This window comes from Tiliqua scincoides, chromosome 3 (assembly GCF_035046505.1).
Source record: "Tiliqua scincoides isolate rTilSci1 chromosome 3, rTilSci1.hap2, whole genome shotgun sequence".
Taxonomy (NCBI): domain Eukaryota; kingdom Metazoa; phylum Chordata; class Lepidosauria; order Squamata; family Scincidae; genus Tiliqua; species Tiliqua scincoides.
Window position 1 is genome coordinate 17,878,427 of NC_089823.1, and position 60,948 is coordinate 17,939,374.

Below are 60,948 nucleotides of genomic sequence, written 5' to 3' on the forward strand. Positions count from 1 at the left end.
GTGGTTGGTCTGTGCAACTCCTTGCTGCAGGATGTGGTGACAGCATCTGGCCTAGATGCCTTTAAAAGAGGATGGACAAGTTTCTGGAGGAAAAATCCATTACGGGTTACAAGCCATGATGTGTATGTGCAACCTCCTGATTTTAGAAATGCAAGATGCAAGGGAGGGCACCAGGATGAGGTCTCTTGTTATTAGGTGTGCTCCCTGGGGAATTTGGTGGGCCACTGTGAGATACAGGAAGCTGGACTAGATGGGCCTATGGCCTGATCCAGTGGGGCTGTTCTTATGTTCTTATGTTAGGGTGTTGCGCTGCCCAAAGTCCATCATGAGGGTGGCACTCTGCATGTAGAAATAGCCACAGCCTTCTGAAGGAGTGTGTAATAACTGCCTATGAGATGAAAGTCAGTTTCTCTCTCCTGCATTTACAATAAACATGTTCAAAGGACACGGTTTCTGTAAAGGTTACATAACATTCGGCCATACCTCCAGTACTTGTTACCCACAAAGAAATAGGTCTTCCCATATTCTGTATCGCTAAATGCAGCATCAATTCTCTTCACAGTTCTGGGGAAGCCCAGTTGGTAAATGCTCTTCGGGGAGCCATGTGCAATTTCATATCCATTGAGAACCCAATATTTGTCACCTGCAAGGGAAGCAAAGCCAAATGTATACATATTAAAAAAAATTATTAGCTACCTTAGGACTCTTTGAAGTGGTGTTGAAATAAATTAGTAATGAGGTGACGGATGAGAAATAAAAATAAATTCCTGCAGGACATGATCCTGTTGCTATAAATGAAGTCAGGGGTTCCCAAGATATGTGTCATGGCACACTCATAAGGGTGCTGTGGGATGCCCCTTGTGGCCCCTCCTACCTGTTCTTCTGGGTGCCATCATCTTGGAAAATCTCACAAGATTTGGGCACTGCTGTCTTATTAACACAGGGGTGCTCAAACTTTCAACTTTAGGGATGCTGGACCTTTAACAAGTGTATAGAAGAGAGAATTTCAGCATGTGCAGCTTGTCATCTGTGGGATGACAAGTTGCACCTGCTGCAATTCTCTCTTCTATACACTTGTTAAAGGTCCAGCATCCCTAAAGTTGAAAGTTTGAGCACCCCTGTATTAACAGTATTTATATTATTAACAGTATTTATATAACGCTTTTCAACTAAAAGTTCACAAAGCGGTTTACAGAGAAAAATCAAATAACTAATGGCTCCCTGTCCCAAAAGGGCTCACAATCTAAAAAGATGCAAAAAGAACACCAGCAGACAGCCACTACAAAAGACACTGCTGGGGTGAGGAGGGCCAGTTACAATCCCCTTGCTAAAAAAAGAGGAGCACCCACTTGAAAAAGTGCCTCTTACCCAGTTAGCAGGGGTAAGCAGGCTTAGCAGGGGTCTTGAATCTTGTTAAATTTTGTGAAATCCAAGGTGGTAGTGCCTGGTGGAGCCAGAAAGAAGGGGCTGCAGGTAAGTTTGGCAACCACTGAATAAAGTAGTTTGGTATTATTACTTGAGCCATGATTTACAGTTTTTTCCACTGAGGAGAACAGAATAGAGAGAGGGTTCTCGACCAGAGCAGAATGACATTATTCTACTCAGACGTATGTGAGTGAATGAGGTTCTTTCATTTTAACCATTTACTGTATTTATTTTTTTGGTATTAGTTTCCCCCGCCCCCCACTGGCAGCTCACAAGAATCCATTTTAAAACATTCATTTTTATCCCCCCCCCCCCAAAAAAACCCCAGTTTCATCTGTCATCCTTTACTCAGTGCTTATGACTGTGAATCAGCCACTGTTTTCTGACTGAGCCAAGGCAAGAAGAGAAGACAAGCAACAACCATCTTTTCAGCAGTGAAAGACATGCTAGATTACAGAGATGGAAGAAGTTAATATACAGGTATACCTAAACTGTTACACTCTAGCATGTTTACAGCCCATGGGTTGTGGCATTTCCCATAGTTTGTGGCTTTTTCCAGCAGTATGGGACTTGCAGACCTTTGTAGCTCAGGAACTTATTCTGCAGCAGAATGCTAATCTCAGCAAATTTACACGAAAGAAGAAATTAAGAATTTCAGGAGTCACCTTTGAAAAGAAGAACATTGTCTTGTTCATAACTTTCATAGGCAGCGTCTATTTCAGATGGCAGACTTGGCCAGAAGAGAGAGATGAAATAGAGTTCCACGTTAGGCAGCTGAGGGTGCTTGCGCCAGAAATGCCTAAATCAAATTACAAGTTGCATATTACACAGAGTTTGGTATCTTTCATAAGTAAGCATCTGATCTTGCACGAATGATTATATGTCAATGAATCTAAACAACCACTTTGCTATGTTCACTGACATCCCAAAGCAATTTGTGCATGCATGTGAAATAGAGATGAACATGAATTTGGACACACTCTGGAAGTTAGTGGTAGACGGGGGGCCTGGCGTACTGAGGTCCATGGGGTCACAAAGAGCTGGACACGACTTAACAACAACAGTGAAATAGAAGGAATGCAAGGTTGGGCACCCTCTGTTCTTTCCTCCCTCTCCCACCCCTTGTAACGGTGTGTCTGTGCAGGCACAAACTCACACTGTCCCAGTGCTGCTCTGGCTCCACTGGATCAGTGCACATCCATGTGCTGGCCCAGCCTACTCCTGAGTAGCTGCAAACATGCTTTACAGCACATTTGCAACACTCGGGAGCTGGCACAAGGGACTTCTACTAGCTGGGGGGGGGGGAAATAGGATTGAGCAATTAGTGGAATGACCATAGAAGCTTTGTTGAATGCTGATGAATCACTTTTTGTGCTGTGGTTCAGTAAAGAGAGTTTGCTGTACAGTATGGATGTGTTTGAATGTTAGTATCGGCGATAGGAAGTTGGCATACCGCTGTGTCATATGGCTTTCTTTGTGGAGAGTCAAGTTGCACCGGTGGTGGTATATCTTGCAATTTGTCCTTGTGTTTTGTAATGTCTGGGTTGCAACTGAAGACATGTTGAGCCAAGGGGAACGTTGCTTAATAGGCTGCCCTTAGGTTTTGTTTTGCTTTTTGCGGTTGATTTTTCTTTTCTGTATTTCAAAAGGCAGCAAATGTGGCCAAATATGAGCTCTTGGTAACACTCACACTCACAGTGTTTAGAGATGGGGAACCCTGCCTCCTTATTGAAAGTTGCCTGCATCCTGCAGTCTGTTGCAGACATAGATGTGCCAATGCTCCAAAAATACCTCTGCTGCCTGCAAAGGCTTAACTGGCATTTCCATTGAAAAGAATGGAGAAGCCCATACATAGGAGATCTGGTAGCAAGGCTACTGAGATCCAGCTCCTGTTTAGAGGGAATTATGGTTCCCTCTTATGGAATTATGGATCTCAAAACACATAGACGAACAGGCCTTGCTGAGGGAGAGTCAGCATGGCTTCTGTAAGGGTAAGTCTTGCCTCACGAACCTTATAGAATTCTTTGAAAAGGTCAACAGGCATGTGGATGCGGGAGAACCCGTGGACATTATATATCTGGACTTTCAGAAGGCGTTTGACACGGTCCCTCACCAAAGGCTACTGAAAAAACTCCACAGTCAGGGAATTAGAGGACAGGTCCTCTCGTGGATTGAGAACTGGTTGGAGGCCAGGAAGCAGAGAGTGGGTGTCAATGGGCAATTTTCACAATGGAGAGAGGTGAAAAGCGGTGTGCCCCAAGGATCTGTCCTGGGACTGGTGCTTTTCAACCTCTTCATAAATGACCTGGAGACAGGGTTGAGCAGTGAAGTGGCTAAGTTTGCAGACGACACCAAACTTTTCCGAGTGGTGAAGACCAGAAGTGATTGTGAGGAGCTCCAGAAGGATCTCTCCAGACTGGCAGAATGGGCAGCAAAATGGCAGATGCGCTTCAATGTCGGTAAGTGTAAAGTCATGCACATTGGGGCAAAAAATCAAAACTTTAGATATAGGCTGATGGGTTCTGAGCTGTCTGTGACAGATCAGGAGAGAGATCTTGGGGTGGTGGTGGACAGGTCGATGAAAGTGTCGACCCAATGTGCGGTAGCAGTGAAGAAGGCCAATTGTATGCTTGGGGTCATTAGGAAGGGTATTGAGAACAAAACGGCTAATATAATGCTGTTGTAGAAATCTATGGTAAGGCCACACCTGGAGTATTGTGTCCAGTTCTGGTCGCCGCATCTCAAAAAAGACATAGTGGAAATGGAAAAGGTGCAAAAGAGAGCGACTAAGATGATTACGGGGCTGGGGCACCTTCCTTATGAGGAAGGGCTACGGCGTTTGGGCCTCTTCAGCCTAGAAAAGAGACGCCTGAGGGGGGACATGATTGAGACATACAAAATTATGCAGGGGATGGACAGAGTGGATAGGGAGATGCTCTTTACACTCTCACATAATACCAGAACCAGGGGACATCCACTAAAATTGAGTGTTGGGCGGGTTAGGACAGACAAAAGAAAATATTTCTTTACTCAGCGTGTGGTCGGTCTGTGGAACTCCTTGCCACAGGATGTGGTGCTGGCGTCTAGCCTAGACGCCTTTAAAAGGGGATTGGACAAGTTTCTGGAGGAAAAATCCATTATGGGGTACAAGCCATGATGTGTACGCGCAACCTCCTGATTTTAGAAATGGGTTATGTCAGAATTCCAGATGCAAGGGAGGGCACCAGGATGAGGTCTCTTGTTATCTGGTGTGCTCCCTGGGGCATTTGGTGGGCCGCTGTGAGATACAGGAAGCTGGACTAGATGAGCCTATGGCCTGATCCAGTGGGGCTGTTCTTATGTTCTTATGTTCTTTGGACTAATTTGGTTCTCATTTTAAGAAAGGTATTTTACCTGCCGTTAAAGAATAGCATTTCTCCACGCATGTTGGTGACGGCATCAAAAGTTGTTCTGGGGTCACAAGCCGTTGGTGTGGTGGGTCCAGTTGGTTGCACTTCGTCATATGTTTTTCCTAAACAGAAGAAAAACCAAATAAATCTTATGGAAAGTGGACGCTAGAAAGCATCCTAAATGTGGGGATTTTGTTTTTTAGGTGGGGTTCACAGGAGCAAAAGGCCATAGAAAAAAATTATCAAGCACAAATGGCAATGGAACACTGCAACAGAAATTATGATTCAGCTATGTGTTGTTTAGCCAATAAGATGATGGCCCAGTTAGGAAGATATGAGAAGTTATGGTTTGGATTATGAATGAGTAACAAAGGCATGATGAACCAGTTTGTTCCCTCCTTATATTTTCTTCTTCCCTCTTGCACCTAATAGCACAATCCTGTCTAGTCATGTAAAGTAAATCCCATAGAACATTCCCAGGTAAACATGCATAGGAGTGCAGCCTTAACTAACAGATAGGCCAATCCAGTGCCCAGAGGAGCAGCGGCACCAAGATGGTTGCCACTGCATCCTATGTACACCAGGCAACTGCTGGCGTCTCCTCAGGGGAAGGGGACATTTGCTCTCTTCCCCTGGGTAAGGGTGCAGGCCCGTCAATGGGACTGCTCAAGACTGCGCCAGCTATTTTGCCCGTGGAGAGTTGAGAGGCCCTGTGGTGGGCCAAAAGGCTTGACGTGGAGTTCTGATCCAGAACTCCACTGGTCTCACCCCCGCCAGCCCTGCCCTGTCCATCCCTCCTCCCTGGAACACCTCCCCCCCCTCCACCCTGACAAACCTTTCTGTTGCCTGGAGCTCGTCCCTTGCTCTGGGTCGCATGTGGCCCGGCACTGAGTATTGCAGGTGTGCCTTATGGCACATTTGTGACACACAGCACCCGTGTAGGGTTGGTGCTAGGAGGTCAGGATTGGGCTCAAAATTGCCAAACCTCAGTATTTTATGATATCCAAACTGAGAAAGCGTAGCATAAACACTCTCTACGACTGGGAGATTACAAACCATGATCTGATCCTGGCCTCCCATCCTAGTTTGTATTTCATGCAAACACATATGGGCACAGTCCAATAGACAGTTCTCCCGTATAAACCCCATTGAATTGAATGGGAGCTGTGCAAGAACACCAAAAGGTTGTGCTCCATTCCTTGAAATATTCCTTTATACTAAGATAAATGTGGGAAGGTACAGAAGAAACATCCTCTTTAAAACATTTACTCAATTGCATTTTTTTTTAAAGTTTTTAATTTTACCATAGATTGATTGAATGCCATTGATATCATCCTGATGAAGTTTAAATCTGCTAGGTTCTGTGTAAGCGTAGGTGGGGTACATCAGTGCTCCAGGGTCTTCGGAGTGACCCAGACCCAGCGAATGGCCAAGTTCATGAGCAGCTACAAGAAACAAGTTGTGACCTGGAAAAGGAAGACAAGGAGGCCATCTTTTCAACATGGGAAATTGGAAAATGTGCAGGAATATTGAAAGCTGGTCGGTAAAATGCAAAATCTACCACTATTGGTCCAATCGGGGATTGAGCACATATGTACAAGTCCCAGGCAACAATGCAGGCATCATAATTGAGGCCCACTGAATTGATGGGAATTGAATTAGTCCCCCAAGTTCCACCTCCATTGCTTTCAATGGGAATTAAGGCCCAATCCTAACCTGCACCGATACAGCAGGGCCAGCAGGTCTGTGTTGCATGCTAAGTGTGGGCTGAGTAGGCTGGAAGTCTCCTTGAGGTAAGGAGACATTCATTCCATTATCCCGTGTAAAGCCCCAGCCTGCTCAGTGGGGCAACTTGGATCTATGTCTGCCAAATGGCCAGTGCAAGTCCAAGTTGTCCCGTGCCAGGTTTTCAGGCCCAGGAAGGGAGACAGAATTCAGCATGCACTAGTGCCGTCAATCCTGTCCCCCTCTTGGGCCCTATACACTCCTATCTCTGGCCTTCCCCTGCCCATTACACCCCTCCCCGCCCTCCCCCTGCCCTTCCCCCACACCTAAAGTGCTAGGAGCAGCTCTTACCTGCTCCAGCGTACATTCTCCCCAGATCTGGGACTAGCAGGATGATGCAGACCTTCCTGCTGCTCCTCCCAGGTGCTAGGCTGTTGCAACTTGCTTTATCGCAGATTTGCAACAGCCTAGGCCAGTGCAAAGCTGGATTAGGATTGTGCCATTTGTTGCTGTAACTAGGAAAGTTGCATAGAAGAGAAAGGGCTTATTACCCTGAAGAGTTTGTTCCCTATTTATGTGTGCAGGTGTACGTCTGGAGTATTTAGTAGTAGAATCCCTGCTAGTTGGCTGATACAATATGGAGCCCATTCTCTCTGGCACAAGGGACCCAGGGCCCAATCCTGTGGTCCACGCTGCGCCTCCACGGCACAGACCACAGTCACAAACGTGCCATAGGGCACGTTTGCGGGACTTACCACCGGGCTCCCGCCGGAGGTGGCACAGCTCCAGCCAGTGCTGAGCCACCGCCTGGCAGGTGCCCGCATTCCACGGCTCAGCAGTGCCTGCGACCGCTGGGCTGCGGAACGGGGAATGGGGGCGTGGGGGAGGTGTTCCAGGGAGGGGGGAGGGGTGGTTGGGGGTGTTCTGGGGGGCGGGCGAGAGGTGGATCAGCGGAGCCGAGCTCCACAGGATCCTAGGTGCTCGTGGAGGGCTGCGCGCCCTACACGAGCGCTTTCACTTTAGCGGCGACCAAACAGTCGCCGCTAAAGTGAGTAGCCCCATTGCGGGGCTGCTTCCCTTACCCAGGGGAAGGGGACGAACGTCCCCTTCTCCCGAGGAGCCTCCTGCGGTAGCACGGGAGGCTCTGGATTTGGCAGGAGCCCGCCAGGGAGCCGCCAGGTCCCGCAGCTCCGGGCAGCTCAGGATTGGGCTGCCCGTCTCTGTAGCCCCTTATATCATAGTATATATTTGATACTTCTCTGGAACCATGGTTAGACCATGATGTGATAGTTTTATGGCCATACCTCTTCTGCCTTGGACTGTCCAAAGTTCAGATTCATCAAAATGGGCATCTCCACCAATACCGAACCCTGGTTGAAAGGCGTGCGCCAGAATCCCATTAGGTCCATCAAAAGGGGAATTATCTCCATGGTCTGAATGAAGAAGGAATGAGTTTGATCATTATTCATCATTGTTTAGAAAACCACAGCTGAAGAGTGCCTGAGTTCACCAGTTCCACTGTGTGTTTACCTCCAAAGTTAAAAGACATCATTATATCTGCTGTGCCGGTGTCCAGTTTTTCAAATGTCAGGGGCGTCACTTTACTCCACACCTCAAATGCTTTCTGGATGGCATTGTCCACATAAGAAGGATGCAGATCTGGGGTGTAATTCACAATCCTTTACAATGAAATAATATGGTCATTCTTTTAGGCAAACTGAAGACAGAACGAGATGGTAACTTTGGACCAGGGAGAGGGGGAACGTGATCCTGAAAAGTCTTTTAGTCAGATGCAAAGGTTTGCATGTGAATAGCTGTGTATTTAAATCTTTTCTCCTCCTCCCTCTCAAGAAGAACAGCTCCTTTCCATTCTTTTCTTTCATGGAAGGCACAAGGCACTTTTGAGACTGTTTTGCTGCCAGCAGAATCAAGAGATCAAACTTTTACTGAACTGTTTGATGTTCCCCAAGAAAAACAACACAGAATCCCCACACATAGAACAGTAGGGGGTCTTGGCTGTTCCCTGATTGCTAACATGCCAATGTTTTATGTGCACAGAGAACATTAACAACTATGGCCTACCACCTGCAGAAATGGCACCGTTTGATTTTTCTGATTGTATAGACCAGGGGGTCTCCAAACTTTTTGGACAGAGGGCCGCATCAAATATCTGGTGTGGTGTGGAGAGTTTAAATAAATAAATTAGAGAGGGAACTTAGATGAGTGAATAAATGAATGAATGGGCTCATTCATTCAACCTCTCTGGCCTTCAGAACACCCTCTAGACACAATCAGAGCACAGTTCTGGTCATGTTCAGTTGAGTGGGCCAGAGGCTTTCAGGGGACAAGAGGTTGGCCATGGGCCAGAAAGAGGCTTGCCGGGGGCCGCATCTGGCCCCTGGTTTGGTGACCCCTGGTATAGACTAGCAGAAAGCAGAAAGTAGGGAATTGTAGAGACAAGGCAGAAAGAGAGTGTGTGAGAATGTGTGAGCACACACATTATAATTAGAAAAAGTTAGAAAACCTTCCACACATGGAGATCACCTACTTTGGCTATCTGGATCATGGTCATAAGGTGCCATCCTGACCCTATAAAGAGCTTCACACATAGTCCCATGGAAATCAGTGGGTTAGATGTGCTCAGTTTTGCACGGAATATAGCTTTACAACACTTGTAACAGCAGAAGACAGGCTGCAGCGGTGCCACACCTGCTGAACCAGGTAAGGTAATGGTGGGGGTGGGGTAGGTGGCAAGGGGACAGGGAGAGGCAAAAGTGAGTGGGGAGGGGGCAAGGAATGGGGTGGGGAAGCAATTAGAGGCGGTTGTTGTGGTGGGGGGGTCAGTGGTGCATGCTGGATCCTATCCCTTCCATTTGGATGCTTCCTGCCCCTTTCCTTCTCCTTGGACTTGCACCAGGTAAAGAGCTGGTGCAGGTCTGGGGAAACCCATCGGTGAGTAGAAGGGTAAAAGGGTAAGGTGAAATAATTCCTCTTTCTACTCCCAAGCTTCCCACTCCATTCCCCCCCCCCCATACAGCACATGCCTTTTTTGGGGGGGGGGGTTAGGAGAGGACTGGTATGAGATGTATGTTTACTCAGAAGTAAGCATCATTTTGTTTGATGGAGCTTACTCCCAGGTAAGTGTGCTTAAAATTGCAGCCCTAAAGCTGTGTGACTATTAATGGGATTTGCTCATAGGTAAATACATTGAGGACTAGAGGCTTAAAAAAATCCTAGTTTCATATTCTCAACAAGTGGGAAACCCTGGCCTCTGAGTGGCCCGCTTGGAGGCAGGCTGTGCAGCATGGCCTTTCCCAGTTTGAAGAGACACTTGGCCAACAGACTGAGGCAAAGAGGCAAAGAAGGAAGGCCCATAGCCAGGGAGACAGACCAGGGACAGACTGCACTTGCTCCTGGTGTGGAAGGGATTGTCACTCCTGGATTGGCCTTTTCAGCCACACTAGATGCTGTTCCAGAACCACCATTCAGAGCGCGATACCATAGTCTTTCGAGACTGAAGGTTGCCAACGTACTAGTTTCATGTTGTACCTCAAGCCTCCAGCTCGTGAGGAAAAACTCATTGAAAAACAAACAAAAAACTTTACCTGTATGTGATATGATTATTCGGCCATTTAGGATTCCCCTTGGTACGCTCAAATTGTGCCACATCAGGTACACCACACCTTGGCTTCTTCATCACTTCCAGAGTGTCAGCGTCAAGCTTCCCAGTTATTCTCAGCCGGAAAAATCTCTGCATTTCTTTGAGCTTTTCAGTCATAGACTCAACAGTGTCATTTGTCTGGAACCGTGTAATTGCTGCTACGTCAGGGCTGTAGAATTCATTTAAATATTTCTGGCGGAAAAAACACAACAACTCTGAATTGTAAAAAAAATATGAAATAAAACTGACCATTTGTCTCTACAGGTCTAGGATCCTATATTTCTAACTAAACTGAAAACGCACAACTGAGTTTGCAGTGTTTGCCTCTAATTCCGGGCAACTCGAAAAACAAAAACATTGCTATAATTGATAATAAGGAATATGCAGAAATCTTTTTCTTCGTTGATCAGGGATGGCAGGCAATGAAATAGGATATTACTGCATCTCTGCTCTTTGGGCCACAAGAATAAATCCCCCTGAACACATATTTTACCCCTTTGTACTTGTTTATCACTTAGAAAGCATGTGGGGTAATCAGGATTGAGACTGAGGTGTTGGGGGCTTTAACCCTTTGTCCTCACTGCAATCTCAAACCACGTCCCCCTCCCAACTAGGGCAGCTATTTACCCTACTAGAGAAGCTCCTGTTGACATCAGTGAGTGAAAGTCACAGAACCCAGAGCAAAAGGGAAAAGACCTGAAAATTAGCTTTGATCCTGGGTAGTTAATTCTACAACATGAATACAGAGATTTTTGAGTCAATATTTACCTTCGCGAGATCCATGTCTCCATCTTTGTTTCCTGTATCCACTGGAACGGCAAAAGTGTAGAGTCTGAAGCTCAGCAATAGGACTGTCAGGCTTGACAGATGCTTCATTCTGGCTGTTACTGGGATCGCCCTCTTGCTCTTCCACAGCTTGTTGCCTTGAATCTATTTCTCTGGTGTTCGCCTTCTACTTATATAGCTGCAGAATGTTTCTTTCTATTCTGTCTCACGGGCGACAACATCCTCTGACTAGCAATCTGAGATAGGCTCATCGTTGCGCAACAACAACAGGATCACCGTTTTCACAATCATTGAGATTAATAAGGGAAGGATGGGGTTTTGCGTAATGTCAGAGCATACTGCAATTGCCCAGTGTTTCCCTATACCATAAGAACATAAGAAGAGCCCTGCTGGATCAGGCCCAGGGCCCATCTAGTCCAGCTTCCTGTATCTCACAGTGGCCCACCAGATGCCTCAGGAAGCACCCAGAACAAGATACTGTGCATCTACCCACAGTATTTCCTCTTGATGTGTCCTGCAGGGGCATGAAAATGCAAAGAAACAGAACGTGGAAGGATTACTAATTCTGAGCATAAATAGGGTGGGGGTGCACCCATTACCTTTCACTGTTATTTAGGTTGGGAAAGGAAAGGGATGCCAAAATGTTCATGATTGCCCCCATTGCCATTCATCCCCCTCCCAAAATAATCACTCCCAGTCCCTTCTTGTTAAAAATGCTCCCTTCTACACGCTATTATTGCTACATGCTATTATATGCGCCAATTCATTTTTGGAATTAGGATCAGTGGAGGGCCAGGCTCACAGTGATCATTGAAAGCTAGGTATGGATTTGTAAAATAAACAGAGAAGACATGATTTTATTTGAAAAAAAAAGAGAAATACGATAGGCATAGGGCACATACTACTGTACAGGTCTAGGCAACTATCTAGCAAAAGTTAATCATGAGTAACTTCCACTTAATGAGACTTGAACTAGTCACATCTTTCTCTGTTACTTTCCATGAAATTTAATCATGGCTACTGTTTGAAAGAAGCAGAGTTGGAAAAGACCCTGCCCACTGGCGTTGCTAGGGGTGTGTGGGTGGTGCAGGCCATAGCGGGTGACATGCATGGGGGGTGATGCGCACTGGGGTGATGCACACTGGGGGGGTGACATGCTAAAATCACGATGGTTAGGAGCAATACAGTCATGTTATATTCCTTTGGATGCAGAATTTCCAGCAGAATGCAATGCAAAAAACTATAATGAAATACTTCCTTTCTATCAAAAGTTATGGCTAAAAAACCGGATGAACAAAAAACGCAAGGAGCCCTATGGAAAGTGAAACTGAGCTGTATTTCCTCGTGAGTAGGCGAAGTTGCCTTAGTCTGTCGGAAAAGGCAGGCTGAGAGGAATCCAACGACACCAGAATGGTCCCAATCCAATGAATGCAGCCCCCAAAAAACACAAAAGGGAGAAGGAGGTCCCTGCCTCCCTCCCAGCTGCAGTCTATTTTGCCCTATGGAAAGCGAAGCAGCCTCACTGTCGTGTTTACTTGCGAGTAGGCAGACAAGCCTTGGCTGGTGGTCAGGCCAGGCCAAAGAGAATGTGAGGACACCAGAATGGTCTGGATCCAATGGAGCTGGAGTGCAACAAATGCTCCAGAAGGTAGCCCCCCCCCACTAAAAAGGACACAAAAAGAGACTTGAACTGGTAAGGGGAAGTTTTCTATTTTGCACTTGTAAAGCCAGGTGGGTTTTTATCCTGAAATGCCTGAAACAGAAGAACTTTAAACTGGGCACTGGGGAGGGCTGGAAATCTCACTGATTCTTTTTGGGGGCTTGTTATTGCAGGCAGACTACAGAGTAAGCTCCATAGACCACTATGGGACTTACTTCAGAGTAGACATGCATAGTAGTGGGCTCACAGGCTGCAATCCTACCCACACTTTCCTGAGAGTATGACCCATTGACCACAATAGGACTTACTTCAGAGTAGATTCACTTGGTGGAACAGAACTGGCTCCCCCTTATTTAATTATTTCTTTTATTTTAATTTAATTATTTATAATTATTTATTTTAATTTGCTTGATGGTGTCACTTCTGGCCATGACATCACTTCCAATGGGTTATGGTCAGATTGTCATTCTAAAAAGTGGGTCCCAGTGCTAAAAGTTTGAGAACTGCTGTAAGTTGACACCCTTGGGGTGTGTGTGTGTGTGACACCACTAGTGACCAAAATCACTAAAATCACAGTTTGCAGGAATAATACGATCATGTTATATATCAATCAATGTGTAATTTCATGCAGAATGTGTTCTATCTTTGTTCTATCAAAAGATATAGCCAAAAAACCAGTGGGGGCAGGGCGATGGTACATCACCACACCCACCACCTGGGGTGTTGCCCCGCCCACTGCATGGTGGGTGATGTGCTGGTATCCATCATCTGGTGACACGAACTCTAGTGACACCACTGACCCTGCCTGAGGCTGTTGAGACCCATTTATGGCCATGAAAGAACATCCTAAACCAGATGAACCAACAGTCTGACCAAGGCTTGATCTAGAACTGGTCTATGCTTTCCGTGTACTGGAGTTGCATAATCCATACAGAGTACTACCCTCAGACTGCAGGTGGGAGTCATGAAATTTGAATGATTCCCTTTGTAAAAGATTTCTGTTCCTCAGAAAAGTACCAAGCAAAAAAAGGGCTGACATATTAGTAGAACAGTGGCATAGCTAGAGGGTGTGCGCGTGCAAAGCACTAAGTTTTGCAGGGAGCCTCACCGCAGCATGAAAGCGGCCCCTCCCCTTCTGAGCCATTCCAGTTGGGGAGAGCAAAACAGAGGCATACTCTGACTTTGAAGGGGAGGGGCCCCTTGCATGCTGCGGTGAGGCTCCCTGCAAAATTTAGTGCACCCCTGCACCTCCTCTAGCCAGGCCACTGAGTAGAACACAGTCCATTCTATTGCCTTGTTTGCTGCCTGAGTGGACCTGGCCTCTGTACCAGGTGCCTCCTTTGGTATCATTTATGTGGCATTTCTGTCACTGCTGGGTGGTTCCAGTGCATCTTCTGCATTATTGGGGGATATCCCCCTGATCTTGCCAGCTTGCTCCCCCCCCTTTTTTTTACCCACACACGTGTTTGAGCATGTGTGCCTCACCCCCCATTGCCTCTGCTGCCTCCTAGCCTGCCCAGCTACTTGGGGAGGCAGCTGTGTGGGCGGAAACAGGGAGGTAGAATATTGGGGGTTCCCACATCTCCTGCCCTCGAGGTTTGCTGCTGTCTCTCCTTGCTTGCCCCACTGGCCCTGTTGAAACAAACAGAGCATGCTGGGAGCACTCTCATCATGCTCTGCCCTGTCTGTTTGTTTCAACAGGACTGGTGGGAAGCAAGTGAGAAGAGGCAGTGCCAACCTCAAGGGAAGAAGGAGGGGAATCAGCTGAATTCTCTTCCTGTTCACCTGGCCTCTTTGTTGGGCAGGCAACAAGGAGAAGAAGGTGGAGTGATTCTGTTCTAATTGCTCATGGAAGCGAAGAATGCAAACAAGATTGCCACGCTGTCCTCCTGTAGCAATGTGGCTGTAATTGCTCTCAGCAGTGACTCTGGAGGGAGAGCTGGGCCACCACTGCCCCAGGGGTCTGCTCATTTGCTCCCTGTGAGCAGCAAAATTAGTTCACAGGGAGACTGAAGAGCCTGGGTGGACGGTGGGCCGGAGAGGCATGGCAGGCAGATGCAGGGCACCCTTAGTCAGTTCACCACCCCCTCCTCCAGCCTGCCACTCAAAGCTGGGCCAGCTCTGATAGCTGCCTAAGCATTCACACGGAATAAGCATCAACACCACAATGCACATTTTTTTTTCAAAAAAGTTCTTCACTTGCTGACCTGCAAGCATCAGAAACCTGACAACCTGCAAGATGCAATCTGTGAGCTCAGACAGCAATCTGTCTGTTATCCTAGCAAGTCCTTCAGGGTCAAATCCCTTAGGGCCCAAGCCTATCCAATTTTCCAGCACCGATGAAGCTGCAATGCAGCCCTGAGGTAAGGGAGTGAACAATTCCTTGAGGAGGCCTCCGTGACTCCCCCTCCACCACAGGATACAGTACATATCCTGTTGGCATGCCTGCATCAGCTCTGGAAAGTTGGATAGGATTGGGCCCTCACAGCCCAATCCTATGCATGTCTGCTTAGAAGTAAGTCCCATTACTGTCAATGGAGCTTACTCCCAGGAAAGTGTGCATGGGATTGGGCTGTCAGTCCCTTTACACACATGCAAGCATTTCTCTCTCTCTCTCTCTCTCTCTCTCTCTCTCTCTCACACACACACACACACACACACACACACCCCTACCCACCCACCATTAGCAAAACCAAAAGTCTGGTGGACTTTTTGAAGGCATCCCAGGAGGGAGAAAGTAGTATGACAGTAATAGGCTATGATCCACTATCCCTTATATATTAGGTTTTTATGTGTGTGTGTGGGGGGGGGGGGATTCTTACATTTGAACTGCTACCTGAAACCTGTTCCTACAATCAATTTTGTAATCTATAAGCTAAATCACAAACAAAGAACAAGCCAGATTACAAAAAGACAAAACCGCTAAATTGAAACACTGGCTTCGGTTTATATGATTCAGTATCTAAATATTTGTCAACATTTTTCTGAATCTGATGAACTGAGAAATAGGGATTGGCTATGGGATTCGTTCAATGTTGATATTGTTTGTTTGATCGCAGTTCCTGATAACACAGTGACGTGAGTCAGGATGAGTTTGTCATTTGGAGTCCAGACAGATGACAAATAGGAACTGCTAGAGTTAAATGGGGTTATGGTTTTAGTTGTGTGTGTGTCATCACTATTTTTAATATCATACACAGGACTTTCCCAATCATATGAGGGTTCTGTCCAATCCAACCTAAATCCCTGTGCAGCACTGGTATGGGCTACTGTGCATCCCATGGGGGATTTTTGGCTACTGGATGCCTCCTTGGGTAAGGGGACATTGTCCCCCTGCCTTTGGGTAAGCCCCAGCAGCTGGAATGGGTCGACTTGGACCTGCTGGTACAAGTCTGCATTGATCCACGCAGGGTGATTAGGCCTGGGAAGGGGTTTGGATATGGAACACTCCGGTGTTGCCAGTCCTGCGCCCCTCCCAAGCCCAGTCCCCCACCCCATCTTATCCCTGTGTTCTGTTGCCATAAATACCCAGTTAAGATTGGCCTGTTATTATTAACAGCATTTATATACTGCTTTTCAACTAAAAGTTCACAAAGCGGTTTACAGAGAAAAATCAAATAACTAAATGGCTCCCTGTGCCAAAAGGGCTCACAATCTAAAAAGATGCAAAAGAATCCCAGCAGACAGCCACTAGAACAGACAGTGCTGAGGTGAGGTGGACCAGTTACTCTCCCCCTGCTAAAAAAAAAGGAGCACCCACTTGAAAAAGTGCCTCTTAGCCATATGCAGGCACTTAGAGATATACACAAGTGTTTGTCTCTATCTTATGTCTACAGAGAAAGACAGTGCAAGACCTTTTATAGGCTTTGAGCTATCCAGAGACCTTCATTCATTCATATAAGTTCCATCTCTAATATATTCCTTTGTGTAAATGTATGTAAATTTATTCAATCTTGATATGTAAATTAATTCTTTTTTCCCTACCCCTGTCAGAGAGATGATGTGGCCCTCCTGCCAAAAACCTTGCACACCCCTGAATTAGAGAGAGGAGAGGGGCACTTGATGGAACCCATAAGCCCAACTCCCCCTAATGTTTACAAATCATGCCTCCCCTAGCCTTCGAAAAGCAGTAGCTGGGTGGCTAGGGCTCCCTCAGCTTCACCTGTAAGCAAAGTCTGAATTACAAGGAATTACAAGGACTAATCTTACAGAATAACTGACATGATGCACAAGTGAATTATGGAGTATTTTATGCTACCTTTCCCTTCCAATCAGTAGACACCTAGGTGAATTATGATCAATTTAAAAAACTGAAAGCAATGTAAAAAACACCAAACACAAATTCAAAAACTGCATGCCCTAATTTTGCAAAAATGTTATATAATCCTTAATATGACTAAGCCACATACACACACTCACACCCCTCAGGCTACAATCCTATCCATGCTTTCCTGGATATAATTTACTATAATGGGGCTGACTTTTGAGTAGACATGCATAGGACTGGGCTCTTAAGCTCTAAATGCAAACCTAAAAAAGGTATTTTCAGGTGCTATCAGAATGATGGGAGAGAGGGAGCCATCCTGATATCCACCAGCAGGGGCTTCCGTACGCAAGGTGCCACCAAGTAAAAGGCCTCTCCCATGTCACTACCAGCTACATTTCCACATGTATGTTGGAATGCAAAGAAGGGCCCCTCAAGAAATTCTCTAGCCTTTCACAATTCATGCAGCTAGCCTTACTCTGCATTCCTGTCCACATGTCACTAGTGTCCCCATCCCTACAAAAGAACATCTAAATTATCTAGATTCTAAACATCTAGAGAACATCTTGATTCTAAATCATCAAATATATTACTGCAATTTTATGTTTAGTGTACTGTTGTCCTGCATGGAGTGTGCTCAGTCTGTGTGAACAGTGAAGTTGTAACAGTCAGTACTTGTGTATGTCAGACACATATATTGTATTTCATGTGTTCTGTAATGTCTAGGTAACCAATTAATGGAAGGGAGGGTATCAATCTATAGTTGTTTATAATGTATTGCTGTGGGCCTTTTAGCTGATGGGGCATATTGATTCTTTTTGCTGGGTCAGTGCACCAAAGGGGCATACTTTAGTTCTTGATTACATAGTTGCATAGGTTGCTGTCTTGTGTGGAGTCAGGCTTTCGATCCATGTAGCTCAGTATTACCTCTGCTAACTGAAAAGAGATCTCCAGGGTTTCAGGTATGAGTCTATCCCAGCCCTACCTGGAGACACTGGTAGGGACTGAACACAAGACCTTTTGCAGGCAAATCCGATGCTCTACCAATAAACTACAGCCCCCAACCCCTCCAAAACAGTCTCATTAGCAATGTGTAGCTATGGCGGATTAAGGCTCGATAGTTGCTCCTATCCAGTAATAACTTGCAAGCACACATGCATTGAAGTGCGTGCATTCCTCGACTGCTGCAAGGGCTTCTCTGATCATTTCACCAGTGCAGAAAGCTCTCCCAATTACTTGATCCATTACCTACATAGAATTGGTCATCCATTTCTAGGAGGTCTGGATGCACATTGCACTACAACTGTGGCTTGAGGTCAAGGCAATTCAGGTTCTGTTAGAGGGGAATCATTTGAAAGCTGGGTTCTTCTCTTAAGAAAATTGCTTTACCTGTCCTTAAAAAGCATGGTTGCTCCACTGTAAGGTGGTGACAGTATCGAAGGTCAATCAGATAGACATCAAAAATTCCTATCTAGCATCAAAGGCGACAAGCTAATCTCAGGTTATCTATTGCAGGGGTCTCCAAACCCCAGCTGGGGGCTACATCCAGCCCTCCAGAGGAATTGATCCAGCCCGAGGCATGTGGTGGGGAAGCTTGGAGACTGTGGTCCACGGCAACCTGCTGATGGGCCAGGTACGAGCACAGAGCCTTCTGTGGAGAAATGCTTCCACTGAAGAGGTTTCCCTGAAGATCACCCCAGAAGGCTCTGTGCCTGAAGGAATTCCCTTGAAAAGAGAGGTCTCCTGTGTGTGGGTGGGTGGAGAGAGAGAGAGAAGGGGCACCCTTTGGGATCCTGAGAGAAGAATCTGACTGCTGATCAAACAGTCCCATGTCTGTCCAGCACTTTTGCTGGAAAAGAGAAAAGCATGTTTTCTCTTTACAAATTAATTTCTCAGATTTCTCCCAAACGTATTACTCAGTTGTTCCCAACTCTTTTTCCCTCCAGCACATTAATTCTCTCCCCAGTCCCTCCAAATCATTTCCCCTTCAAAAAATATTTTCCCAAAAATATTGATTTTCTACCATATTCCTCCTTTCAAGAAATCATTCTCCCAAAATTAATTTTCCTTTTCAAACTGCATTTCGCCCTCCACCTGTGCAAATCAATTTTGCCCTCTGGTCCCCTCAATCCTTTTTTCAGAACCAATTCCCCCCTTCAGTCTATTATTTATTTATTTATTTATTTATTTATTTGACATCTTGACACTGTGTCAGATATATGATGTGGCCCTCGTGCTGAAAAGTTTGGAGACCCTTGGTCTAATGGGAAGGTGGGCAGGAGGGGGGGTCACCAATCTGAAGCACATGGAAGCTGAGGAGCTGGAGATGTTGAATAATGGCTCTCTCATGCCTCCCCCTCCCCCAGGAAATGCGAGGACCTATCAGGTGTTTAGATTCTTCTGCCATTCCTTTGTGTGATGTTACAGTGGGGCAAAAAAAATGCCTTCCATGCACACAGGTGGCAGGCACCAGATTATATCAGTCAAAGCAGACTAAGGGCACAATCCTATCCTGCGCTGGAACAGGCAAGCCAGGAGGCTTGCGCTGTATCCAGTGCAGGATAGGCCTTATGGCACATGTGCCTTATGGCACATTATGGCCTTATGGCACATTTGCACATTTGGCCTTATGGCACATTTGCACATTTGCGATCCTCCTGGGCCGGCACAAGTGACTTGTGCTGGCCCAAGTCAAGGGCTGGATTGCGCCCTAACATTTCTTCCAGGCACTAAAGAGAAGACAGGATGTTTGAAGACCCCCTGTATCTTCAAAAGGGGGACAATACTCTGTGCTGAAATATGCAGTCATTAGCAACCAGGCACTTTGTTCCTTGCTTGCTTGCTGCATTTATATGTTGTCTGTCTAGCAAAAGCACTCAGGGTTGTGTACAGCATCACAACAAATAATTTACAGAGAAGTGAAAAGCAGTGTTGCCTCAGGTCTTTGAGGGTTTCTCAGGAGTTGGGGACAGAGCTTCATGACCTGGGATTCTCCATCCTTGCCTCTCCTCAGGCCACTAGGTCTTTGCGTAGCCTTGGGAAGGCGGGAGAGGGACTGTTCTCAGGCCCTTGACAGTTTCTCAAGGCCTGGTGACAAGGAATCCATGGCTTGGACTTCTCCCTTTTGGGGAAATGTACATATATGCTTTTATCTCTAGTGGCTGTAAATGCCCTCTATTTATGAATGTATCAACAAAAGGAAGTTCTGTTTTTGTTTTTATCCTTCTTGCCTCACTGACGCATTATTCATCAGCTAAAAGCGAAGTCTATGTGCATGTTGACACAGTCTGTGATTACTCATGGAATTAAACATGGCCTCCATATTTGCATGAAGAAAGGTTTTGAGTTCCATACATACATATTGCTGTCCCAACTGTGCTAAGCAGGGGTTCCCCCCCCCGTAGAACTCTTTATTTAAATCACTGCTATTTTTTTTAAAGCCACATTTATCAAGTATAGATAGACAGCACATAAAAGGCACATCTGAGCTAAACATGTACTTTATCTCAGAGTGCATTAAGACATCACCATGATATAGTCCAGACTGCTGGGAAGGTCCTGTGCTTATGAGAACTTGGATTAGGGAGTGACAGAGCACTTGCTTGGTATGCAGAAGGTCCCAGGTATAATCCCAGGTGGAGATGGCAAAGACCCCTGCTGAGACCCTAAAAGCCACAGGCAGTCAGTGTCAATTACACTGAGCTAGTTAAACCAAAGGTCTTACCCTGCACATGCCCGATCTCGTCTGATCTCGGAAGCTAAGCAGGGTCAGGCCGGGTTAGTACTTGGATGGGAGACCGCCTGGGAATACCAGGTGCTGTAGGCTTATACCATAGTCTTTCCAGACTGAAGGTTGCCAACCATTTGACTCTGAATAAGGCAGCTTCATAAATATGTGTGTTCTGGAAAGGCTCAGGTTACAATCCTATCCACACTTTACTGGGAGTAATTCCCATTGACTACTATAGGATTTACTTCTGAGTAGACATGTATAGGATTGGGCTCTCAAGATGGGTTTGGGCTGAGGCTGAGGTCAGAAACTGTGGCTGCAATCCTAACCGCACTTTCCTGAGAGTAAGCCCCACTGAACAAAATAGAACTTACTTCTGAGTAGACCTGGTCAGGATTGTGCCATGTGTCTTGCAAAAAGAATGTTCCTCAGGGGTCAGTTGGTGTCTCTAACATGAGAGTGAATTGAGTGGTCTTTCACTGAATATTTGGTTTACACTTGCAATCTTGAGAATTTTTTTTTTTTTGCTTCATTCTTTGATACATTATAGCTGACATGCCATGGCACTTATTATTTTACAATACCAAATAGTTTCACAGTCAGAATTCTAATGGCAAAAATCTGATATTCTGGTGAATTTTGAGTACTAGTAGTATTATGATTCAGCTTCAGTGAATGAAATGAAATGCTAAAACCAAAATGCAAAGTGTGCACAAAAAACCTATCATAGAGCCTATTTGTTTTAACTTGTCTGCTCTGCAGCCTGGGGATTTTCCAACTGCATGTGATGACCAGCTTCTTTCTGACCGCTTTGGACATAGGACCATCAGAAGGTGCTTTATACATTGGTCCATCTTGGTCAGTGTTGTCTGGACTAACTAGCAGGAACGCTTCAGATACAGGTCTTCACCAGCCTTTCCTGGAGATCCCACGCATTTAAACTAGGCCTTTCATGTACACGGCATGTATACTTCCTTTAACCATGACCCACTTATGCTACCAAAAAAGCCACTAGAGCAGCTATTTTCAGCCACTGTTCCATGGCACACTGGTGTGCTGAAAATGGTCCACAGGTGTGCAGCGGGACTTTGGGGAGGGTCATTTATTAGTAGGGCAATTGCAGGATTTGAGCCCCCTACCAGCAACATAGAATGTCTTGTCAATGGTCAAAAAATTGATGGTGTGCCTTGACTATTTTAGTGACTTGTCAGTGTGCCATGAGATGAAAAAGGTTGAAAATCGCTTCACTAGAGCAGGGGTGCCCAAACCCTGGCCCAGGGGCCACTTGCGGCCCTCGGGGGCTCCCAATCAGGCCCTCGGGAAGCACCCAGTCTGCAATGAGCTTCTGGCCCTCCAGAGACCTGCTGGAGCCCGTGCTGGCCCGACGCAACTGCTCTCAGCATGAGGATGACTGTTCAACCTCTCACCTGAGCTGTGGGATGAGGGCTCCCTCCACTACTTGCTGTTTCATGTCTGTGATGCAGCAGTGGCAGCAAAGGAAAGGCTGAGCTATATGACTTGAGCTACTGCAAGACCTTCATTCATTCATATAAGTTCCATCGCTAATAAATTCATTTATGTAAATTTATTCAAATTTTAAATGTAAATTAATTCTTTTTTTCTCCAGCCCCTGACAGTGTCAGAGAGATGGCATGGCCCTCCTGCCAAAATGTTTGGACACCCCTGCACTAGAGAGATGTCATTAAGTGTCTGGCATTAAGTGTCACTAACTTTACTAGAACCCTTGTGTTTTGCAAAAGAAAAAAGAGAACATGCCTGTATATTTTCTTAAATGATGATTCAGCTGCTTTGTAATACTCATTTTTCTAGGACCTGGCATCAACAAAGTTAAGACTAACACATGCATTTCATCAGTTAGAATAGTCCAACGAGAAGCTCCTGCTCTGCAAATTGTTGTAACTCTGGCAATATACAGTATCACTGTTGTGCATGGTCTACTGGGAAGAAAGAATTCACTACTGGATCTCTTCCAGTGCGGAAGTGGCTAAATCATCATCCTGTGATACCGTCAGCTGAAAATAGGACAGATGTTATAGCTTTTCAACTGAGTTCATTAAAATTAAAGTATTTGTTTATGAAGTCAGAAGATATAATTTCTGTTCACCGCAGGAAGCAGAGGACCATACGCTACAAATATGTTCTGGAGGACATAATATTGGATGACTTTCGTGGTTTCTTCTGGTACTATAATCTGTGCATCTGCAAACAGCTCTGCTTTCTCATGCTTCTGTGGATGAGTAAATTAAACATTCAGCAAAGGTTCAGTTATACAACATGTATTCAGCTGTGGTGACTCATGAGTATATAAAAAATGAGCATGTCATAGATAGTAGAAAATTATAGTCCATCTTTGTTCGTAAACGACAATATCTGTTTTGACTTTTTCCATAGGTGAAAATGCCTTTTCTTTCTCTCCCTCTGTTGCTTCCTCTGCTGTCAACATTTTGATGGCAAGCTCTGGGAGTTTTTGCTACAGTAAAGCATAATGTATACTTATGTGTACTACTACTAAATATAAGTCACTAGAGCTACCTGCAAGGTTCTGGGAGGACTATGCCACGGAAAAAGAAAATATTTATTTACCTAGTGTGTAATTAGCCTGTGGAACTCCTTGCCACAGGATGCAGTGATGGCATCCAGGTTAGATTCCTTTTAAAGGGAATTGGAAAGATGCCTTTAAAAGGGGATTGGACTGATTTATGGAGGGAAAGTTCATCAGAGATTACAAGCCATGATGGGTAACTGCAACCTCCTGGAAGGACAGACAGCTGATGATGTCAGCAGCACCATCTCCTTCTCATCTCCTTCCCTAGAGAAGTCACCTGTGCAATGTGAAGGTGAGGGCAACCCACTTTTATAAAGACAAGTGTGGGCACAGTCCAAACCTGTGCTGGAGCAGGCAAGCAAGGAGGCTTGCGCTGCATCCAACACAGGTTCATTGGCTGTAGTGGCTCAGCCAGAGGCAAGGGGAAGGTCTTCCCCTTACCTCTGGGTAAGGGCTGCATGCCCCAATGGGTCTTCTCAGACCTGCGCCACCTCCAGAGGTAGTGCAAGTCCAAGGAGAGTGGAGGATGGAAGCTACTCCGTTCACCCTGGGGATGGGGGTTGGGATCCGGCATATCTGCCGAGTCCCAGCCCCGCCCCTGGCTCCCCGCACGCCTGCCCCCAGGGCTGTCCATCGCCTGCCCTCCCCTGCCCAGAAGCGCCCCCTCCTGCCTCCCCTCCGCCCCCCCCACGCCTACCTTTGAGGCTTGTCTCAGCATGGGCACGCCGACAGAAGCTGTGGCGAGGGAGCTGCTGTGGAGGCAACTGCCAGCCTCCGTGCGTTGGCGCATCTACATGCTCCCATGGAGCATGGCTCCCTCCCATGGAGGCGCAAACATGCTTTACAGCCGGTTAGGGTTGCACCCTGTGATACATAAGAATGAGGGATGTATAATTCCTGAGAGAGCTGCTGCAAATTAGAATAGATAATACTGGGCTAGATGAACAATAAGCTGACCCAGTATGAGGCAGCCTCTTATCTTTTACCTCCATATTATTTTGTTGTTGAAAGCCAGTGTGATATGGAGAAACCCAGGTTGGAATGTCCACTCTGCCATGAAACATACTGTGGGCATGTTGCCCTCGTTCAGCTTAATCTCAACCTAACTGGTGTGAGAATAACGATACTGGTGGGGAGGACCATAAAATGATCAACAAGGAAATGAAAGAAAACCAGAAATATATCGTAGGAAAATATTTTATTTATGAATTACAAAGCACACTGTGAGAAACATAGACACATACAGCAAACATATATGCTAAGTCCAGCCCTGCTGCTGTTTCCCTGCTAAACTTAAAATAAATTATGAGTGATCAACTCAAGGAAGAAAAATAACTAACATTTTAAAACACAGAGATCATGGAGTGAACATCTGTGATGAAGTCTAAAAGATGTTTTGACAGATGGAACTCCACCAAAAAGTGACAGACCACGCTGGCAAACACTGGGCACAGAATGACTGGTTCTGATGCTATTTGTTGGTCCAACTGTTTTGAAGTTGCCCAGCACTTTTGTAACTACTGGAAGAACTCTTGTGTTCATCTGGAAAGCATACTGCATTTGGTCCCATAACAAAAGGTTTTATATGCAGCCTTTGGATTCTGTCTAGTAACCCTGGAACCTACCAGGTATTCATTCATTAGATTACAAAGTTAGGTTGCAGTCCTAGAAAGCTATGTGAGGATGAAAGTAAAGACCTGAGGAAGAGCTCTGGTCGTTTCTGCTGCCACGGCATGTGTAGCTATACAGAAAAGCACCTAGCAAAAAAGCTGGGCTGCCTGTTCAGCCATGCAAACAGCTGTGGTGGAAATTTCAAAAGCAGAGGTTTACACTTTTATAGCAGTCTTATGGGACTAGAACATCATTTCATGAATTTGATGCAGGCCTCTCGGGTCAAAATGCAGTTGGCTCTAAAGGTTTTCAGTTACTGGCCATTTTTGAGTTGGGTTTGTGACTATTTTGCAATCTCTTGTGCAAAATGTATATAAGAGAGAATGATCCATCTGTATATACTATTTATTCTTCAGTTGAATGGTCTTAAGCTAATTGTAGCTGTTATTTCTTTGATTTATTCAGCATAATTGACTATTCAGAGTTACTTTTATAATAAATGTTGTATATATTGGATATACGAGTATATTTGTTTGCCACGTTGACTCATACACAGTCAAAGGTAACTTTATGTTTTCTACCAAACAAAGGGAAATAACCTTGACCAAACACAGTAATCAACTGTGTCTTGTCAAGGTTATTTCCTTTCCTTTGTTTGGTAGAAAACAAAAAGTTACCTTTGACTGCATATATTCTTCCTCACGTGCACACATAGCTACAAAACTTGACAGACAGACACAAGTGCAATAGAAACATCCAAGGCAGTGAGTGAATCTCCTCCACTTGTACATGTAGGTATATAGGATTGGGGCCTTAGAGTGCAATCCTATTGTTGTGCTGAACTGGTGTCAATCTCTTATATTAGCCCAGGAGTGTCGCAAACATGCCATAAGGCATGTCTGTGATGACTTAAGAGGCAGATCCTGGTGCCAGACTTGACAACTCCTGGTGCCAGATCCCAACACCTGGTGAGTTTGCACCGGCATAGGGAGTCTGGCACAGAAGCTTGAGGTGAGTGGGGGGAGGAAACAATGGGTCGTTTTGGGGTGGGGGAGGGAGAGCAGTGGGTGAACCAAACCCAGAAGGGGGGTGGGATCAGCCACTGGCACTTAGGCTAGATCCTAACCCCCCTCCTGAGCAGCCTGGCATTACACTGGGCTGCTTGGATCTGCGCCAGCAATCTGGTGCAGATCCCAATATACCACCGAGGTGGCTGGGGCATTACTTGGAGTCAGGGGACATAAGTCCCTTTACTCCAAGTTGTGCTCCCTCCACCTTCAATGCTGCACTGGATACAGCACAGGCAAACCGGCTTGCCTCTTCCAGTGCTGGTTAGGATTGGGCTACTAGTCAATAATAATAATTGGCACATGCATGTACTCATGATATTAAAAATATTAACGTTAGGCATCAGTGACAATGCTGGACCGCTGATAAGTCTACAAATCAGTGTTACCGTCAGATATTCAATATGAGTTATGTGCAGTTTTCCGTGGTTTGGATTTCCTAGCATGGAAACCAACTGTTGGCCTTTGTGATTCGAGTGACCCTCTTGCCTTTAGGATCAAACTCATATTGATTAGTTCCGCTGAAGAAATAGAATAATCCTATGAAGATAAAAACATACATTTACTGCAATGTACATAATGCAAAAAAGATTTAAACACAAAACCATCAGAAGGAGCATCTCCGATGAAGCATCACTATCACAGATGAGTGACCACATGAAACTGGAACAGAATTTACCTGCTCCTCTAATTCCTTCTGATTCTATCTTGCTATATTCAAACCACCTGCATCATATGAACATAAGAAGAACCCAGCTAGATGAGACCAAAGTTCTATCTAGTCCAGCATTCTGGTTGAGAAGCTCCACTGGAATGTATACTACTTGGTAGGAAATGCACAGCCAGTTCTGAAAGAGGCCAGCATGATTCATGAGTGGAGTCAAGTAAGCTATAAAATATTAAAGAACATACGGAGATTGTAGATAAGTTGCATGAATTATTTGTTTCTGTTTTTCTCTGCAGAAGCCATAGGGCAAACACCTGCACCTGATCTGAACTTCATCAGGAGGGAGTCTGAACTGAGTCAAATAAGAGTGACAAGGGACAAGATTCTAGAGCAGATTGACAAATTAAACAAATCACGGAGTCCAGATGCAACCACCCAAGGATTCTTAAGGAACTCACATGTGACGTTGCTAATCTTCTAATTAAAATATATAACTTGTCCTTTATGATACAGTAAAATTATTAAATATATAGAAGAATGAGGCTTGCTGATGAAGAACCAGCATAGTTTCTGCAAGGGGAGGCCCTGCCTCACTAACCTCCTAGTGTTCTTTGAGAATACAAAGAGGGAAAAATGCCTTTTTCGTGCCTTCAGGAGGCACTCCCAATATCAAGAGGGAAATATGCCTTTCCCAGAGGCAGCTGGTGTGTCACTGTGAGATACAAGATGCTGGACTACGTGGGCCTTTGGTATGATTCAGCAGAATTTTTTTTTATGTTCTTATGAAAGGTTTTCTGATTCCAAGCCAGGAACACATCATATCCAGATAGGTTGGAATCACTTCCTACATCCTTATGAGATGCTACTTACCTTTATACTGAAAGGCAGCATCGACCGTCCCCTCAACTCCTGGGAAGTCATCAGTTATCTTTTTAGGCTTCTTGTCCAAAGTCCGGCTGGTTTCATCAAAACTGAAGAATAAAATAAGAAAGGCATTTGTATGCAAACCAACACATTTCAAGGAGCATTTCGACCAACCAATTGGTTTGGACCAACTCGATGGTTTTCACTAGACTTTGGCGGTGAAGGCTATAAATGCTTTGTCACATGCCTCTTAGGCAATGTCTGATCCACTTCCACAGGAACCAGTCCCACATGGCTGCAGTAATGTCCTGGGTTGTCTGCAAAAAGGGGGACCATTGAATGACACAGTTCCTTTCCATGTGGTTTCTCTCCTGAGATAAGACCATGGAGCTCTTCCTAACCCTCTGGTAATATGTGAATCAGAGTTCACCGATGGTGTCAAAGGCTGTGCTGAAGTACATCGTGAAATGCATTTGTGTTGAATGCATTTACAGCACAAATGGATCTTTCATCTGTCTGAGCAGTGCATGGGAATGCCTGCACGATGCTTGTACTGTATGCATTCTGTACAGCTGGGCTCTTGTAGTGAGTGCAAGGTTGTTCTGGGAAAAATAATGTCGCCTCCCTCTACAGGGCCAGTTCTTATGTTTCAGATTGGGCACCGTAGTGATTAATTGGTGCAAGTACATTGAAAGTGTTTCACATACATTTCATGTACATTATCACAGTAACCCCTACAAAACATTCAGAAAGTCACTATTTTTATGTCAGCATTGAAGGTGGGGAGCAGGGTTGAGAAAGAACAGCTTTTCTAAGACTGAGATGAGATAAGAATTAGAGGCTTTCCAACTTTAGCTCACTTTTAACCAATAGAGATATAGATTAATCCTCATCACCCTGGAATTCTGTGCTCAATTAGTAAACATACTTTGTGATCACTTCTTTAGAGGCTTTTAATTTGGCTCCAGATACCCAGTCCTCCACAGTGTAATCCTCTGCATATTTACTCATAAATGTCTCATTATATTCCATGGCCCTTACTCACAAGTAAATGAGCATAGGATTGTGCTGTTAACATGGTTCAATCCGATTAAGAGCAGATAGTCTCTGTACCAGGCAATTGAATAATTCCCATTGCTACCACTGGAGGGCACCAGTAACTACGGAAATGCAAATATTTGTTACTGTTTAAAATACAAGACATTGACACTGATAAAATATAAGGGTCTACCACACAGCATTTTGAAACTATCAACTATTATAAAAATTCCATGCTGTATTTAGCTTAAATATTTAGCCTGTATTTAGCCTGTCGAGGATCCAGATACATCTCCAAGGATGATGCAGGTTTATTCAAAGGTTGGAGGAATAGGCAATTCACACAGCCATGTATACAATTGTGTATATAAGTATAAACTAGTTATCCACAGATTTTTCACCTGAGGTTTTATCTCAACTCGATGAGAAGGGCCCTTTAAATCAAAGGGGAAAAAAGTTTAACAATAGCCTTGTTAATGGGGGAGAGGGCAGCCAGTAGACAATCCATCAATCATTCTGTCTCCAGGTACTTAGAAAAGCTTCACTCCCAGGCAAGTGACCCCTCCCTTCCCCCTGAGCACATGAAAGAATGCAAGTCATTATAACCTCTCCATTCTTTCCCTGAGCTGGGCTCCCAGGAAGGGAGGGGTCACTGCCACGGAGACTGATTTATGAGACTGATTTATGGATTGTCTGCTTAATGACTCTGTTTTACATCACAAAGGTCAGTAAGTCTGTTATAAATCACTGAGCAAAAGGACATTGTTTTTTAAATGGATTTGCTTTAGTGTGGTTTTTGCCATCCACATGAGTCCTGGGAACAGAACCCTTGTGAAGACTCAACCTGTAGTATATGTTTCCACCCAGACACATGGAAGTAGTTACATCTGGTGAGTCAAATCCACAAATGCAGGTAGCAACTGAAAACAAGGCCAGGACACTCACGCTAAGCACTGTTAGAAGATCACACTTGTGGTAAAACTTCATCAGATATTGCACAAAGTAACTTGGACCAGAGGGGGTTGAAGATTGCTGAATGGAGGCAGTCCAGAGACAGGATTTTCCTATTTAAAGCAATGTGATAGTCCAGAAGGTCAGGGGTGACATGATTACATCATTATGTCACCCCTGATCTTCTGGAACACCAAGCCCCTTCAGGTAAGTGCTACACCAGGTGGCATTCACCTCAGGGATGCCTCTGATTTGATATTTCATATGTATGAAATTTCATGAGGTCAGCCCATTTGCAGCAAAGGAAAAGAGAGAGAGAGAGAGAGAGAGAGAGAAGGGTCTCCTCCATCAGCTTGGCTACCATCTCTGTTAGGGAGCTGTATCATTTGCACAAAGGAACTGGGACCCCACCATCAGCCAGCTGATACTACCTGTCATCTCCCTCCACCTTTCCTAGAGCTCTGACTGTTTGCAACCATTCCAGAGAGAGAAATCAGCCAATGATTTTACTGTCTGTGTGATTTTATTTTTGCAGGCTGGATGAACATTACTTGAAATAAATAAATACCTCCAATATCTGTCAGAAGTGAAATAGTAGGTTCTTTTTCCATTTGCATCAAAAAGTGCAGCATCAATTTTCTTGACATCTGCTGGGAAGCCCAAGCTGTGGATATACTTGGGATATCCAGGAAGCTTGGAATCACCTTTCACTGCCCAGTACTGGTTGCCTGGAATCAAACAGATAATGAAACATGTTTTAGCTGCCACTGATTCACATGCGAGATAAAACATATGACACAAGATGCCTCAGGGCTCAATCCTATCCAACTTTCCAGCACCGGTGTAACCACAGTGCAGCCCCAAGTTAAGGGAACAAGTATTCCCATTTCTTGAGGGGCCTCTGTGACTTCTTCTCAACAGGATGCAGTGTGTGCCCCATTGGCATGGCTGCACCAGCACTGGAAAATTGGATAGGATTGGGCCCTCAGTCTACTACATATTGACTGACTGATATTACAGTCTGTATACTGTCAGATACAGTCAGTATCAATGCAATGGTAATCAATCAATCAATCAATCAATCAAAAAACCATTTCTATGGCACTTTTCATATTGATTTCAAAAGGGTAGTTCACAATCTAAAAAAAAATCCAATAAAACATTCATAAGATGATGCAGTTCATATAAATATAAGATGAAAACAACTTCGAAGAGCACAATAATGAAATCCATATAAGGGTAAGAAAGAAAAAAGCAATTAATTTTCAAATTTTCTGAACTATGTTTCTAGGTGTAAAATCTCAGAGTGGGTCATAAAATAAACAAATGCATGAAAATATTGGAATTTTACCCACTCACCTTTGAAAACAAATATTTCATCTTTATCATTATTTTCTGAAACAGCGTCAACACCAGAAGGTAAAAATGACCAGAATGATGAAATTAAATTCAGTTCGATCTCGGTGTATTGCAGGTGCTTTCGCCAGAAATGCCTGTGACCAAAACAGTGTAGCATGTTGCTTATTAAAATGTCATTTTTGCACTCATTGCACATGAGATTAGAAGGCATCAGGTACAAATACGCACATTCTACATCATCTTCAAGGTGTATACCTCTGCCTTCCATATCCCAGGTCAGTTCCCTGCCCACAAATCACACCAGCAATCAGTGGCTAATGAACCGTTCTCCACTTCCTCCATCTCAGTGTTCCTCAAACTGTGGGTCAGGGCAGGGTGGGTCACGAGCCAATTTCAGGTGGGTCCCTATTCATTTCAATATTTTATTTTTAATATGTTAGACTTGTTGCTACCATGGTATGTGACTGCATTTGGGGAAATGTTACAGACCTGTACTTTTAACAAGCTACTATGTAAATTCTTTTAAAAATGATAGTCAATGGGACTCCTGGATAAGTGTCGGTAGGATTGTAACCTAGGATAGTTAAAAATTTTCCTGTTTGATGATGTCACTTCCAGTCATGACATCACTTCCGGTGGATCCTGACATATTCTCATTCTAAAAAGTGGGTCTTGGTGTTAATTGTGTGAGAACCACTGCTCTATCTGGATGGGGGTGGATCCACTATCATGGATAGGATAGTACTTGAAGGTTTGTAGTATTCCTATGAATATCAGTTGCTAGAATGTCACACAGGAAGGGGGCTATTTGCCTACATGCACTGCTTATGGACTTCCCAGAGGCATTTCATTGATACTGGTGGGAAACATAAGGCTATACTTAATGAGCCATTTATGATCTCTTCCAACAAGGCCCTTCTTATGGTCTTGAGACAGCAAACTTACTTGTCTTTAAAGAACATGATTTCTCCCCGGAAAGTAGTGACAGCATCAAATGTCAGATGAGGTTCACAAGCTGATGACAAGACAGGTGAGGTTGGCCTGATGGGTTCTTTTGACTCATCACGTTCCTCTGGGTCTTGAGGTGGGTTAGATGGTGCTCCTAAAGGAAAAGGAGATGAATGGAATTAGTAGAGAATAGCCTCCTATACCCAAATGGCTATGTAGATACATTCAAACATCTGCATAAACGAGCATTTGGAAAGACACGAATCACTGATTATACACTGACATGAAGCAACCGAGAGGACGCACAGTAAGAACAGAAGAAGAGCCCTGCACTGGATCAGGCCAAAAGCCCATCTAGTCCAGCTTCCTGTATCTCACAGGAGGCCCACCAGATGGCTCAGGAGCACACAAGACAACAAGAGACCTGCATCCTGGTGTCCTCCCCTGCATCTGGCGTTCTGCAGCAGTCTACTTCTAAAGTCAGGAGGTTGCATATACCCATCACCGTTTGTAACCTGTGATGAACTTTTCCTCCAGAAATCTGTCTAATTCCTTCTTAAAGGGATTCAGGCCATATGCCATCACCACATCCTGTAGCAAGGAGTTCCACAGACAAATCACATGCTAGGTAAATAAATATTTTTTTGTCCTGTCACTCCCAACACTAAATTTTAGTGGATGTCCCCTGGTTCTGGTGCTGTGTGAGTGGAAAAAGAACATCCCCCTATCCACTTTATCCATCCCCTGCATAATTTTGTATGTCTCAATCATGTCCCCTCTCAGGCGTCTTTTTCTTTTTTCAGTGAAATTTGATAAGTAGGAGATTTTGCTAACTGAAAGTAAGAGAAATGTATTCTTTGATAATTCAGTGTTATTTTTATAAAGACCAATAGCCAGCCTCATTGATGGATTTAATAATTAGTAAGGATGAAGTCAGAACCCCATAATGCCACTTCAGGTTCAAGTTTCAGAAAGAATGTGAGGTGAAGTTCAGTTGCTCTAAGAAACTTGCCTTTCCCGTTTCCTTTATAGCCATCCTGTTTTAATTTGTATTGGGTGCTAGGAGACTGGAAGGGGTGCCATCTTCTATTTAAAAAAGGTTCTATGCCTTTACCACCTGCCTTACAGGCAGAAAATCAATAAGCAAAACTTTCTGCTATCACATAGCCCAGGGGTGCCCAAACCCCGGCCCTGGGGCCACATGCGGCCCTTGAGGCCTCTCAATGTGGTCCTCAGGGAGCCCCCAATCTCCAAAGAGCCTCTGGCCCTCTGGAGATTTGTTGGAGCCCACACTGGCCCAACGCAACTGCTCTCAGCATGAGGGCGACTGTTTGACCTCTCGTGTGAGCTTTGGGATGAGGGCTTCCTCCACTGCTTGCTGTTTCATGTCTGTGATGCAGTAGCAGCAGCAAAAGAGAGAACAGCCTTGCTTTGTGCAAGGCCTTTTATAGGCCTTGAGCTATTGCAAGACCTTCATTCATTCATATAAGTTCATCTTTAATATATTCATTTATATATACGTATGTAAATTAATTCTTTTTTCCCCCCGGCCCCTGACACAGAGTCAGAGAGATGATGTGGCCCTCCTGCCAAAAACTTTGGACACCCCTGACATAGCCCATCCCAGAAAAATCTTCACTTGTAAACTGTCACTTGAACACTTGCACATAGGGTGATCGCTACACTCTAAAAAGGCAGCTGTGCCAGGAACCAAGGTCAGTATCATTCTAAGAGCCTTATTGATTCCAGCAGTGCCTCATTCCAGATAAGCAGGGCACAGATGAAATAGATTTCTGACACAGATCCAGTCAGAAGAAAGGGCAGAGCCTTCAACAAAAAAATACTAGACCCTGAGACAGACACTCATGCAGAGGTGTTTGAAAATGGTGTTATTTATTTTACTCAGCTCAGTTCAGTAAGCCTGGGGCTGGAAACCTATGTTACTCACCAGAAAGAAACACCTCTACTCATGAGTGCCTCACCTGCCGAGCCAGGAGAAACAACCTGGCTAGCTCAGATGCATGACTCTTCCCGGAGGGGAAAACAACAGCACACACCTTGCCTCTGTTTATGAAGAATACACCATAGTGCTGCTTGAGCCCTGTCTATTCTGGCTTGTTGCTCCAAAGGGTGAGGATAGGATGAGTGTATGCAGTCACCTCAGGCAACAACTTGGCAGGTGTGCCCACTGCCTACCTCCATTCACCCACTTTCATCATTCTTCCTCCTCCCACGGCCTGGATTTAAAGAGGAAGAGGGGAATGGAGCTGAAAAAGAAGCATCTCTGACACTCTAGCCTAGGGGTATCAAACCCGTTTCATACAGAGGGCCGAATAGCATTCATGATGCCTTCTGAGGGCCAGAAGTGATGTCATTAGGCAAGACGTGATCGCATTAAATTTGTCATAACCAAAAATATGCACCACTTTTTCTCACTTAGGAACTCATTAGTTGCAAATGACAGAAGAGAAAATACACAAATCTTGATAATCTTTCAAGATATGGGAGAGCCCAATTTTCATGTAAGCTGCCCTTTCAGCAGTAACACCTCAGCACTGTTCAGCAGCTGAGAGCCTGAGGACAGATAAAAAGCTTCCGCGGGCTGCATCTGGCCCCCGGGCCTTATGTTTGACACTCCTGCTCTAGTCCATCACTCTCTTTTCTTCCACACTTCCTTTCCCACTCCATTCCCCTTTTCCTTTCTGAATCTCCCTCACTGGAGATCTTCAAGCAGAGGTTTGACAAAGCACCTGCTGGAGATGCTCTAGGACAGTGACGTTCAACCTTTTTCATCTCATGGCACATTGACAAGGCACTAAAATTGTTAAGGTGCACCATCAGTCTTTTGACAGTTGACAAGGCACGCCATGCTGCTGGTGGATGGTTCACATCCCTCAATGAACCTATTAATAAATGATATTTATTATTATTAACAGTATTTAACTGGCCCACCTCACCCCAGCAGTGTCTGTTCTAGTGGCTGCCTGCTGGTATTCTTTTGCATCTTTTTAGATTGTGAGCCCTTTTGGGACAGGAAATAACTAAAATCCATTTAGTTATTTGATTTTTCTCTGTAAACCGCGTTGTGAACTTTTAGTTGAAAAGCGGTATATAAATACTGTTAATAATAATAATAAATTTAATAAATAAATAAATTTACCAAACTCCCATGGCACACCTGTGGACCACTTGCGGCACACTAGTTTGCCACAGCACACGACTCTAGGAAGATTTCCTGCTATAGGCAGTGGGTTAGACTAGATGACCTTTTAGGTACCTATACTATGTTATGTTATATTATATTATAAACAGAAAAGGAATAGCATGAGGGTAGTTCCTAGTCACACAGATGCAACAAAGGCCAGCAAACACTGAGAGAAAAGAAGGTTCTTCAATGAGCAAGGCAATTTGTACCAGAATCTCAGGAGAGCCAAATAGGGGCAGTTGGCCATGAAATCACATCAGATAATTTCTATTATTGTGAAGGCCTGCAAGGGATGCCAGGTTTGAAAAAATTACCATAGAGCTGTTGAATGCCTTCAATATCGTCACCAGAGAGGATATTTTTACTGTGCTGGGTATACTGGTACACTGGGAACATCAAAGCATTGGGATCATCGGAATGGAAGAGTCCGAGCGAGTGGCCAAATTCATGAGCAGCGACGAAAAACAGGTTGGAGCCTGGAAGGAAAGAAGGAAATGCATCAATTCCCAATTGGTACCTCTCAGATTCCATAGCGGAGAGGTACACAGTCTGCATTGCGGACAGCAGTTTAAGGTATTCCTAGAACATCAGAAATGTGGGCTACCTAGAGATGAGGTCTTTTTTTTTTTTTTTAATAGTGATAGGTTTAGTCCATATACCTCTGCTTAAGTGTGCTGATCTGGAAATTCTACAAACCTCAGAGATAATTTAGAGAATTGTATGCTATGGGGATTTTACTTTTCTGGAAGCAGATGGTAAAAGCAGGCTAAGGTAAAATTACGATAGGAGGTAAATTATGATAAGAGCTACCAACATACAATAGAAGCTGCTGGCCTGACTTTGCTACAGATTTGAGAATTTGGGGTGAGGGGAGAAAAACAAGTAAGCAAAAACCAGTCTTCAGCTATAATATGATTCTTCAATGGCTGTTTCTGAAGGCAGAAATACCAACAGAAGCTGCCTCTTGGTCCATCTAGCTCAGCATTGTCTACAGACTCTACACTGACTGGCTGTGGTTCTCCAAGTATTCAGGCACATGTCTTTCTTGGCCCTATTCCGAAATGCCAGGGACTAACAGCCCAATCCTATGCATGTCTACTCAGAAGTAAGCCCCACTGTGTTCAACGAGACTTACTCACAGGAAAGCATGGCTAGGATTGCAGCCCAAATCTGAGACACTTGGCATGCAAAATTTGTGCTCTGCCACTGAGTATCAACCTTTTTCAGGTAGATACTTAGGACTTCATAGTAGATCTTTGGAATGACAGGCTACAGTGTTATACAGGTATGCACTGCAGAGTGATGTTCCAGTGAACCACTGACTACATATGTGACTGTGGTCCTGCAGAACTCACCAGGCTAGTTTCCTTCATTCCTTGAGCCAGTTATCTGGCACTTTGCTCGTTATCTGCACTTTCCTTATTCCTGCTTTCTCCAGTCCTGCAAGACATTCTGAGGTGTTAAAGGACTGCCTCAAGGCATTGTAGGTTGCTACCCAGTAGTCATTAGCAGTTGTCTGTGCAATGACTGACATGCCTAATGATGGGGTTTGCAGAACAGACCCCTGTTGGTAAGTGGTACATACCTGTACATGCTGACCTTATCATTAAATAAGTAAGTTATCCAGGATTAAGAGAATTCAGTGGGGCTCACTTCTGAGAAGATCTGCAAAGGCTTGCACTTGAGAAAAGCTGCTCCTATGCTTTCCCGTTCTTTAAAATTACCTTGTAAGCCAGTGGTCCAGTCTTCATCTTCATCAAAATGAGCATCTCCCCCAATGCCGGTGTTAGGAGCATACGCATGGGCAACAGTGCCACCAGGCCCATCAAAGGAATTGAAATCTCCATGTTCTGAGCGTGTAAGAAGGGACAAGAAATAGTTTTGCTGCTTGATCCCAAACATCTACTATAGTAGATAGAATTTACAATTATGGCTCAATAATTGTCCAGCATTTCCTTGTGCTAAGCTAAGCCGGTAAGGCTCAGTGGTTGAGAGCCAATACCCTACTCAGGGCATCTGCTCCTCTTCCCCCCTGACCTGCTGCAGGAATTAAGGCTGCTGACTGCTCATAGCATGGGCTGCATTGTGAATTGTGTTGCTTTCCCTTTTCACAATTAAATTCTCACTCCTAAGTGTGAAACCCACCTCTCCCTGGTATAGCGGTGACAGAAGTGGGGAATGGGCAGATTGGACCCGGTAGAGGACAGGGACAGTGGCAGAGGCTCCTCTAGGACCCTCTCCCCCCTCCCAGCCCCAACCTACCAACATGAGGCCACTCTGATTTGTGCCAGTGATTTTGTAGGTACAGATATGAGTAACCCCATAGCCACTGCTGGGGCTTTTCCCAGACAAGGTAATGACTTACCCCAGGAGCCTTGCCTCCCACTTGGGATGCAGTGGAGGCTGCATTAGCCCTGCTGCATCACAGTGTGAGATTTTCAGCAACTGTTACCCTGCACATGCCTGATCTTGTCTGATGTTGGAAGCTAAGCAGGGTCAGGCCTGGTTAGTACTTGGATGGGGACCACCTGGGAATACCTGGTTCTGTAGGCTTATACCATAGTCTTTCGAGACTGAAGGTTGCCAACCAGCCAATAGGGCTGGGCTGTAAATCATCCTTTGAAAACATCAAATTCCTTTTTACCTCTAGCAGCAAACGAGATCATGATGTCTGCATCGCCTTCAGGAACCTTTTCGAATGTCAGTGGCGTAACTTGGCTCCACACTTTAAAAGCTTTCTCAATTTCTCGGTCCACATCAGCTCGGTTCATGTCTGGTGTATAGTTCAAGATCCTTAAAAAAAAAAAAATTACAGCGTACATTTATGCAGGGGTAAAGTATTTCAGGTTGTTGTCATCTCTATGAATTGCATAGAGCTTTCCCTCCCAAGGCCCTGTGCCAAAAATTACCTGTAGGTCAGATCTTTCTTTCCCCATTTGGGTTTTCTTGCGAAAAAGGCAAACTGTCCAACGTCAGGGTTTCCACACCTTGGTTTCTGAATTGTCTCCAGAGTGTTAGAATCCAAATTTCCTGTCACCTGCAGTCCCATGAATTTCTGCATTTCTTTGATTTTCTTTGCTATGGGGCTGTTGCCTTTCCATCTTAAAACTGGTTTCCCATCTGATGTGAAGTGATAATATTTTTCCAAGTATTTCTGATGAAGGGAGAAATATAGGTATACATGCATTACTTCGCTTACTTTTTGACATTCTAGAATACTTTGCTGCAACCATGTTTGATGGCACAGGCCTTCAATAGATTAAGTTGCAAAGCACATTTAAATTCCACCAAAATCAGTGGACCAATTTAATACTTAAAGTCCAGTTTAATGCTTTCCCCTCAGTAATTTTAATTGGGTTTAGTAATGTTTTGGTTTAGTTTAGGTTAAACTTAAAAAAAAATTTTAGTTTTAGCATAGAACACTTTTTCTCCAAGACTGTGCTTTTTATTCAGTTTTTCTCATGGCACAACCAAAGTTAAGAACTTGTGGTTCCTGATGGATTTACTAAGCAAGTAAGAGACCAATCCTGTCCAACTTTCCAGGGCTGATGCAGCCACAATGCAGTCCCAAGGTAAGGGAACAAATCTTCCCTTACCTTGAGGAAGCCTCTGGAACTGTTCCCATGCTGCAAGATGCAGCACACACCATGTTGACGTGGCTGCATCAGTGTTGGAAAGTAGGATAGGATTGGGCCCTAAAGCATTTGCCTAAATCTTTCCCATTGAATTAAAAAAAGGTCTTTAAAGCACTTAGATTTGGCAATATTTGTGCTCAGTATTTGAAATGTAGACAAATACAGCAAATATATTTCTATACAGTAAACCACATTTTTCTACACTGAACATTTAAACCATAGAACCACTGATTAGTCTTAATTAAAGTCTTATTGTGGCTGATGTATACATTTTTGACATATAAACACCAGCCATCATTACCTGAATAAGATTCAACTTTTCTTCCTCTCCTTTTTCTGAACCAATGGGCAAGGCACAGGCTATTGCAGCACACAACAGCAAAACAAAGAGGTCCTTCATTGTGAATCTGATTCCTGTCACTCTGTTTCAGTTGTCAGATCCAAGTTCTAGCTTCTGCTAACTATGTGCCTCTGCTTATAAAGGATTTTGGGTCTTAAAAAAACCATGTTGACTCAATTCAGAATATTACTCAATCAGCAAAGGAGGCTATGGAAACAAAAATAATTTATTCATTCCCCACCTTGCCAACTTTTGCAATCTCATGTTTTAAGTTACCAACTACGTTCTCCACTAATTAGCTGCGATGACGATGCTGATATAATTCCACATGACGCATATGTCTTTTACCTTTTTTGTGTTTTAGCCTCTGGACTCAATTTTTTTTACAACTCATACGGCTCATGTCCACAGCAAACTATAGCCCCAGGCCCTGGACTCCTGAATGCCTGTAATTTAGAGGCCAAAGACACGTCTGTAAAACTCATTCCTCATTCATCATAATGGAACATTTTAAAAATGACACAGAACATATAATCATGTGAAAGCACTCTGAAAGATAAAAATCCCTCGCTCAAAACGTCTAGACCTTTTTAAATGACAGATGGACAAAAATACTATGACTTTGCTGCCTGATTACCCAGAATAGATCTGTTCAGTATGTTTTTGCTTGATTTGGTGTCACAGAAGTGGGCCCCCCCTCATTCTGTTACATTGTTTTAGGGGAGTGGGGAATGTGAGAAGAATGCTGGGGATGTTGTGCTTTGAAGAGAGGTGTCCTTTCTGTAAGATCTGGGTTGTACTGAAGCGAAAATGTCCTTCCTATAAGATCCAGATTAGAGGGAAGAATGACATAGTTTGAACTAGATGGAGAAGTCAGAGGACTGTCCAACCAGAGCAATAGAACTCATAATTTAAATGCCAGTGCTGCTCTGGGAAGCAAAATGGAGTACCCTGCCAGGTGGCCCATTATTTGATGAGTGGGGTGGCAGCAAGGACAGAGACCTTTCTTTCTGAGAGACCAGGTGCTCTCAGTTTGCAGTTATGCCAGATACCTGAGAATTAGAAGCTACAGAAGAGTAGCAATGGAGGGGTAGATCATGACTTAACAAACTTAAGGCTATTTGATTGGACAGATCAAAAAGAGCTATATAAGTGGGGGAATGAACCCTAATTAAACCCTTAAATATTGAGCTGCACCTGCCAAAATTCTCCTCTTCTCTTCCATGGTTAAAGGTATAGGCACTCTGTCCTCTATAGTATCTGGTCACCCTGAACCTAGAGTGGGTGGTTTGTGACTGAAGTGCAGCAAGATGCTGTGTTCATTTGAACAGTGACCCTGCCCAGCAGGAGAATTTAGTCATGTAGTAAGTAGTTTGTTTTTTTGCTACCTTTAAAATGTATCCCATTCATTGTTTAGAACTCTCTCTTCAGAGCCCCAGCATGTGGGGTTTAGGGATTTCCTCTTACTAACATGGAAATGCTTTAATAAACTTTTCAGGCAATGTGCTGGAGTGTGTGCTTATTGTTTGACCAGAGGGAACTGAGCTACCCCAAGGAACAGTTGGAAGGTTTGAGTAAATTACCTGATAAGTGGTGATTCCCCTTCTGTTGGGGGGGAGGGGTGCAGACAGGCAGGGGAAGGTGGGTATGCTTGGTGGCTTGCTGGCAGACAACTTTGTAAGGAAGTGAAGTTAGGATATATAAGTTCAAGGCCTGTATAAACTGCAGTCCCCATTGCCTGGGAGACCCTGGATGCCCTTGGCCACTTGGGGCAACAATGGTGCTGTTGGAATCTAGGCTTTGACAAAAGAATGCTTTTGTTCCTCAGTGGCTGAAGATGGTCTCCTGAAAAGGCAGTGGACCTAGAGGTCTGGGACAAGGGCCTTGCAGATGTGTGTATATAAAAACAGCAACCTTTAATGGACAGAGGGCAAGTGAGTTGAGAGTATCTTGCTGAAGTTAGCTGAAAATGGAGATGCAGATTGGCAGGTGACTGCACAGTTAGCGCTCTGGGAATCTGAGCCAAGCTAGAATATTTGCCTTCCTCTTACTCCACTTTTATGTCTATATACAGCAAATATTAGAAAGACACAGTGAGTCCCTAGGTGCTGACCCCCAAAGGACCCTCAATTCTGTTCTATTATCTCTGGAATGCTCACCTTTTGGGGAAGTAAGGAGCACAGAAAAATATGCTAAGTTCTCAGATCCTTCAAGACTTCATTTCCATCTTCAGTGATGATAAGGGAAGAGCACACCTGCTTTGCATGGAGAAGGTCCCAGGTTCAATCTCTGGCATCTCTTGGTAGGATAGAGAAATATGCCTTGAATCCTGGATTCCTTGGCAGTTAGTGATGATGGTACTGAACTAGATGGCTGAATAGTCTGATTCAGTATGATGTCGTTTTTCTATGTTTCTAAGATGAGCAGATAAGGAGAGGAAACTGCCCCAACTCTTTTGCTCCTGGACTTTGAATAATAGGTAGTATGTGTCCTCTGTTCACCTTGTATGTTTCTGCCCTACCCATTTTCAAGGAATTCAGGATGGCTGTGAGATCTCAGCCACCTCAGTGTCCTACTGCTGAGAAACAGTGTCTCCCTGATACAATCACTTGGTGGTAGCGACATCACTGCTAAGCACCAACAGGCAGCCACTGCGATAGGGAAGTCCAGTGGGCCTCCAGCGCAGGCAGAATCAGGGCTGGGACTGGTGTGTAGATTTAAAGACAGTGAGTGTCTTTAATGGGAGGCTAGCAACAAGGATCAAGATGGGGACAGCAAGGAGGATGGTGTCAGGGAGATTGGAAATGAGCAGAAGTAAAGGAGACTCAGAGCAGAGTGAGGAGACTGGGGGAGGCAATAAGTGAAGGGGCAACTGAACCAGCAGGCATTGAAAGGAAGAGTCGAGGGAGAGATGAAAGAGAGGGTTGAAAGAACTAAAAAGGAGAGAAGCAACTAGGGAAGACATGATAGGGAGTGTAAAGAAGTTGGAGTCTCTACTTTGTGGTGCCATGAAATCCAATTGCTAAGAAATATGTCTTGTTTCATCCCTGATGAACCACACTGGGGATAATGTTAAAATAAAGCTGCTGGCATGGGGCATTTGTTGCACTTTCTGGACTTTGGGGTGAGCTGTGTGGGGTGAGCTGGCCTACCCCAGAAGGCACCTTGTCAAAAGAATTCAGAAGCTGCAAACAATTCTAATGTCATAAAACATGCTGAATGTGAAGGCTTAGTCACCTAATTTGCCTAAAACACTCCTCGAGTTGTGGAAAATTCCAAGTGGATCTATTACTCATTTCCATGGCTCTTGTGTTCCTAGAAAGGGTCAACTTTCAAAGATTGCAACACAGGCAAGAACATGAGCAGTACATGCTAACGTATTACTAACAAATGAGAGTCCACTGAACAGTTTGCAGACGTAGCACCTATATTTTTTGTGTGTGGGAGGGATACTCCCGTGCTCTTAAAAATATAAATTAAGGAGAATATTTTTAGAACCACCCATTGATTAGGCTCGCACAAACTGTTCTTCAGAATATATAGTTGATATATAATTATACACAGATCTTTGTATTCAAAACCAATATACTCCTTGTCTGGATGGATTTTTCAAACTGACTCCTAAAGAAACAATGAAAAGTGCATGTTCACACACTAGTGAATTCTCTCCAAGTAACACTGTAAAAGGCAGTGGTCACCAATGTTAGGAGATTTTGCAAGTTACTTATTTAGATAGTAAGTTAACTATTCTCTGTTAAAGGAATAGTTAATGAACCTTTTCATTGTGGCTGCACATTCTACAATGATCAGTACAGAACTTTTCTTGTGCCTGAATTTCTCCATTTGATAGCATCCTTCTGATATATCTTATATATGATAGAAATATTCATGAGTTCTTTTACATTTTTCTCCAGTTACATTTTGGTCAGTTCTTATCATACTTTTACTAGCATCAAGAAATGAAAATTAAATTGAACGCCTTTTCTTCTTCTTCACTGTTGCTTTATATCTTGCTTCTTTTGGGAAACATGTGCGTGGGTGCGTGCTCCTTTATGCCTTTTCATACAAATGTTTTGTCTTTTCACTAACCTCAGTTGTATGACTTTTCTAAACAGCTGGCTATTTTTTCTTTAGTGTAAAACACCACTTTTTCCCATCACAGAATTTCAGTTGTGGCACTCACATTTCTAGCTTTCATTTCCTCTTGCTTAAGTTCATAAAATTTCTTTTCTAACTTCAACAGCCCCTGCTGACCAAGGAATTAAGTCAGATAGAGGTTGAAAGAGAAGATGTTTCAGACCTCATTGATAAATTAAAGATCAATAAGTCACCGGGCCCTGATGGTATCCACCCAAGAGTTATTAAGGAATTGAAGAATGAAGTTGCTGATCTCTTGACTAAAATATGCAACTTGTCCCTCAAAATGGCCACTATGCCAGAAGTTTGGAGGATAGCAAATGTCACACCGATCTTTAAAAAGGGAAAGAGGGGGGATCCGGGAAACTATAGGCCGGTCAGCCTAACATCTATACCGGGTAAGATGGTGGAATGCCTCATCAAAGATAGAATCTCAAAACACATAGACGAACAGGCCTTGCTGAGGGAGAATCAGCATGGCTTCTGTAAGGGTAAGACTTGCCTCATGAACCTTATAGAATTCTTTGAAAAGGTCAACAGGCATGTGGATGCGGGAGAACCCGTGGACATTATATATCTGGACTTTCAGAAGGCGTTTGACACGGTCCCTCACCAAAGGCTACTGAAAAAACTCCACAGTCAGGGAATTAGAGGGCAGGTCCTCTCCTGGATTGAGAACTGGTTGAAGACCAGGAAACAGAGAGTGGGTGTCAATGGGCAATTTTCACAATGGAGAGAGGTGAAAAGCGATGTGCCCCAAGGATCTGTCCTGGGACTGGTGCTTTTCAACCTCTTCATAAATGACCTGGAGACAGGGGTGAGCAGTAAAATATTTCTTTACTTAGCGTGTGGTCAGTCTGTGAAATTCCTTGCCACAAGGTGTGGTGACGGCATCTGACCTGGATGCCTTTAAAAGGGGATTGGACAAGTTTCTGGAGGAAAAATCCATTACGGGTTACAAGCCATGATGTGTATGTGCAACCTCCTGATTTTAGAAATGGGCTGTGTCAGAATGCCAGATGCAAGAGAGGGCACCAGGATGCAGGTCTCTTATTATCTGGTGTGCTCCCTGGGGCATTTGGTGGGCCGCTGAGAGATACAGGAAGCTGGACTAGATGGGCCTATGGCCTGATCCAGTGGGGCTGTTCTTATGTTATGTTCTTATGCAAACAAACTGCCTCTCTGTGAAACTGGAAGCTTTATATATGGCTTTCTAACTACAAGTACCTTATTTTTCCATTTTCTTCTTTGGTTAAATTTACTATGTTTTTATACTTTTTCCCCGTTAGCATTTTGCCCTGTCTTTTTTCCTCTCTTTATTTGTTTACTTATGTATTTGAAAGTTTGATCCTGCTTTTCGACACCTCAGAATGGCATGCCACATTATAAATTGATTTAAAACAGCAAAACGACCTATATAAAATACAATACAATAACAGGTGTTTTAAAACCAAGTAAGAGAAGTACCACAGAAGTGAATTTATAATAAGATTAAAACCATAAAAACAGCATTAAATATTATTAACATTATTATTAACAGTATTTATATACCGCTTTTCAACTGTATATATATATATATATATTGTATATTGGCAACCTTCAGTCTCGAAAGACTATGGTATCGCGCTCTGAAAGGTGGTTCTGGCACAGCGTCTAGTGTGGCTGAAAAGGCCAATTCAACTTTTTGAAGACCGCTTTTCAACTTCAAGACCGCTTTTCAACTAAAATTTCACAAAGCGGTTTACAGAGAAAAAACAAATAACTAAATGGCTCCCTGTCCCAAAAGGGCTCACAATCTAAAAAGATGCCAAGGAATACCAGCAGACAGCCACCAGAACAGACACTGCTGGGGTGAAGTGGGCCAGTTACTCTCCTCCTGCTAAAAAAAGGAGCACCCACTTGAAAAAGTGCCTCTTACCCAATTAGCAGGGGTTAAATAAAACCCATAAACAATTACTAAAAAGGGCCAGTCAAGGAATCAAAGGTTAAGCAAACTGGATGTGTTTTTAAAATGCTGCTGGAAACCACAGAGGAGCCTGTCTTGAAACCTTCTAGGAGCTCATTCCATTGACATGGTGCCACAACACAGAAGGCCCTGCATCTTGTTACCATCCAGTTAGGGGTGGTAGCCTAAGCAGGATGCTACCTGACAGCCTGAAGGACAGGTTTATGAGGAGAAGGATTATGAGGATTATGGCAGGATTATGAGAAGGTGGTCTTTTAGATATCCTGGTACCATGCTGTATAGCAGCGATTTTCAACCAGTGTGATGTGAATGATCCACAGGAGTGCCACAGGAGTTTGGGTGAGGGTCACTTATTAGTAGGGTCATTGGGGGATATGAGCCTTTGACAGCAGTGCGGTGTGCTTTGTCAATTGTCAAAAAACGGATGGTGTGTCTTGACAATTTTAGTGCCTTCTCAGTGTGCCGTGAGATGAAAAAGGTTGAAAATCTCTGCTGTATAGTTTTGAAGATGATTTGGTTTGTATGCTTTAAAGATAATATTCATCAAGCTGGGCAAATGTCCCCTGGATGCAGCTGCTACCTGCTGATCCAAGACTGTGCACCTGCTCTTTCAGAGGGAGTACTACCCATCCAGAGCAAGTTGTGAGGAGGGAAAAAGGTAGAGGGGGGCGGTTCCTAGCCATCCTGGAGAAATTCATGGCATGGCTCCAGCAAGTTCATTGCACGATCAGCTGCAGTGGTACTACACTGCAATGTAGAGTGGCACTACTCTACATTGCAGAGGTGCAATGATAGCCCTCCTGGAGCAGAAGTCTGCCCATGGGTGTGTTCTAGATGCCAGCCTAACACTGTGTCAATGTAGCAACTCCACCAGTGGAGAGGCAAAAACAGGGATGAGATTGGGACTGGGACAGGACTGGGACTGCCACATGGTTGGAATGTGAAGGTATATGGGTGCGATGAGGGCGAGTCAGCTCACACCAGATCCTAACCCGCTTCAGACATGTTCCCAATGGCAGAAAAACGTTACATGAACCACAGAGTTGGTGTAGAAGAGAGTAAACCCACAGGGAATGATGGGAAAGGGAAAAACACCAAGAAAAGTCACTTTAAGCAGTCAGAGCTTCTGGTGTTGGCTCAGCTTAGTATGTTTCATTTTCTTTGAAAACCAGGGTGAGGAGGGTGGAGTGAGAAAATGAGAGGAAGAGGAAATGGAAATGAATATTAGATAAGGTTTCCTGGCACGTAGTCAAGGGTTTTTGTGTGTTTCATTTGGGTCCAAATATGAGCATAAGTTCTTTATAACTATATAATGCATGTGACTCAGTTTTCAATTGTCCTTTGACATCATTCCAATTCTTTGGTTGCTTACACATGCATGAAATAAGGACTCAAGATAATGGAGCTCAGAACCCCTTTCTGGTATAATCCAGCTACCCGGGTTCATTCGGACTTGAACCAACAAAATTCCTAGTGCAGGTCTGAGTAGACCCATCAGGGCAGTGGAGGATTACCCCACGGCAAGGGAAAAAAATGTTCTCTTACCTGAAGGAGACTTCCATGTCTCCCCCCCCCCCCAAGGATGCAGCATGCTCTTCGGTGGCACAGCTGCATCAATGAGGGGAGGGGGAGAATTTTGAAAAGATTAAGCTGTTACAAGCTCAGACCCAATTCTATCCAACCTTCCAAAGCTGATGCAGCCTTGTCAACAGGGCATGAACCTGCAGCGGGGTTGGGGGACAGTCATGGAGGTCTCCTCAAGGTAAGGGAACATTTCTTTCCTTACTTTGGGGCTAAATTGGTGATGAAAATATGAATAGGGTTGTGTGTGTCTTTTAGGGCACTGTGTGTGTCTTTTAGAGCGTGCCCTAGACCAAACCAAGTCCCTTGCACCAGCCCATGATGGTTGTGAATGTGCCGTAAAGCACTTTCGTACCATCTCTGGAGAAGGGAGGCCGGCGTGAGCCCTGCTTGGCTGGCCTAAAAGGTAAGCCCATGCAGGCCAAGCTCAGTTAACTTGGGGGGGGGGGCAGGGCAAGGACCTGGCACAAATGCCGGATCCTAGCCCCTTTCCCGGACAGCCCTGCTCTTTAGGTGGTGCAGATCCAAGTTGCCCCATTGGGGCTGCTGCCACTTTACCCGGAGTAAGGGAAAGCGATTTCCCTTGCCCTGGGCTTAGCCGCAACTGGCTGCAACCCTGCTGACCTGCCTGCTCTAGGGCAGGTTAGGATTGGACTGTCCGAAAGACCTTATTGCACATGGGGGGGGGGAAGGGAAGGAATTATTCCCACAAAGGAAGATAATGGAAGTATTCTTGGAGAGGCTCTAGACAGGTATATAGTTTACTGGGTCCAAGTTGGCAACCTTTCCATTGGCACTTAGCTTTCCAATTCTCACATTTAGAGACTTCAGCTTCAAAATCTATCATCTCTCTCAATAAGTGTTTTCGTAACATTCTCTTAATAGTCTATTCTTTCAGCAACATCACAGATTTTCTTCACTGTGTCTCATCCCTTTATCCATATTGTGATATGTGAGGCAGGACAAATGGAAAATCTGCAACTATCAAATTTAGCTTAAGGCCAAAAAAAAATTCCCAAAATAAAGACATCCCCCATCAAATATTTCATGCTTGCCTGGATAAATTTTGTGAAAAACTGAGAATTCTGTTAATACTGGTAATAACAGATCATTCAGGAATATGTAAAAAAGGTATGTTAATGGCCCAATCCCATCCACATGGTACACTGGTGGATTTCAACTTTAAGCAGCAAGTATACACCCCTTCCCCCACAGATAGCCCGGGAAACACCCGGAGCACCACGGGGGGGAGGGCATTGTAGCTACTGCTCACTGCCACTGTAGGTCTGTGCACCCCCCCCCTTCAATTGGTGCCTGGGGCAGATATCCCCACTCACCACACTCAGGATACACCACTTCCAGAGAGATACAGAGGAGGCTGTGTCAGTGGTTCTGCACCCTGTAGTCTGGCCAAGGACAGGGCTGGGCCCTATTTTGCCCACTCACAGCAACCACTATTGGGACATCTCCCCAACCACTATTGGTGAGAGCTCACATTTTCTATTAAATATGGAAATTTAAATTGAACTCAGGTCATTTATTGAAGGCACCTGGTGTTTTGTGTTAGGTAGTGGTGGACATTCCCTGTAAGATGTCATCCTGGTGCATCTGGAAATGAGAAGAAGCTGCTGCGTGGCCAGGGAAGGGGTCCATACAGTGGCACAGGCCCCTCAGCAGGAATATTGCTTGTGAACTGAGATGCTTACTCTGAAAATTATTATTATTATTATTATTAACAACAGTATTTATATACCGCTTTTCAACTAAAAGTTCACAAAGCGGTTTACAGAGAAAAATCAAATAACTAAATGGCTCCCTGTCCCAAAAGGGTTCACAATCTAAAAAGATGCAAATGAATACCAGCAGACAGCCACTAGAACAGACAGTGCTGGGGTGAGGTGGGCCAGTTACTCTCCCCCTGCTAAAAAAAAAAAGGAGCACCCACTTGAAAAAGTGCCTCTTACCCAATTAGCAGGGATAATATGGGACATGGCAAATGTCAGTCTTTACCAGCCAGTTTAACCAAGCTGCTTGGTTAGTCTGAAGATTGAAGGATAAAGATTGAAGGTTAAAGAGAATATTCTACATTTCCTCCTGTATTCCAGACAAAATTATCAGTAAATATTAATATTGATCATTCTAAAATCATATCTAAATGGACCTTAACAGAAATATTCCAGTACTTACCCTGTTCTTTACATTAATTTATCGTTATCATATAGATATTGATAGCACTATTATGCTATGTTATTTCTATCGTTCTTTTCATTTTAAAATTTCAATCCATAAATGAAAGAAAGCCAGTCAAATTTTAAAAAAGAAAAAAAATCTGAATGGCCAAATCTCTACTAAAAGCCAAAATTATGTCTGAAGGTGGCAAGGATAGGCCTATTATGTACTTCACAGTGTGGAGTGAAGGACATCAAAGCATCATCCGCAAACTTCTAGGAAGATAACAGATTTCCATTTATTTTTAAAAAAACCATTTGGTCAAGCCCAACTACGCTAACAAGGATTGCAAAATTAGGCCTAGAAACCGGTGTTGCATGTCATTCTTTGGAAGAGTGCATCTTCTGTTAGAGAAAATCACAGGAAGTTATAGCCAGCTAGAGGAAGTTATACAAGTAAGAGTCATGGCTCTGTTGCGTTCATTAAACAACCATGGACTATATATAGAGGGATGCTTGGAGGATAGAGTCAGATCGATCGAAGAGGCTGAAGAGACCGAAGCTGACGAGACCAGGAACTCGAAGCACAGACGTGAGCGCAAAAAATGAAGAGCCTGCTACTTGTGATCGCGCTCTGTGGAGCACTTGGGTATGCTCTGCCCATCGGCACAGATGGACTCATCTCAGATAAGGACATGGCATTTGCCAAGGTAATGGTCAATGGTTGAAAGGTGTAAGCTGAGAAGAAACAGAACCCAAGCAACAGATTGGCCAGGAATAGTTTATTAAATGTGTTTGTAAACTGACAATCAGTGTGAGCCTGTGCATAGATGTAACTGGAGAAACTTGGGTTCCAGCCTCTGCTGGTTTTCTTAGGGCAAGTTGCTCTCTGTAGGTTTCAGTTCCTCTATCTGTAAAATGGGTGCACTAGATGAGTGTCTTCCCTCCTGGTCTTGTACTGAGAGTAAAGGCAGAAGACATCATTCTAAAAAGATGAAAACAGGATGTAAGATTTAACTGATCAAATGTATCTGTTCCTTCCTTCCATCAGAAATACATGGAGAACTACTACCCTGATTCTGAAAACACACCTGCTCTAAGGAGCAAAATGAGTGACACTGCTATTGCTGCTGCCAAAATACGAGAAATGCAAAGATTCTTTGGGCTGCAAGTGACTGGCAAGGTGGATGCAAACACTTTGGAAGTCATGAGGAAGCCCAGGTGTGGGGTTCCTGATGTAGGGAAATTAAGCGCTTTTGAGGTTTCTCCGAAGTGGACAAAGAAAGCCCTCACATACAGGTAAGAAGATAATATACTTTCTTGAGTTGAAGATGCCACTTAGCGATTCTTGTTCCTGCAGCACTCAGATGACTGAAGCCTTGAAGATATTAACAGAAGATAGGGATAGAAATATTTGAGATAAACTAACAAAATACCACAGCATTCCCAGAAAGTCCTGTCAGATAAAATAGTAGAAAAATTACAAAAATGAATTGGGCCTCTGTCCCTTCTCTGGGAACAGTAGAATAATAGAAATGAGAGTCTAGGTCAATGTTTCTCAAACTGTGGGTCAGGACCCACTAGGTGGGTCTCAAGCCAATTTCAGGTGGGTCCCCATTCATTTCAATGTTTTATTTTTAATAGATTTGATGCAACCCTGGTATGTGACTGCATTTGGGGAAATGTTACAGATCTGTACTTTTAACAGGCTACTATGTATATTAACAATGATAGTCAATGGAACTTACTCTTGGGTAAGTGTGGATAGGATTGCAGCCTAGGATTGTTAAAAATTTTCCTGCTTGGTGATGTCACTTCTGGTCATGACATCACTTCCGGTGGGTCCTGGCAGATTCTCATTCTAAAAAGTGGGTCCTAGCAGGGCCTAGGAGAGGGGCGTAAAGGGGGTAATTTGCACCCAGGCCCAGGGTTAAAAAGGGGGCCCAGGAGCCAAAGAAGAGGGCCCAGAAATTTCCTGGGATCTTACGTTTTCCTATCAGATTTTTTGCCCTCAGGGGATGCTGGGGACACTACAATTAGTGTGTGGCTGCAGCTACTGGCAAGCTATATATGCTGGGCCAAGGAATGCATACATGACACTCCATAACACAGTGTCAAGTCTGGGAGGAAGCTATACTGCTGCAGTAGCTCTTTGGCTTGTGGATCTGCTTACCATGAAGGAGTGTATAGGAGTTCAGGGACACAGCTGCGGGGCTACAGTTGCTGCAGAAGCAAGTTTTGGTACGCACAGGACACTTTCCATTCTAGTGCAAACCTAAATATGACGATGCATATTTTCTGCATGATTTTCTGTACTTCAGAGATTTTAGAGAGAATTAGGAGTACATTTGTGTAGGGTCCCTGCCCTCGAGGGGCCTGGAGCAGGCTTGTTCCACCCCCAGGGAGGCCTCAGATAGGCTAAAGGGGGGAGGGATTCCAGCACCCTTGTCCTCCTCCCTAGCAGAGCTACCAAACCTGGCCTAGGAGCTGTTTACCTCACAGCTCCCTGCTTCACACTGACTGCCTCTCATCCCTGGCCTCCCTGTTTTATGGAGCAAGCCCGCCCCCTTTGGCCCCGCCCCTTCCTCCAGGTGGGGCAGAAAAGGCCTTTCCTGTGCCTGGCTTGTTTCCTGCAATGTTCCTTGTTTGCCCTGCCAGCCCCCTCTGGCTGGTTGGGGTGAGCCAACCTGCTTTGCCCCCCTCAAGGGCAGGGAAGCCTCCTCACCCTGGGCATGGGGTGCCTGCTCCAGGGTAAGTCGGGGGTCAGGGCATCTGGGAGAGGCCCTGACGGTTTGGTTTTCCATATTACTGTATCTAGCTGCCAATGCCACATGGGTGGGTAAATCTGGGCTCCAAAGACTTTTCCAGCTGTCTCTACCCTTTGCCCCACCCTGTTTTGCCTCTCCCTGCCCCCATTCTGCTTTGCCATCCCTACTCTGTTTCACCCCTCCCCCTTTGCAAAGCGCCCCCAAAGAAACTTTGTACCACCTGATAAAATTCCTCTCAAAGGCCCTGTGTCCCGGTGCTAAAAGTTTGAGAACCTCTGGTCTAGGCCAGGGGTGTCCAAACTTTTTGGCAGAAGGGCCACATTATCTCTCTCACACTGTGTCGGGGGCCGGGAAAAAAAGAATTAATTTACATTTCAGATTTGAATAAATTTACATACATGAATATATTAGAGGTGGAACATGTGAATGAATGAAGGTCTTGCAATAGCTCAAGGCCTATAAAAGGCCTTGCACAAAGCAAGGCCAGCCTTTCCTTTGCTGCCACTGCTGCATCACAGATGTGAAACAGCAAGCAGTGGAGGAGCCCTCTTCCCACAGCTCACATGAGAGGTCAAACTCTTGGCTGTCACGCTGAGAGCGGTTGCATCAGGCCGGCATGGGCTCCAGCAAGTCTCCGGAGGCTCATTGGAGACTGGGGGCTCCCTGAGGGCTAGATTGGGAGTCCTCAAGGGCTGCAAATGGCCCCAGGACCGGGGTTTGGGCACCCCTGGTCTAGGCAGTGCATTGGTCCTTATCCTGGCTGCACAAGCCCAACAAAGCTACTTACTGACCCATCTGAATGCAGCTAGGAACACCTGTTTCATGGCAGATGTACACAGGTTTCTTAGCAGCCAAATAGAACGATTGATTACTCTTATTGGTAGGATGTGAACTTGGTGAAGCCAGAAGTATCACAGCTTTAAAGATCATTTCATTCATTTCTGTGTATTTTACAGCATTCAAAGCTACACACGAGATATGGATCGAGCAGATGTTGATAAGGCAATTGAGAAGGCTTGGAAAGTGTGGAGTGAGGTGACCCCTCTGACTTTCACCAGAGTGGACGATGACTCCGCAGATATACTGATCTCTTTTGGTGCCGGATGTAAGTGCACACATGAAAATAAATATCAGTAGATACACCTGGGGTTCTGGCTAGTGGAGTCTCTCATACAGAAATTTACTGTATTATTTTACTTTTTAAGACCATGGTGACTTTCATCCTTTTGATGGACCTGGTGGTGTGCTGGCTCATGCCTTTGTACCTGGCAATCACGGTTTCAGTGGAGATGCTCATTTTGATGAGGATGAAACTTGGTCAAAGAATTTGAAAGGTATTTCATACTTTTTATTCCTACATTACATTACACTTTTGTTTGTAATGTTTTTTAGGTGGTCTTAATGACACATGCAGCAAAATATTGGGTTGCAAGTACATGCAGGTCTCAGGGTATTAAACAATACTATATAGGGGATTCTCCATTAATGTTTGTTATAGGAAAAAAAAAAAAGCCTGACATTTCCTTCTAAATGCTCCATTCCAGTTTCATAGTATTTTCATTAAAATCAATGAATGCAATGTCTTTGGTCAGTGTTCTAGTAAGTGTAGTGATATCGAATAGGGGTGAGAGCAGAGGCTGGTCAACCTGCTACTCACCAAGCTGGATATGGAAAAAAACAACTGGTGGCCTGCCATATGATTGACAATCCCCCTGTATACTGGAATCCCCTATAGGAAGGAAGGAAATAGAGGACATTTACTAAAATTCAGGTGAGCTGCTATACATATATGGTAGCTTGTTAGTTCAGCTACAAAACTTAAGCATATAACACAAAGGAAGTGGGAATGTCTCTTTCAATGCCAAGTTTTTTGCACATACAAATGTACAGCTCTAATATTGGTCATATTTTTGCATAAGGATTATGAAAATTAAGAAAAGATCATTTTATTTTGAAACTTTGCATGGTCTATACTATGTACTATATGTCTCACAACGTTGGGTTTGGTTCAGTAGGCAAACTGGTGTAATACTCCCACAGAGATACTCATATGGTAGAGACCAGATACCAACTGTCAGGCAGAAAGGCAGTGAGGTCTCTCAGCAAGGACATCAGGTAGAAATTGACAAGTCCATTGCTGCTATCATGTGCAAACTGAGTGGGATGAGTGACGAGACGTATGGTCAGCGTGTCGTCTGAAAGCCTGACATCTTGGCAACAGTTTCCCAGACCTTTCATGAGGAACATTAATCTTCATGTAAAGCCAATGTAATTTGCCACCTAGTAGCAGATAGACGGTGAATGAATCCTCAGAGACCTTTGTCTCTTGTTCAAGAGCAAACTAAGGGTCTCATGTGTAGCACAATGTGTGGGCCAATACCTGTCTTTCAGTCATAGCTGCTCTATTCTTTGTTGGAACTTATGAAGGAAAAAAACTTATGAAGTTCTTTGTTGGAACTTATGAAGGAAAAAGAAAAATTCAGGCCAAAAAGCCTTTCTTCATTCAAGGTGAATGTTACCAAGGCTACAAGAAGACTCATATAAACCCACATGAAAAGGCTTCAGGAGAAGAACTTCTTGTACAGTAGAACAATAAGTAGCATTTTGTAAATGGCTTTGGTTGTCTTTCCAGGAACCAACCTTTTTATTGTTGCTGCCCATGAGTTTGGTCACTCACTGGGTCTCGACCATTCTGATGTTCGTGACGCTCTGATGTTTCCAACCTACCAGCCTACAAAGCTCAGTAAGTTCAGGCTTCACCAAGATGACATTGAAAGCATCCAGTCGCTTTATGGTAAGCAAAGACAGCCAGCTGAATGTGTAGATTGATTCCAGTTTGCCAATCTTGGCCGTTTTCTTGGGTCAGAATGACCAGAATAAAATTGCCTACATACTTAATGGGAAAAATGAAGAGCTTCCTGGGGTGGTGCTAAATATATAAATATGATTATCAAGAGATGTATTTCTATGATGGTCACAAATGGCTGAGTTTATGTAACAAGGTCTGGATGGTCATGGTTAGAGATGAACCATTTGATTCATGTATTCCCTCCATCCAATTTTTTGTTTTACGCTGTTTGTATTTTAAATATGCCAGTAAAGGTTTCTTGATTCCAGATGAACCCTGAAGCACCCCTGCTTGAATGTTTGCATAGCAGCAGTTGCTGCCTCATTTCAGTTGCTTGTCCGCTCTCCAGATTCTTCTGTCCCCGGAGAGTAAACATGATGGCCCATAAAAACAGGGGAAGAATGGGGGACCAGAATGCATCTTGCAAGGGTCCTTCTTCCTTTCTTTGCTTCAGTGGTACCAGCCAATTATACAGCTATCCACAGACCAAGGTCAGCCAAGTGTGGACAAAGGTAGAGGAACATCTTGTGTAGATGGTGGACATTTCTCTCTTCTTAACTTCCCCTTCTGGACAATAAGGTTGTCCACTAGCATGCTGCTTGGCAACCCAAGTCAAACCTGCCAATAAAAGTAAGTGGCTGGAAGGATGCCATAGGGGAGAGAAGGAAGAGGTTCTCACACATTAGGGTGAGTTTAAGGGATCTAATACTGCCTGACATGACTTTCTGGATTTATTTTGATCTTAACTTTGCATTCTACCATTGACTTTAGTCTCCTGCAGTTCCAGTGAACTGCATCTTTCCAAATTATGAGTATCCTTCAATTAATTCTATTCATGCTTTTTTCTAAGGTCCACCAAGCAGTGCACCAGACACACGGTTGCTGTCACCATTCTCAGACCTGTGTGACCCACAGCAGACTTTTGATGCTGTCTGCACTCTCCGAGGGGATACCCTGTTCTTTAAAAACAGGTATATTAGGAACAAATTCTTTGACCTCTTCACAGCTCATCATTTTCCTTCACTGAATGTTTTCTTCTTCCCCACATTGGCACATGTTCAGCCATGGGGAAAAAAAACATGGGCACTCATATGGAAAGTCATTTGTGAGGGCAATGAGGGTAAAAACAATGGGGAATGAAAGAATTAAGTCATGACATTCCCCATGAACAATGCTTCATTGTTTTGGGGCCATGTGTTGGCTCCACCAAATACTTCCCCCACTTTCACTGCTAATCTTAAGAGTGTGTGCTTGTGTTGGGAGGATGCACAGTTTTTCTGAACACATCTTTCTAATCCTACCTTAAACAATAAAAAGCTCAATCAAATCAAAGCAGGGCAAGATTGTACATAACACCATTAATTACTCTCCCACTTTCTATGTTTTTGATACTAGTGAAGTATATTTCCTAGCAGTCAATGAGTCAGTGTTCCACAGGGCTTTGTTTCTTGCCTTTCAACTCATGACACTACTGAGGGCAAGGATGTAAATAAAACAAAGCTTTATATGGGTGGGAGGAGACCCCAAACTCAGCAGTTTCTAGGCCAGTTCTCATTGGCAGCACAGCAGCCCCCTCCCCTCAAGAGGGCCTTGCAGAGGAAAGGGAGATTTGAAAGAAGCAAGGAAAAATAGGGGAAGCAACACAGTCACCTGGAACACAGCCCACTGCCTGGCCCCTCTTCTGCAGTACAGTCTTTGCTCTGGTTTGAAAAATTCCATCCATCAATGATTGAGCAGCATCATAGGTAACTCGATTGTTTTGGCCACTAGTATCATCCTACTAGTAAACAAGTCTTTTTCCTAAGTCCGTTTGACCTATGATTTTGGAAACTGGGCTTCAGTTAAGGTTTGCTGCATCAGCTCCAGCCACTGCATTGCATTTAACCATGACACACACAGGACCTTGCTGGCAGGTATTTTGATCTGGCTCAAGCTCAATATTCTTGCTGTCTCTTTTCCCCTTAGCTCGATCTGGCGGAAGACTACTAGGAGAAAAGATATCATGAAGGGTTATATTGGACAATACTGGCCAGATTTGAGGGAAGGCATTGATGCAGCTTATGAAGCCAAAGAGAAAGATACAGTCTATCTTTTCAAAGGTAACCATTCCAAGCCATCAGCATTTCTCTTCCACCTGAATTCAATACAAGTTCTGAGTCTGGAGGGAGGGAGGAAGAGTGGACCACTATTGAGTGGACTACTGTTGAAGTTGTGCAAGAGGCCAAAGGCATGAGTCCTGACATATTCCCAAGAAAGCGCCTCCATGCAAATTCAGGGAAGCTCAGCTACAATGGAGCAAATTTGTGATTCACCTTTAGTGGTTTCACTACACACATTTGGAAATCACATATGGTGAAAAATAACCTGAGAGATATTTCAAAGTATTCCAGTATTTAGCAGGGTAGATAGGGGCTCAATGCCATTCCTTGTGGCTATCCATCTGGAGCAAAAGGGGCAGCACCAGTTCCAAACCCAGAATTGAGTGAGTGGGTGCAGCCTATGTTACTGCTTGCCCTTCAGTTCTCAGGCCAATAAGGCTTATCTTAAAAATTGCTAACCAATCACCAGGTAAAGGTGATACCCATCACATCTGCCCTTCAAGGCCGACATCTCACAGATCAAGTCTTTCCCAATTCTCACTGCTTGGAAGAAGAGTAGTGCCTCTAAGAAAAACTGGAGTCTATTGTAGTTCCACTCTGAAATACAGAGACCCCTGTGCTTTTGATTCTAGCTTCTAAAATTCTATGCAAATGCCTTTCAGTCTCCTAAATGCTTTTTCCCCCCAGGACACAAATACTGGGCTTCCAAGGGGAATGTTATCAAGCCAGGTTTCCCAAAGAAGATCCACAGCCTGGGCTTCCCAAAAGCAGTTCGGAACATTGACGCAGCTGTTCATGATGAAAGAACCAAGAAGACGTACTTCTTTTCTGGTGATAAGTACTGGAGGTCAGCACTGGACAATCTTGAGAACTCCTTTATAAATGTTGACTTCTTTGTAATGGCAGTGCATTCCTTTTTGTTGAGTACCATGCATGTTCACACTAGGTCCCCAAGTCAGTTGCAGGTTTTGCAGCATCACAGACAGTTTTATCCTATTAGTAAGAATGTGACCAACTGTTCTTAAGTGCCAGGTATTTCAGAGACCCTTTGCCTCCAAGTCACATCCTCTATCAAGTGTCATATATTTGTGAGTCTCTGCGCAGAGATGTGAGTGGTCTCTTTCTGTGCAGCACTTACAATGTCTCAAGCACTTCTAGAAATCCTTATGATGCTAATAATCACAACTGAGGAAATTACACTGATTTTTCTGGAGTGTTCCCTGGTCAGACCATTGCTCTGAGCCTTATGCTATAGTGCAGCCATTTTCAACCAGTGTGCCGTGGCACACTGTTGTGGCATGGATGGTCTGCAGGTGTGCCGTGGGAGTTTGGGGGAGAGTCGTTTGTTAGTAGGCCATTGGGGGATGTGAGCCCCCCACAAACAGCATGGTGTGCCTTGTCAATGGTAAAAAAAACAGCTGGTGTTCCTTGACCATTTTAGTACTTTGTCAGTGTGCCATGAAATGGAAAAGTTGAAAATCGCTACTATAGTGCTTTGCGCACTGACCTGAGAGTAGACATCAGTGAACTCCTTGGGGTTATTTTTTTCAGAATATGCACAAAAAAAGTGCAGGATAAAGTCAGAAAAGGGGCGGGCAAAAGAGCAAAAGCAGGGCACAAACGGCCACTCAGACCTTCAATGAACCTGAATTAGCCCCTTGAACGTTCTTGTAGGAAAATGTATATTCCTTATTGAGTATGAAATTCCTCCTCTATTAACAGCTCACATCAGTGAAGAGGAACCCTTCAGCCTTGTCTGTATTTGGTTTGAAGCTGGCCTGGCTTAGACAGCATGTGCATTTCCGCCATTGTGACTTTTGTAGCCCTCATGTCTCCTGAAGTTATGCCTAGGCTGATGGACTCAATCCAGACAAGAGGGAAGGCATGGAAGGAAGGCTTTACTACAAATAATTCCCTTTACCCTAAAGGCAGTAAATCTATCCCCCCCCCCCACAGTCCTATTGGGATAGAGCAATGACTATCAGGACAGGCTCCCATTGGTGTATCTCAGTCTTCCCTTGAGGAACCAAAGAGTGCTCGAGGAAGCATGATGCATGGGATGTGGGTGGCACTGTCTTATCAAATGAAGGTGATTCCAATATTTGGTCTGAAAAACCTGGATTCACAGATTGGCCTTACAGTCAACATTCATGCAGAATGCCTCCAAATATAGGTTCACGCCTAAAGTGATTCAGTTCAGCTGCTTCTGCTGGCATCAAAAAGTGAAGCTCAGCAGGTCAACAAAAAAATCTTCTCGTGTTAATTGTCAACCCGTTTATTTCTCAGATATGATGAAACCACAAGTTCCATGGAGAAGGGCTATCCAAGAAAGATAGCAGCTGACTTCCCTGAAGCTGGCTCAAAGGTGGACGCTGCCCTCCAGCTTGATGGTGAGCAGAAGATGATCTGCTTGAGCTTTCATGCTTTAAGCAGTCCTTTGTCATGAGGGCTGAATAGTTGTAGTTCCTAAAGGGATGAAGTATCTGACAACAACTTTTGAATTGACAACATGTCCAAGCAAGAGATCCATGAACAGGAAGAGGCTTCCCCTGGTGCTTCAGTATAGCACCCAGAAATAGATCAAAAATCTGGGGACAAAGATATGATATGCTTTCCTGAGCTCCATCTTGTACAGGCAGGAACAAGATACAATGGAGAGCCTAATCCTTTTCACCCTTCCTCCTCCCGATTCAGCAGTGCTAAAATGGTTACTGCTGCATCCTGTAGGGGGACAGTTGCAGAGCTGTACTCTGGGTAAGGGACAATTGTTCCTTCACTGGGGGAAGCCTCCATGGTGCGGGATGGGGTGCCTGCACAAAATAGCTAAATAGCCACACTGTGGGTTCATGTCTGGGACAGGGGTTAGAATACAGGGGCTGCCCCTGCCACTGAACCTGCCCTCTTCCCAGATCAGCTCCACCCTCCCCCACCCCTCCCGCCTCCACTGTCACCCTACCTCTGTACTCAGTGTCTTCTCACTGCTCCAGGAAGGCTCCATGCTTCCTTCTGATGCTCCAGGAGTTTGTGGTTTCCCATAAAGCTGGATCATTTTTTAATGACTGGTGCTGGCTGCTCCAGGTAGATGCAGCAATAAAAGGCACCATTTGCTATAGTTCTTGCACTTTTGCTGACAGCCAAAATACTTGGTATATGATCGGTCATGGGGGACAGCATTTGGCCTGCCACCTCAGCTGCTGGGACCTGACCCTTCTCATTACTCTTTTAGGACACCTGTATTTGTTCAGCGGCTCAAAGCAGTATAAATTTGACAGCAAGAGCAAAAAGTTTCTTGGAATTAAGAACAGCAACAGCTGGTTTGGCTGCGAGTGAAATGCGAAGGAGGAGGATGAAGGCCTCAAGACTAACAGCGTCTCAGCTTCACTGGATAGCAAGCATAACTTATTTTGTGGTTTGTTGGCCACTGGGTTTTCTTGAGCTTTCAAAAACATCAGTCATTGCTGAATTGTAAGAGGAAGAAGAGAAATTAAGTAGATATTTATGTATTAATACAAATTATTTCATCAATGTTATTTTTCTCTTAATTTATATATTATTGCGTAATAAAGTAATTTTTAATTGTATTGATATTATATATATGGTGGTCTTGGCTTATTTCTTTTTATGCAGTTTTGAAGTTGGGCAGCTGTTTTGCCAGAATCCCAGTCCAAGCTTCACCTAGAGAACTTATGCCTACTTTAATTAGCTCCCCTTTGTTCCCCAATAATGGCCTTAGTTCTGCATTGCAGCACTGCTGGACCCCACCACCAGGGTAGCTCACCTGTTCAACCATCAAGTCCTCTTTCCTCCCATCTCCTGCCAGCAGCTTCTTCAGCCACCAGAGCAACACCTTGGTCCTCAGCAGGTCTTGGGCATGGCAGCCATGCACCAGTCAGCTGTGTCTCTAGCAGTTTCTGTTCCAGCAGTCTCCAACAGCCCCCATTCCAGCAATCCTTAGAAGTCTGTTCACAAGGGAAAATATTGACATAGTGGGCATAACGGAAACCTGGTGGAATGCGGAGAATCAGTGGGATACCGCAATCCCGGGCTATAAACTCTACAGGAGGGACAGGCAGGGGCGTGTTGGAGGTGGGGTGGCCCTTTATAAGAACATAAGAACATAAGAACATAAGAACAGCCCCACTGGATCAGGCCATAGGCCCATCTAGTCCAGCTTCCTGTATCTCACAGCGGCCCACCAAATGCCCCAGGGAGCACACCAGATAACAAGAGACCTCGTCCTGGTGCTCTCCCCTACATCTGGCATTCTGACTTAACCCATTCCTAAAATCAGGAGGTTGCGCATACACATCATGGCTTGTACCCCATAATGGATTTTTCCTCCAGAAACTCGTCCAATCCCCTTTTAAAGGCGTCTAGGCTAGACGCCAGCACCACATCCTGTGGCAAGGAGTTCCACAGACCGACCACGCGCTGAGTAAAGAAATATTTTCTTTTGTCTGTCCTAACCCGCCCAACACTCAATTTTAGTG

General features: G+C 44.4%; 3 protein-coding genes and 1 pseudogene across 3 annotated transcripts in view; 2 read left to right on the forward strand and 2 right to left on the reverse strand.

Annotated features, from left to right (window-relative positions):
- Window positions 1–10,311, reverse strand: part of LOC136643617 (interstitial collagenase-like) — a 12,821-nt gene extending 2,510 nt beyond the window's left edge. Inside the window, exons 1-7 of the mRNA XM_066618763.1 lie at window positions 10,145–10,311; window positions 8,070–8,218; window positions 7,844–7,972; window positions 6,119–6,280; window positions 4,819–4,936; window positions 2,091–2,224; window positions 484–643 (exon numbers count right to left, since the gene is read on the reverse strand). Of these exons, the coding sequence (XP_066474860.1) occupies window positions 484–643; window positions 2,091–2,224; window positions 4,819–4,936; window positions 6,119–6,280; window positions 7,844–7,972; window positions 8,070–8,218; window positions 10,145–10,296 (1,004 nt within the window). The 5' untranslated portion in view covers window positions 10,297–10,311. The remainder of the gene's footprint in view (window positions 1–483; window positions 644–2,090; window positions 2,225–4,818; window positions 4,937–6,118; window positions 6,281–7,843; window positions 7,973–8,069; window positions 8,219–10,144) is intronic.
- Window positions 10,312–20,620: 10,309 nt separating this feature from the next.
- LOC136646473 (5S ribosomal RNA) lies at window positions 20,621–20,736 on the forward strand (annotated as a pseudogene).
- Window positions 20,737–26,323: 5,587 nt separating this feature from the next.
- Window positions 26,324–38,951, reverse strand: LOC136643630 (stromelysin-1-like). The gene is made up of 10 exons (XM_066618796.1): window positions 38,853–38,951; window positions 37,826–38,070; window positions 37,561–37,709; window positions 36,641–36,766; window positions 35,231–35,392; window positions 31,709–31,865; window positions 30,764–30,897; window positions 29,973–30,132; window positions 27,422–27,522; window positions 26,324–26,424 (listed from the first exon to the last, which is right to left on the reverse strand). The coding sequence occupies exons 1-10, from the start codon at window positions 38,949–38,951 to the stop codon at window positions 26,324–26,326; spliced, it is 1,434 nt and encodes a 477-aa protein (XP_066474893.1).
- Window positions 38,952–49,348: 10,397 nt separating this feature from the next.
- LOC136643713 (stromelysin-1-like) lies at window positions 49,349–59,788 on the forward strand. The gene is made up of 10 exons (XM_066618978.1): window positions 49,349–49,453; window positions 49,795–50,042; window positions 52,468–52,616; window positions 52,717–52,845; window positions 54,144–54,305; window positions 55,210–55,330; window positions 56,325–56,458; window positions 57,146–57,305; window positions 58,745–58,848; window positions 59,685–59,788. Exons 1-10 carry the CDS (start codon window positions 49,349–49,351, stop codon window positions 59,786–59,788), a joined length of 1,416 nt encoding a protein of 471 aa, XP_066475075.1.
- Window positions 59,789–60,948: the final 1,160 nt, after the last annotated feature.

What these genes read in the sequence shown, in the direction of transcription:
- LOC136643713 (XM_066618978.1), top strand. Translation starts at nt 49,349, where the DNA reads ATGAAGAGCCTGCTACTTGTGATCGCGCTCTGTGGAGCACTTGGGTAT. An exon ending in GATCTCTTTTGGTGCCGGAT is followed by an intron (nt 52,617 to 52,716) that starts GTAAGTGCACAC and finishes TTACTTTTTAAG; the next exon opens with ACCATGGTGACTTTCATCCT. An exon ending in TCTGGTGATAAGTACTGGAG is followed by an intron (nt 57,306 to 58,744) that starts GTCAGCACTGGA and finishes TTTATTTCTCAG; the next exon opens with ATATGATGAAACCACAAGTT.
- LOC136643630 (XM_066618796.1), bottom strand. Translation starts at nt 38,951, where the DNA reads ATGAAGGACCTCTTTGTTTTGCTGTTGTGTGCTGCAATAGCCTGTGCC. An exon ending in AAGAAAGATCTGACCTACAG is followed by an intron (nt 37,710 to 37,825) that starts GTAATTTTTGGC and finishes TTTTTTTTTAAG; the next exon opens with GATCTTGAACTATACACCAG. An exon ending in ACTTCTGACAGATATTGGAG is followed by an intron (nt 27,523 to 29,972) that starts GTATTTATTTAT and finishes TTTATTCTTCAG; the next exon opens with TTTTGATGAAACCAGCCGGA.